This window comes from Homo sapiens, chromosome 5 (assembly GCF_000001405.40).
Source record: "Homo sapiens chromosome 5, GRCh38.p14 Primary Assembly".
NCBI lineage: Eukaryota > Metazoa > Chordata > Mammalia > Primates > Hominidae > Homo > Homo sapiens.
In genome coordinates this window covers 3,087,418-3,158,783 of record NC_000005.10, presented here as the reverse complement: position 1 = coordinate 3,158,783, position 71,366 = coordinate 3,087,418, and the positions used below count along the sequence as shown (strand labels likewise).

The 71,366-nt window shown below is 45.5% G+C and overlaps 7 annotated features.

The window, feature by feature from the left end:
* Window positions 24,577-25,077: an enhancer, noted in NCBI's record as "H3K4me1 hESC enhancer chr5:3133821-3134321 (GRCh37/hg19 assembly coordinates)". NCBI's record gives its function as "activates a minimal SCP1, AML or CMV promoter by ChIP-STARR-seq in naive H9 embryonic stem cells {active_cell/tissue: H9 hESC(naive)}" and the evidence as "EXISTENCE:reporter gene assay evidence [ECO:0000049][PMID:30033119]".
* Window positions 25,078-25,578: an enhancer, noted in NCBI's record as "H3K4me1 hESC enhancer chr5:3133320-3133820 (GRCh37/hg19 assembly coordinates)". NCBI's record gives its function as "activates a minimal SCP1, AML or CMV promoter by ChIP-STARR-seq in naive H9 embryonic stem cells {active_cell/tissue: H9 hESC(naive)}" and the evidence as "EXISTENCE:reporter gene assay evidence [ECO:0000049][PMID:30033119]".
* Window positions 31,548-31,745: a silencer, noted in NCBI's record as "fragment chr5:3127153-3127350 (GRCh37/hg19 assembly coordinates)". NCBI's record gives its function as "represses an EF-1alpha promoter that drives an FKBP-Casp9 reporter gene in an ReSE screen in K562 erythroleukemia cells {active_cell/tissue: K562}" and the evidence as "EXISTENCE:reporter gene assay evidence [ECO:0000049][PMID:32094911]".
* Window positions 54,931-55,805: an enhancer, noted in NCBI's record as "NANOG-H3K27ac-H3K4me1 hESC enhancer chr5:3103093-3103967 (GRCh37/hg19 assembly coordinates)". NCBI's record gives its function as "activates a minimal SCP1, AML or CMV promoter by ChIP-STARR-seq in naive H9 embryonic stem cells {active_cell/tissue: H9 hESC(naive)}" and the evidence as "EXISTENCE:reporter gene assay evidence [ECO:0000049][PMID:30033119]".
* Window positions 56,680-57,553: an enhancer, noted in NCBI's record as "NANOG-H3K27ac-H3K4me1 hESC enhancer chr5:3101345-3102218 (GRCh37/hg19 assembly coordinates)". NCBI's record gives its function as "activates a minimal SCP1, AML or CMV promoter by ChIP-STARR-seq in naive and primed H9 embryonic stem cells {active_cell/tissue: H9 hESC(naive and primed)}" and the evidence as "EXISTENCE:reporter gene assay evidence [ECO:0000049][PMID:30033119]".
* Window positions 57,554-58,427: an enhancer, noted in NCBI's record as "NANOG-H3K27ac-H3K4me1 hESC enhancer chr5:3100471-3101344 (GRCh37/hg19 assembly coordinates)". NCBI's record gives its function as "activates a minimal SCP1, AML or CMV promoter by ChIP-STARR-seq in naive H9 embryonic stem cells {active_cell/tissue: H9 hESC(naive)}" and the evidence as "EXISTENCE:reporter gene assay evidence [ECO:0000049][PMID:30033119]".
* Window positions 58,428-59,302: an enhancer, noted in NCBI's record as "H3K27ac-H3K4me1 hESC enhancer chr5:3099596-3100470 (GRCh37/hg19 assembly coordinates)". NCBI's record gives its function as "activates a minimal SCP1, AML or CMV promoter by ChIP-STARR-seq in naive H9 embryonic stem cells {active_cell/tissue: H9 hESC(naive)}" and the evidence as "EXISTENCE:reporter gene assay evidence [ECO:0000049][PMID:30033119]".

The following is a 71,366-nucleotide window of genomic DNA, read 5'->3' as shown; positions in this document are numbered from 1 at the left end:
CACAGAAAAGTCAGCCCAAGCAAGGCAGACCACTTTCAGTCAGGAGGCTGTGCAAAATGCGGCTGAGGTTAGATGCCACCCTTGAGAGGAAACACTCTTTGATTTGAGATATGATAATAAAGGACAGGAAGAAGAAACACAGATATTAGAAAATACTAGCATGTTTGGAAAGTAGTAGAATGACCTCTCTAAAACAACAAACTTGAGGTTACAAATTATGAAGGATACTGAATTCTAGTCTTGGACTGGCTCATACATAAGGTGATGCTATATATAGTTTTTCTGTTACATTAGAATAACATTATGTAATATTTGCAATATGAAGGTTAACTTATATACAGAATGCAAAACTTAACAGGTTTTATGCAGAAATTATAAGCAGATTCTAAAATATGTATGGAAATGTAAAGGACCTAAAATAGCCAAACAAATGGGAAATAGAGCAGAATTGCAGAGTTTATACTTTCTGGTTTCAGAATTAGCTATGAATCTGTAGTGATCAAAGTAGTGTGGTATAGGAGTGATGGCAGACTAACAGATCAATGAAATAGAAAGAGCCTAGAAATAGACTCACACATCTGTGGTGAAAATTGACTTCAACAATGGTGTTGAGGGAATTCAGTGGATGAAGAAAGGTCTTTTCAACAAATGTTGTTGAAACAGCTGCCTATTGATATGGAAAAAAAATGTATCCCTTACCTCACACCACACTCAAAAATTAATTTGAGATGGATCATAGAGTTCTATATAATTGCTAAATCCATACAGCATTCAGAAGAAACTATAGGAAAAAATCTTTACAAATGTGGAATTGGTAAAGATTTCTTAAATATGAAACAAAATATTAAAAGTAATATATTTCTGTGTAATATATTTTCTGTATATTTTCTGTATATTTCTGTAATATATTTATTCCTGTGTAAAAAGAAAAGAAATGAACAAATTGGCCTTTACCAAAATTAAAAAATTATGCTATTGAAAACACCATTAAGAAAATAAAAATGCAAGCCACAGAGCAGAAAAAATATGTTTACAATATCTACATCTGATGGAGATCCTGTATCTGAAACATCTAAACAAACTGTCCAATTTTTTTCAGAGATGGGGTCTTGCTCTGATGCCCCGGCTGGAGTGCAGTGGTGCAATTATAGCTCACTACAGCCTCACATTCCTAAGCTCAAGCGATCCTCACACTTCAGCTTCTCTGGTAGATATGATTACAGGTGCAGGCTACCAAAGCTGGCTTCAAACTGTACAATTTCATAATGCAAACACAGGCAACCTAATAAAAACAGGCAAACTATTTGAAGATATACGTGAAAAAGAAAAATATGTGAGTAGCCAATGAGAATAGGAAAAGGCGTTCCACATCATTTGTCAATAGGAAAGTGCAAATTAAAACCACAAGGGGAAACCACTAAGACCCAGCAATAACTAAAACGAAGAATACTTAGAATACCAAATGTTGGTGAACATGTGGAGCAATTCAAGTTTCAATATTGTTGAAATTCTCATGTATTTCACTTTGAAAATCTTTTGGCATTTTGAAAATAAAGTCAAGCATATACTTACTCTAAGAATGAGCAATTCCACTCTTAGTAATTTACCAGAGAAATGAACACAAAAAGGTTTTTATGTACACAGAAACCTTGTATAAAAATGTTCCCAGACCTTTATTTACAAATGGCTCTATGCTGGAAGCACTCCAATTGTGGAATCATTAGAGAAAGAATAACCCTACTGATATGATTTGACTATGTCCTCACCCAGATCTCATCTTGAATTGTATTTCCCATCATCCCCACATGTCGTGGGAGGGACCAGGTGGGAGGTAATTGAATCATGGGGGCAGTTACCTCCACGCTGTTCTGATGATAGTGAGTGAGTTCTCAGGAGATCTTATGGTTTTATAAGAGGTTTCCCCACCCCCTCTGCTCTGCGCTTCTCCTTGTTGCTGCCATATGAAGAAGGACATGTTTGCTTCCTCTTCTGTCGTGATTGTAAGTTTTCTGAGGCCTCCCCAGTCATGCTGAACTGTGAGTCAATTAGACCTCTTTCTTTATAAATTACCCAGTCTCAGGTATGTCTACTAGCAGTGTGAGAATGGACTAACACACCCACTGTGGTACATTCATTATTCAATAACAAGGAAAAGGCTGCTGAACACACAACAGCATTGATGGATCTCACAGACATGTTAACCTAAAGAGAATGGGCACAACAGAGCAATTCCGTATGAGTCCATTTATATGAAGTCCAAGAACAGAAAGGCTAATGTGGTGTGAGAGAAATCAGAGCAGCAGGGTCCTCAGGAGCTAGGGATTGATTGGAAAGAGCATGAGAGACATTTCTGGGTGATGGAAATGCTCCTTTTCTTGACTGAGGTGTGGGTCACATGAACTAAGCCATGCCTGTGTAGAAATTCTGGAATCTGCTCTTACTGAAACCCCTACTCTCTCCACATATAGCATTCATTTGATCGCCATGCTAATGTAATGAATACTCATTAAGTTCCTATCATATGCCTGACATGACACAAGAATGGATAAAGCAAAAACGAAAAGTCCTTCCGTCTTTTGGAAGCCCCTGGTGGCTTTCTCTGTGACCTCACCGAGGGACTGCAGGGTTGTAAGTGTGAGTGGAACAGCACCTTGAAGGAGAATTACATGACAACTATATGAGGGGACTTCAGAAGTGCCAGGCACAGCAGTCTCACATTGCCATCGTTATTGTTATTACCCAGCAAAACCAAGATCGCAGCCAATTCTGCCAAGGTCGGGGCTGGAGGGAGCAGACAGAGGTCTCATCAACAAGGTGGCATCTGGCCATGAGGAGCCCAGAGGCTACGGTGAAGATGGCAGGGCAGGATGCTGCACCCTGGCTGTGCCCGCTCTGGGCCAGCGCCTCTGTCATGGTCTTCAAGCCCCACATAGCCTCGAGTGCCCCATCCACCCTTCCTGGCTGATGTGTGGATGCCTGAGACGCTGAGTCCAGAGCCTCATGACAGGCAAAGCCAGTGCCTGGTGGGCAACGGCACTGTGATCAACTGGACCCTGCGCTTGCCTCAGCTTTCCCGATGCTCCTCCCTGAGGGGGCAGGGCTGGTTCGTGCAAGGCGGCCCTGAGAGTGTGCCAGGGTCTGACAGAGCAGCCCCAAACAGTGCTCCTCACAGGCATTCCCACCCAAACACGTGGGTTAAAAGACACACCACCGCGCTGAGGTGTTGTGACGGCGGCTTTGGCCACTTTTGTGAACTGAAGCACTTACTACTGCGCACAAGTAAAAGAGTGAAAACCAGGCAAAATGACAGTAAAAAGCATGTTTTTGAAAGGAGGCTGACTCTAGCTATGCTGTTTTCACTTTCCATGGGTAGACTTCAAAACCGTATATAATTTTGCCAAACTGTGTTTCCTCTGTGGAAACAAGACAACACTGCCCAGTAAGGGGCTCGAGAAGCACAAGCGTGGGGCATCTGAGGCCGTGGGTGGCCACCCAGGGGGAGCAGGGCTCAACCACACTCCCGAGACAGTGGCCTCCCACAGTCTCCTTCCCAGCCCCGTCAGCAACACAGGCCTCTCCCTGGTTTTCTCAGAATCTCAAATTCCTGAATGGATACCGGCATTGGGAATACCATGGCAAACAGGAAGTGGTCTGAAGCTGGATCGCAGAAGCAAAACAGAAACAGTAAATATTAATGTGGGCCTCAAAAAAGAAAGTCTCCGCGTTGATTTTCTCCAGTAAAAAGACACAATTTGTCCTTCTAACAAACCCAAAGAGAGTTACAGGGTATGATGTGATGAAACACACTTAAAGGGAAAAATACAGAATTACTCTCAAAATTTACATGATGTAAATAGACCCTTCAGAGAGAGAGAGGAGGGAGAGAGAAATGAGATCCTGAACTATGATCCCATCTAAATAAAGAAATATTGATTAATAAAAGAAAAAAGTATATATGAAAATATACAAGAAATGAAAATAACTCACCACAACAATACTGTTGGCAACATTTAATAGGGCAAGAAACTATTTAATTTAAAATTCATGCACCATGCAATACCATATAATCAGACCAATTTGTTCCACGGATTTGTTCCAATCCGTTCAAGATCTGATCTATATTCAATTTTGGTCCAACTTGCAGTAGATGTTAAATTGAAGCTACACTGCATTGTCAAACCAAGATAAATACCACAAACTAAAATTATATAAGCTGTTTGAATCTCCGTTTAAAAAATCAGATGGCTACTTTTTTCTATTTTATAATGTCATAGTTAAATTGCCTAAACCTTGGCTATGTAGAGAAATCAAGAACAGTGCTGATGCTTAAGAATTAAGTTATTTTATTTTCAAAGAGATCAAAGTAATTTCTGAGCCACCAAATGAAATAGAAGCATTCATGTGAGATCACCATGGAAGAGCTGGGTGGTTACCAGGAAAAGGATAATGCTGGCTGTATATGTGGGTGTGTGCAAGTGTGTGCATGTGATGAGTGCATTTAATAACATAAAAGTACATGAAATCCCTGCCTTTTGTCATGCTCTATTAATTGGAAAATAACTCTTGATATCCTAATCTTATTCAACAATCTTAGATCAACAAATTTAGCCTCCTGTATGTCTTTCCCACTTTGTGTGCTTGCAGTTGTATAAACGGGGAAGCAGGAATGTTAGTTTAATTGAGAAGGCAATAGTCACAGCCGGGTCAAGGCCAAGTTCTCTTTGAGTCACTGATTTTGAATTTGAGGAACAACCTCTGACCATAAAAGTCTCCCCTGATTCCCAGTTGGCATTGCCAAATACAGACTCCAACAGCAGATGCGCAGAGAATGCAAACCTGCAAAGGAACACGCTGGGCCAGGTGCTTCTGAATGGAGAACTTTACAGGGTCAGACATTAAGGCTTCTTGATGCCCCGCCTACAAAAAATTCATATAATTTAAATGGTCAGAAGGAATATCACTTACCATAGCACTCTCTCAGCAAAAATGCACCAACCTCCCAGGGACCCAGAGAACACTGTTGGAGCCCCTGCCCCTCCCCTCACTCCTCGCTTTGGCTGGGCTGGGCAGATGGTGCTGTGGGCTCTGCCCTGTTTATTCTATCAGGGATGTGGAAGCACATTTTAAACTGCACAACCTCATGGCTTATCAGTGAGCTAAGAGCACACAGCACGCACAGCTCAACCAGAGGAACCAAACTTCTGTAAACAGCCAGAGTGGTTGTGCAAATGCCATTTTCTTGACATAAATAACAGACACATATGGCCCGAGACAGGAAGTGGAGGCTACCTGGACAGATTGATGTCCTGCTTGACAAGTGACTCTATTTATGACTTGATTCCGCCCGACAGCATGAGAGGATGGGAGGCTGATGACTTTCTCATGAACTCCCCGACAATGCACGTCGGCCACGGGAAACAGTGCTCCTGTTGTAAACATGGCCAGTGAGGATGAAGAAGAAACGTCTTCTAAAGGCAAAGAAACACCACCTCTGTTCCACTGGGAATGGGTGGGTCTGTCCCACAGCAACAATGAAGTACAGCAAATTCTCACCCAGCATGGGTAGCCAATTTTAAACAAACTTCATGCCAACTTGATTCAGAAAAACTGTTGATTTTTCTAACTCTCTTTGCCATCCCTATGATGTATTACTGGGTGTGTGCTTAGATCACATTGCAAGCCAGAGACCAAATTTACCTATTCCACAGCTCGATGGAATCGGTCCTACGTCACATGCTCCCGTGCGGCTGCAGACCCTCATAAGCACAGCCAGGCCAAGTGTCCCGTGTGTGGTGTTCCTGGCTGTGAGCTCTACCTCTAAATGCTATTGGCCTGTACTCCACAAATGCTGTGGTCCTCTAACCAACAAACGCCATCTGTACCAGGCACTCTTGTTCAGATACCCAAACTTGAAGAGCAATGCTGTTTTAATTGAGCTTCTTTCTGCAAATATTTGTTGAATGTTTTACATGGAGTTCTTCAAGGAATTCCAGGCTCAGTAAAGCAAAGTGCTTCCCATGGAATGTGGGCATGCTACATGGGTCCCAAAATGGCAGTAACAGAAAGATGAATCATACAGAAATGCACCTCACTCTGTTCTTCTCTCTCTACAGAATCAATCGCCTCAGCCTAGAAACACATTGCTTTTGTCATTGTAAGATAAAAAAAAAACACCACGATGTTTTAAAAGGAACTTCCCTTGGCTGAGCATAGTGGCTCAAGCCTAGGTGGCTCCCAGCACTTTGGAAGGTCAAGGTGTGAGGATCGCCTGATGCCAGGAGTTCTAGGCCAGCCTGAGCAACATAACGGGACCCCTTCTCTACAAAAAGTTACAAAATTAGCCAGGCGTGGCGGTGCAGCCCTGTAGTCCCAGCTACTTGGGAAGCTAAGGTGGAAGGATAGCCTGAGCCGGGGATTTTGAGGCTGCAGCCAACCATGATTGCATCACTGCACTCCAGCCTGGGAGACAGAGCCAGACCCTGTCTCAATAACAACAACAACAATAACAACAAAAAGGAAATAAAGAAAGTTCTCCCGACCTCACAGGGCTGTGTCCAACGCCTCACCCACATACGTCTCATACTTCATCCTCACTGTCTCCAGTTTTTCTTCTCCTCACGCTGTCTGTAAAAGGCCCTCCATCTAGCCATGTGTTCCATAAAGGGAAGTCTTGCTGTCCTGAGCCTTCTGCGAGAGGATCCCTGGCACTGGTCCCTCCGTCCCCGCATACACCTCGGCTCATTGCTTCCAGGGCTCTGCGCTCTCACAGCCTGCCTTGGGTTTATCCAGGAAGCATTCCTTCACTGTCTGCTACACAAGCGCCTGTTCTTCTCCCTGATCTTGGAACATCTGAGGGCTCCAGCACTCACTTCTTCACTTTGCTGTCCACATAAAATCTCCCAGGGCAGGGCTCCTCACATCCTAAGATAACTACAGATCCTGTGGGGAGCTTATTAAAATGAAGACTGAGTCCAAGGTCGGGGTGGGACCAGAGATTCTGCATGTTTTTTAAGTTTTATTTTAAGTTCAGGGCTCTTGTGCAGGTTTGTTGTGTAGGTAAACTTGTACCCCAGGGTTTTGTTGTACAGGGTATTTTGTCACCCAGGTATTAAGCCTGTTACCCATTAGTGATTTTTCCTGATCCTCTTCCCTCCTCCCACCCTCTACCTTCTGGTAGACCACAGTGTGTGTTGTTTCAATGATAGACTGAATAAAGAAAATGTGGTACATCTAGATAGTGGAATACTATGCAGCCATAAAAAAAGAGCCAGATCATGTCCTTTGCAGGAAGATGGATGAAGCTGGAGGACATTATTCTTAGCAAACTAACTTAGGAACAGGAACCCAGATTCCACATGTTCTCACTTATAAGTGGGAGCTAAATGATGAGAACTCATGGACACAGAGATTCTGTGTTTTTAACAAACATGAGTAAGGCTGCTGGGGCTGCTGGGGGGTTGGGAGTGGGGACGTGCACATTTTAAGTAGTAAGGACAAGAGAATCTCCCTCTCATCCTGATTTTAAGCGTCATCTTTATGCTAATGACTCTCAAAGGTGTATCTGCAGCTCCGATCGTTCTCCTCTACCCCAGTGACTAGGTTAATAGGTCCACCTGGATGTCTCATCAGTCCCTCAAAATGTCCTGCCTGCAAATGAAGGTCTGCTTTTCCTGCCTGGCCCAGCCTGGCCCCCGGCTTTCCCCATCTCAGTTGATGGGAACTGCACCCTTCTTGTGGTTCAGGCCAAACCACGAACCTCCACCCAACTCTTCAGCACATTCTCTCAGCTTTATTTCTGAGATATCCTAAATTTGACCATTTCTCTTCAATCTCCATGGCTGCCGCAGGGATTGAGCCACCACTGATGACCTGCCCTGGCCTCCCTGTGGGGCTGAGACCTCATGTAGCCTCCTGTTACCCAGCAACCAGTGTGATTCTCAAAAAACAGGAGCCGGACCCTGGCCTTCGCGGTGCCAGATTCCCCACCACACTCAGCAAATGCCCACAGTGGCCTCTCTGACTTCTTCTGCCCCTTCCCTCCCCCTCACATACCTCCCTAGAGTCTCTCGTAGGCTCAGCCGCAGCCACGTTCCTACCTGGAGGTTTTGCCATGGCTGGTCCTCCAGCCTGGAGTGCTCTCCCCGTGGACTCCTCCTGCCCACAGCTCCTCTCCTCTCCCTCTGAACTCATCTCCAATGCTGTCTTTTCAGTCTGCCTGGCCTGATTAAAGTGTTAATCAGTGCTCCCCCACCTCCTTACCCCCTTAATACTGTCTTCCCACTGGATTCACTGCATTCTGATGAATCTAGACTTTGTGGGTTGTGCGTGATTCCCGTACACAGTTTGTCTCCCATTCAAGGCTCTCGGATCACTGAGGACAAAAAAATGTTTTAAATCTAAATGAATTCAAGTAAGTAGTTTGATGTGTAGCCTGACAAGCCAAATTAGTGGAGATTATTTTACAATGCTAGTTCTGCTTTAAACTACGTAATTATTTCAGGAAGAAAAGCCAGAGGTGTGACCCCAGAGCCAGCAGGCAGGTGTGCTGACAACCTTCCCTCTCACCCTGGATAATTCCGGCTTCCATTCTAGAGTCAACCATTTCTGCCTCCTCCCTGCCCCTCACTCCTCCTGACTTGTTCTCCCCTGCCTAGGTGAATGGCCTGCTCCTCACGTCTCTTAGCAAAGGAGAGCAGGCAGAAGAGAGCACCTTCGTCTCCCTGCCACCAGCCCTCCAGGCCCCTCTCCTCGGCTCCCGGCCTCCCGCTCCTATGGGTGAGCTCCTGCCTCCTAACTAAGCGCAGCTCCCTTGGGTGCTGTGATTCAGGAGTGATGCTATGTCCAGGTTTGCACAGATGTTTCAGGTTTATGTCTGTTTCCACGAGTACCCCCTTTCGTTCTCAAGAGCGTCCTGTTTAAAAAAAAATATGCTGTAAAGAACATTATTAGATAATTGATGGAACTTTTAATATGAATTAGAAATAAGTTTTCGCATTGCATCGATGATCGTTTCCTGAATTTAAAAATTGTCCTGTGGTTGTGCACAAATCAATAGAAAATAGACACTGAGGTGTGTATATATCGAGATGGCAGAGGTGTCGGAGTTCTCTGATGAAGATTTTTATAGAAAATAGACACTGAGGCGTGTATATATCGAGATGGCAGAGATGTCGGAGTTCTCTGATGAAGATTTTTAAACCGTCATCATAAAATTGCTCCATCAATCAACTACAAACATTTGTGAAACAAATGGAAACAAACAAATGGGAAAAATAAAAAGTCTCAGCAAGTAAAATCATATACATAGAGAAGAACCATTTGGAAATTTCAGAATGGAAAAAAATACAGTGAGTGTAATTTTAAAAATAACAATAGATAGGCTAAACGTCAGAATAGAGAAGATAGGAGAATTAATACATGAACTCAAAGGTTTAAAAATGCAAAATACCCAATCTGAAAAGCAGAAAGCAAACAGACTAAAAAATAAATATAAAAAGCCCCTCAGACATGTTGGACTATGTCAAACTACCTAAGTTTTCTGTCAGTGGAGTGCAGGAAGGAGAGGAGAAAGAGAGCAGGGGCAAAAACATAACCTAAAAAAAAAAAAAATGACTGAAAACTTTTCAAATCTGGCAAAGCACATAAATACACAATTTCAAGAGACTAAGCAAATCTCAAACAGAATAAATCCAAAGAAATAAACACCAAGACACATTGCTATGACTGAATGTTTGTGTCCCCTCAAAATGCATATGTTGACGTCCTAATTCTCAATTTGATGGATTTGAAGGGGAGCCTTTGGGAGATAATTAGGTTTAGATGAGGTCATAAGGGTTGAGCCTCATGATAGGATTAATGCATTTATTAGAAGAGGAAGAGACACAAGATCTCTCTTTCCTTCTGCCTGTTTACACCAAGGAAAAGACATTTGAGAACCTAACCAGAAAAACTGCAAAGATGACCCTCATCAGGAACTGAATTAACTGGCACCTTGATCTTACACTTGCCAGCCTCCAGAACTGTGAGAAATCAATTTCCAATATTTAAGCCACCCAGTGGTTTTTTTGTTACTGTAGCTCAGACTGACCAAGACACACATCATAGTCAAACTTCTGAAAATTAAAGACAAACAAAATTTAAAGCAGTGATCAGAAATGACACTTTACCTACAGAAGAAAAACTTGAATGATAGAGAATTTCTCAGATGAAACTACAGAGGCCAGAAAAAAAGGAGTGTATTTTTCAAGTGCTGAAAAGAAAAGAACTATCATATCCAGTTAAGACGTATTTTGTGAATGAAGGAAGGAAATCAAAGCTTTCTCAGTTGAATAAAATTAAGAAAGTTTTTTACCAGCATCTACACTTAAAAAGAATAGCTAAAGAAAGTTTACTACCAGAAAATAATAAAAGTAAGAATCTTGGAACCTCAAGAAGAAAGAAAGAACAATGGAGAAAAGTAAATATATGAATAATGCAACATATCCTCCTTCACCTCTAGAATTTTCTAAATCATGTTTGAGGACTTAAGCAAAATAATATAACACTGAATATGGTTTTAAATGTATATAGCAGAAATGCAAAATAATTGTATTATAAATGGGAAAAGGTATCAGAACAGATGGAAGGTTAAATTTCTACAACTCATTTGAACTGGTAAAATGATAACACCATTAGGCTTATAAGTTATGCATATTTAATAAAATACCTAGAGCAACCTGTAAGCAAGCTATATAAAGAAATAGACTCAAAAACACTGCAGATGAATTAAAATGATACTCCAAAAAGTGTTTAAGTAACCCATTGAAAGGCAGGAAAAAGAAAAGAGAACATTAAACCAAAGAGAACAAACAGAAAAAAAACAAAAAGTAAAATTGCTGAAAAGTGCTAACATATTTATAATTTCATTAAATGTAAATGTTCTGGACACACCAACTAAAGGATAGAGATTTCAGAGTGGATTTAAAACAAACGAACAAACCAAAAAATCACACACATGATCAAATTGTATTGTATATGATCTATAAGAAACTCACTTTTGGCCAGGCATGGTGGCTCACACCTGTCATCCTAGCCCTTTGGGAGGCTGAGGTATGTGGATCACTTGAGCTAAGGAATTCTAGACCAGCCTGGCCAATATGATGAAACCCCATCTCTACTAAAAATAAATAAATAAATAAATAAATAAATAAATAAATAAAAATTAAAAAATTCAAAAATTATCCAGGCATGGTGGCGGGTGCCAGTAATCCCAGCTACTCAGGAGGCTGAGGCAGAAGAATCACTTCAACCTGGGAGGCAGAGGTTGTGGTGAGCTGAGATCACACCACTGCATACCACACTGGGCAACAGAATAAGACTATCTAAAAAAAAAAAAAGAAAAAGAAAAAAAATGAAACTCATTTCAATCCTAAAAATATAAGTAGGTTAAAAAAAAAAAAAGAAGAAGTAGTAAAAACAGATGTATCATGCAAACAATAATCAAAGAAAAACAAGTATGAATGACAATATTAATATCAGGTAAAGTAGACTTCAGAGCAAAAAAGTTAACAGCGACAGAATGATAACTTACACAATGATAGAGGGTAAATCTATCAAGAAGACACAGCAATTCTAAATGTGTATACACCAAACAACATAGCAGAGAAATATGTGAACCAAAATTGATAGAACTGAAAGGACAAGTAGACAAATTCACAATTATTTGTCTTTATTATTTGGGTTTCCCTGAGACAAGGTCTCGACTACAGGTAGTTTACATGGAAGGTGGTCCCAGGAAGGGGAAGTAAAGGAAGTATTAATAAAATAACTTAAAAATCCAAATGAATAAACAACTGATACAGAAAATCAACAAGGATATAGAAGAGCACAACAACTGAATCAATCAACAAGATTTAGTCAACATTTATTGAATACTCTACTCATCAACAGCAGAACACACATTATTTTTAAGCACCCACAAAACACATGCCAACATGAATGATATCCTAGTCGTAAAACAAACCTGAACAAATTTAAAAGAATTTTAGTCATACAGCGTACATTCTTTAATTACAATGGAGTCAAACTATAATCAATTACAGAAACATAAGAAGAAATTCTCTCAGACTTGGAAACTAAACCACATAAGTCTAGATAATCTATGAGTCAAAAAAGAAACCTCACAGGAAATAAAATGTACATTGAACTGAATGAAAAGAAAAATACAATATATCAAAGTTTGCAGGACGCTGGTAAAACAGTGCTAACAGAGAAATTTACAGCACCAAATGTTTATATTAGAAAAGAGGAAAAATAGCTTGGCAGTTTCTTTAAGAACCGTGCATGTAAATACCATGTAAACCAGCAGTCCTGGTCACTTATTCCAGAGAAATGAAAACTTGTGTTCACACAAAAACCTGTTACAAAATGTTCATAGCAGCTTTAATTGCTATAGTAAAAAACTAGAAAGAATCCATGTTTTTCAGTAAGTAATAATTTCAAAATATGTGGCCAGGCATGGTGGCTCATGCATGTGATCTGAGCATTCTGAGGGGCTGAGGTGAAAGGGTCTCTTGAGGCCAGGAGTTTGAGACCAGCCTGGGCAACAAAATGAGACCCTAACTCTACAGAAAAAAAAAAAAAAAACTCATTTATATCATGAAATACTACTCAACAATAATAAGAATGAACTGTTAATACACACCACAACCTGAAAGAATCAGCAAAGAAGCATACCAAATGAAGAAAACCCAGTCCCAAAGGACATATGCTGTATGATCCTACTCAGAGAACATATGCTGTATGATCCTACTCAGAGAACATCCGAGAAGTGAAATTGATGGTCAAGAGCGACCCTCGGCCAGGCGTGGCAGCTCATGCCTGTAATCTCAGCCCTTTGGGAGGCCTGGTAGAAGGACTGAGGCCAGGAGTTCGGGACCAGGCTGGGTAACACAGTGAGACCCCATCTCTATTTAAAAAAATAAATAAATAAATGTTTTTTATTTTTATTAAAGGAGCAACCCTCAGTCAGTGGGATGGGGCCAGGGCAGCCCCACTGACTCCAGTGGGACTATTTTAAGGTGTGAGCAATCAGGTACTCAGGACACCAGTGGTCCATGGCAGTCAACCAGCTTATTTACACACACTTCATTAGGTTTCCCTTCCCAATCACCGTTCCACTCCTTTACTTCCCCTTCCTGGGACCACCTCCCAAGTAAACTGCCTGTAGTAGAGACCTTGTCTCAGGGAAACCCAAAGTAATCCTTGGGCAAAACAGGAGTTGCATTTTTGGCATCAGGGACAATCTGCACAGGAGTGTGTCAACCACACTAAAAAATGAAGAGGAACAGAGATGAGTACAGGCATTTCTGACTCCAAATCCTTGCCTTCTGGTCATCACAACTTCCATGAACCCAACGCTCAGTGGCCATGAGTCATTTCTTCTTCCATTTCTCTCCTCCCCAACATTTTTCTATAAGCAATAAAGATAAACAGGCTGAGCCTTCAACACTTTGCCTAGAAATCTCCTCAGCTCAGTGTCAAAGGCCATCATTTTCAAAGTCTAATTTCTAGGAAACACTCAAGCAAAATTCAGCCAAAGTCTCTGCCACTTTATGACAAAGATTGCCTTTTTTCCATTTTCCAATAATATGCTGTTTATGTTCATTTGACATCTCATCATAAGAGCCTTTCATGTTCATATTTCTACCCATATTATGTTCATGATGATATTTTTGTTCTCTAAGGTGATGGAAGCTTTCTCTACAGTTCTCTTCTTTTCTTTCTGAGCATTCACCAAAATGGCCTTAAACATCTATATTTCTACCAATGATCTCTTCAAAGTGACCTGAGATCTTTCTAACATGAACCTCAGATCTCTTCCACACGCTAACTAATGCCCAATTCCAAAGCCACTTCCACATTGTTAGACATCTGTGACAACAGCCTTCCACTTCTCAGTACCAAAATTGCATTGGTCAGCTCAGGCTGACATGACAAGGGGCCGCAGCGTCTATTCTGGGCTAAGCACAGGCTTTGCCATCAGCACCGGGGCTCATCCTAGAGCCAGAAAGCAAAGAACCTCCCTGTGGTCAAATGCGCTCAATAACTGTGTGTTTCTTGGGGCCTCGGTTTTACAAATTTTATAAATTATAAATGTATTTTAGAACATTTGAAGGCTAAAATAAAACAAACAAATAGGCATTTTCTGAGAAAATATCAAAACACTATTGGTACTGTAATTTTTCACGTTATCACTGATATCAACTCTGCAACTTCAAATTGTATAAAAAGAACCACCACACCTTACATCCATTAGGATGGCTACTATCAAAAACAAACAAATAAAAACAAAAACAATTGTGTTGGCAAGGATGTGGAACATCTGGAACCCTTGTGCACTGTGGTGAGAACGTAAAATAATGCAGCCACAGAGAAAAACAATACGGTGATTCCCAAAAATTAAAAACAGAATTACGGCTGGGTGCAGTGGCTCATGCCTGTAATCTCAGCACTTTAGGAGGCTGAGGTGAAAGGATCACTTGAGCCCAGGAGTTCGAGACAAGCCAGGTCAACAGTGAGACCCTGTCTCTACACATAATAAAAAATTAGTCTGGGCATGGTGGCTCATGCCTGTAATCCCAGCACTTTGGGAAGCAGAGGAGGCCAGATCAAGTGAGGTCAGGAGTTCGAGAGCAGCCTAGCCAACATGTTGAAGTCCCATCTCTGCTAAAAATACAAAAATTAGCTGGGTGCAGTGGTGGGTGCCTGTAATCCCAGCTACTCGGGAGGCTGAAGCAAGAGAATCGCTTGAGCCCAGGAGGCGGAGGTTGCAGTGAGCTGAGATCGTACCACTGCACTCCAGCCTGGGTGAGTGTGAGACTCTGTCTTAAAGAATAAATAAATAAAATTAGCCAAACATGGTGGCAAATGGCTGTTCCATGTAGGTTCCAGCTACTCAAGAGGCTGAGGTGGGAGGATTGCTTGAGCCTGAGAGATTGAGGCTGCGGTGAGCTGAGTTTGTGCCACTGCACTCCAGCCTGGTCGACAGTGGGAACCTATCTGAAAAAAAAGAGAAACAACACAGAATTCCATATGCCCCAGCGATTTCACTTCTGGGTAAATATCTAAAGAAACTGAAAGCAAGGTCTCAGAGAGATATTCGTACACCCATGCTCGTAGCAGCATGATTCACCATAGCCAAGACGGGGAAGCAGCCCAACTGTTCATGGATGGATGAATGGATAAACCAAAGGAGGCGTCTCCATATGGAACATTACTCAGTCGCAGAAATGAAGACAATTCTGACACACGCTACAACATGTTTGCACCTTGAAGACATGATGCCACGTAAAATAAGCTGGTCACGGAAGGACGCATGTTGTAAGATTCCACCTATTTAAGGTGCCGAAGGTGGTCAAATTCATAGTGACAGAAAACAGAATGGTGGTTTCCAGCGGGTGAAGAGAAACGGAATGGAAAATCATTGTTTATTGGGCAAAGGTTTCAGTTTTGCAAGAAAAAAAAACGTGCAGAGGAACGATGGTGATAGTTGCACAACAATGTAAAATTTAAAATAAATAATAATAAAAGCAAAAGGGTCATTAATAAGAACATTGAGGGGTGGAATTGGTGTTAAAAGTGGCGGAAAATGAACTCGTGGTATATTCAAACAATCCAACTATAATCCCAAACACAAGATGTTTGTAGAGTAAAATGTGCTAAAAATCCATGAAGGTCTTTGTGCGTTATTTATCCACACAAAAAATTCCTTTCATGGCTGTTTTATGTGATAATTTAATGTTGATTTTCCTATTTGTATTTAAAATAAAATGTAAATTAATTAAGTATGAGCATTGACGTGAAATATTCTTTCTCTTTAGGAGTGGAAGGAGCACTTTAAAACCATTAGCAGAAGGTGGTTGAGGCTTTGGTGGCCTGGGTGTGGCCCTGAACGCTTAATGGCTTGTGGTTTGCAAGGTAAACATTCCGGGTGGGGGTCGTGATTAGTCTCAAACCCGGGAAAAGTGGAAATGTAAAATGCCCAGCCACAGGCAGACACTAAAATGAGGCAGCCACAGCCGTCCACCCCAAGGATTTTCAGACCCACGGCTGTGAGTCCGCTCGGCTCTGGGCCACAGTTCTCTGGGTTTTAAGGAGAGAAAGGAGGACTTGGAAGTCAGAGGAGAGCTTTCTCCGTGTTTTCTCATCTGTCAGGCTCGGGCTGGGGCAGTATTGATGGGAGGCGGCCAGGTCCTTTCTAATGTACTGGAAAGTCTTCCGCATGCCTCGCTCGACTTCACGTCTCAGGACCCCGTGGGCCAGGGCCCCGGCCCCGCAGAACAATATGGCCTTCTCAAGGCAATGCCCTGTGGGCTGACCGTTGTCAGGTGATGTTATGTTTTCATGGCAGACACTTCAATGCCGGTTTTGTGCGCAGTTGTATCAGAACAAGAGCACTGAACAAATAGGGGGCCCCTGGAGCCTCCATTCATCAAGCGGCCCTGACACGGCCCCCACCTAGGGCCTACCCAGACGGTCACTGCGTCTCCTTTCCAACTCCTCCCTTTTATTATTTTAAAGTATCTCCTCAAATGCCTTCCTTTCCAAACACGTGAAGTATTCCCCAATGTTCAAAAAGTCATTTTGAGAAATTAGAGTGAAAACAGGAATGACAGAAGAGTTTCAGGGTCCTTGAGACCCTGAGCCACAGTAGCATCTCTAACATGGAGATAATGTGTCATTCCAGGTAAAACAATGCTAACTGCATCGGGGAATATTTACGGCTCACTCAGGAGCTGAGCTTCCACACTGGATAGATTTAGCAGCATTCAGAAAGGCCAGTGCAAAAGAAAAAGGAAGTCTAAAGCCCTAATATTTAGTTGGAGTCTATTGCAGAAAAAGCCCAAAAGGATGGCACTTTAAAGTACGTATGAAGCCTGTGTGGGCACTCGAGGATGAGCAAATGTCGCGCAGGTGGGAGGGATCTCATGCTTACAGCCTGAAGCTGGCTGCTTATGGTTAAAATCTCATGTCAGGGGTTCTCATCCTAGGCCCATGTTGCCTTTCAGGGACCACTGCCATGTCCTTCCAGACATTTTTTATTGCCTACTGCACACCAGTGCTGCTGGCTTCTCATGAGAGAGGACAGCAATGGCACCAAACAGCCTACAACCCAACAGGACAGCCCCAGGACAAAGACAACGCAGCCCCAGTGTCAAGAGCGGCTGAGATGGAGAGATCAGCTCTAAAGGAACAGGGAGAGATTTTAGTTTTTAGCACAAGGAGACTGACTATGATGTCTTTTTCTTTGCATTCAACCACCTATTATAGCAAAGCTTTAAATATTTCCTTTCCGGAAACATGATAACATTCTTAAACAGTTGCAAAGCACTCATTAGAACTTCTGAAAATGTTCTAACAGGCTAGCCAGATTTTAAGTCTTGCAAATGACGTGTCATAAACTTTCTTTTTTTTTTTTTTTTTTTGAGACGGAGTCTCGCTCAGTCGCCAAGGCTGGAGTGCAGTGGTGCGATCTCGGGTCACTGAAAGCTCCGCCTCCCGGGTTCACACCATTCTCCTGCCTCAGCCTCCCGAGTAGCTGGGACTACAGGCGCCCACCACCACGCCTGGGTAATTTTTTTTTTTTTTTGTACTTTTAGTAGAGACGGGGTTTCACCGTGTTAGCCAGGAGGGTCTGGATCTCCTGACCTCGTGATCTGCCCACCTCGGCCTCCCAAAGTGCTGGAATTACAGGCGTGAGCCACCGCACCTGGCCGAGGTATCATAGACTTTCATTCGATAGATTCTAAGCCAGCTCATTCTTATCCCTGGGCTTGAGACAAAGGGCGCTTGCTGTGGAGTCTACACAGGAAAGACAGAAGTGAAGCAATCACGGAAACAGTGAATGAAGTGAAATGCTGCAAAGCGTTTCAGTGAAGGCCATAGGAAGAGGGGATTTCCCCTGGTCTGGGACAACTGATATCCAAACTGAGACCTGAAGAATGAGAAAGCCTCCCTGGGTGAGGTGGGGAAGCGGTGGCCCCTCCAGGGAGGGAGGAGAGCATGTGCAAGGCCCCAAGGCAGGAGGGACCTTGGCCCGGGTGCATCCCAGAGCGAGGCCCCCACAGTAAACCATCAGTTAAGCGGGGAGGGATGGGAGATGGGGCCAGAGAGTTGAGCAAAGGCCGGATCACGCAGCACCGCTTGAAGACCAAGAGAGAATTCTGGATTTTCTCCAAGGGCAGTAGAGACCCATATGAGAGGGTTTTAGGCAAAGGAAAGAAATGCTCAGAGTCCCATTCTGGAATTCCCCTCTGCCCCTGGTCTGGACCTGGAGAAAAAACCTGTCTAGTCCAGTTAGAAACCTGTTCAGTTCAAGCCTGAGAAGATGGTCACTTGGGCCATGGAGAGGGCAGGAGGTGTGAGTCCCACATGCAGACACGTGCGGGCTCCTGAGTCGCTGGGACTGCGAGCTCTCGGAAGTCCATGCTTCTGAAATCGTGAGCTGCATGTGCTCACAGTGTCCCCTCTCAGGCGTCCACCCACAGGTTTCTGGAATAAAAGATATTCCTGCAGTCTACAGAGGACTTGCCAAACTGCATTCAACAGAGTGGTTGTCACCCAGACAGTGTGCATTTTACTTTTTTTTTTTTGAGACTTGGTCTCACTCTTTTGGCCAGGCTGGAGTGCAGTGGCTCAATCACAGCTCACTGCAGCCTCGAACTCCGGGCCTCAAGTGATCCTCCTGCCTCAGCCTCCTGAGTAGCTGGAAGCACAAGTGTGCACCACCATGCCTGGCTAATTTTCTGTTTTGAGTAGAGATGAGGTCTCACTATGTTTTCCAGGCTGATCTCAAAATCCTGACCTCAAGCAATCTTCCTGCCTCAGCCTCCCACAGTTCTGGAATTGCAGGTATGAGTCACTGCGCCTGGCCTACTATTTTAAATGTGGATCTCAGCACACTGACTCAGGCACAGACAGACTCACGCAGAACTGGTTGTCTTGGCTCTGAGAATACCTATCACAGGGTGGGTCTGTGGAAACCACAGCACCTCCCTCTGGTCAACAGAGTCACAGAGAGCAAGCCTGTGACCGTGAGGATGAGGACCTCAATCAACAGGGAGTTGCACAGGCTGGGAATCTGGAGGAAGACCACGGAGCAGGAAGACACAGGAAAACACTTACCCATATGTGGCTTGGAAGCCTGCCCCCACTAGTATCACACTGGAAAAGCTGGCAGCCCACACACATTATCCACTGAAGTTGGCCTTCCGGGTAGACTCCTGGTTTCTGAGGGCGACTTCAACATAAGCCTTCAGCAGAGAAATTCCATCTGGATGTCATAACAGCAGATCTGAGTTATATGAGTCAATAATCAAGGTATGGAAAAATGATGCCCTAAGGATTGAACCTGTTACAAAGATACTATCTACAGACTGCAGTTTAATTAACAGAGATGTGTGTGTGTGTGTGTGTGTGTATATGCAATTTATTCATGTAACAGATAATTATTGAGTACCTACTATGTGTGCATAATGTTTTAGGGACAAAATCATGAGGTTTTGTGGTGAGCAAAATCATAGGATCCTGTCTGCAAGGAGCTAACAGCCAAACAGGATGACAGAAAAGACTTAGAAATGAACTCAGTATGTTCGGTCAGAAAGCTCTTTGATGTTAGTTTCAAACAAAATATGGGTCTACACAGGAAAGCTTCTAAAACCTGATGTTGCTCCAAGTTCTGGAAGGATTTGCCCTGGCCTGTTACAATGAAGTCCGTGGAGGAAGAGGGTGGTGTGGTCCAGGGTTCATCCTGCTTCCTTGCAAGCTTGGGTGGGAGGAGGCAGCGCCTTCTCCATCCTTCTAGATATACCTGATGGAGGATGCTTGAGCTGTCTCGATGCACTGCTCCTTCGAGTGTGTGGATCACCACAAACACCTAAAGATCCTTCAGGGCCTTGAGCTCTTAGCCGGTGTGAGATGAATAGACAGAGCTGACTTAAGTGATGTGTGGATTGGGGAACGTGGTTGGTTTAGGGATCAATCAAGGTTAAGTAGGACTGGAGCCAGGGAGGGATTGAACTGGTGCTGGGTGTCAATGTCAGAAAAGCAGCTTTGAAACAGAAGCCTAAGCCCAAGGATGAAGGGGCCTTGCTTCTCTTGGCCTACAGCGTAGGGAGGACTTGAACAGAGGCAGTACCTGTGGGAACCGCAAAGAGCTGTTTTGCTGCACTGAATTCAATAACTCCACTTCCCAGAGCCTCACATCCGCCTCTGTGGGGGCTGCTGCCCTCCCCACCGAGTGCCCCACGGCTGCCGGCCTTAGCCTCATAACAGGTCCCCCTCCTAGGACTCATCTCCTTACGAGCTGGTTTTCTGCATCTGAGGAGGGAGATACATTTTTCTGACATCTGTGGGGTCCCTTCAATGTAGGTCTTTGCAGGCTTGGCAGAAGATAGTCTCATCATAGTTCACTTTCTGCAATTCTTTTCTTCCTTGGGGCTGGGGCTGGGGCTTGTCTGGTTTTGGGGCAGCCAGTGCAGAAAATGCTAAATGTCATTTGTGTAACTGCCCAGACCTCATTGACAGGCTCCTCAATTCTAAATAAAGCTTTCCCTTACACGGGTTTCAATTATGCTCAGTTTTGGAGGGTTTTGGAAGTCTTTTCTAAAACTACTTTCAGCAAGCCTTGAAAGTCAATGATATATTGAGATTCCTAAAAAGTCAACATCATTGAGACATAATTTGCATATAACAAAGCAAAATGTTATACGCAAATTATGTTAACAAAAATTGTTAAGAACACAGCTTGGGCAAATTTATACACTGCAGTAATCACCACCGCAACTAAAATATAGAACATTCCCATCCCCTAAAAAGTTCTTTGTGCCCCATTTCAGCCACGCCCTGCCCTCACCCCAGTAACCACTGACCAGATTTCTGCTGCATTAAATAGACTTTAAAAACACAAATATAAATGCATTATTAAAAGTCTCATGGCTATAGCTTGTAGGCTCTGTTCTGTACCTTTTTTTAACACAATGTAAGTTGCATTTTAGAAGTTTGGTTGCAATTGCATTTGTTTGTTTGTTTGTTTATTCATTCAGACAGAGTCTTGCTGTGTCATCCAGGCTTGAGAGCACTGGTGTGATCACAGCTCCCTGCAGCCTCGAACTCCCGGGATCCAGTGATTCTCCCACCTCATCCTCCAGAATAGCTGGGACTACAGGCATGCAATACTATGCCCAGCTAATTTAATTTTTTTTTTTTATAGAGAAAGATTCTGTGTTGCCCAGGCTGGTTTCAAACTCCTGGGTTCAAGTGATCTTCCTGCCTCTGCCTTGGATTACAGGCATGAGCCATGGTGCCCGGCCCAACTAATGACAGTTGGAACTAGCACCGCTTACTGGATGCTCACAGGGCACATGGTGTCCCCAGCTTGCCACCTTGTTGTCATTATTGTCATACACCCCATAACACCCACCATATATGCCACAATGTTCCCGTAAGATTAGAGAAGAGCTGAAAAACTTCTATCACCTAGTGATGTGGCCATCGTAAGGTTGTAACGCAGTCACTTTATTTCTTTTTATAAATGCAGTGTAGCCTAAGTGTCCAGTGTAATGTACAGGAATGTCCTGGACCTTCACCTTCACTCCATACTCATTGACTCACTCAGAGCAAGTTCTAGTCCTGAAAGCTCCATTCATGGCAAGTGCCCTATACAGGGGCACCATTTTTTAATCTTTGTCTATTTTTACCAAAGCTTTTCTATGTTTAGACCTATTTATTTTTATTTTTATTATTTTGAGACGGAGTTTCACTCTTGTTGCCCAGGCTGGAGTGCAATGGCGCGATCTCGGCTCACTGCAACCTCCGCCTCCCGGGTTCAAGCGATTATCCCACCTCAGTCTCCTGAGTAGCTGAGATTATGAAATTACAGGCACCCGCCACCACTCCGAGCTAATTTTTTTTTTTTTTTTTTTTTTTTTTAGTAGAGATGGGGTTTCACCATGTTAGTCAGGCTGGTCTTGAACTCCTGACCTTAGGTGATCCACCCGCCTTGGCCTCCCAAAGTGCTGGGATTACAGGGGTGAGCCACCGTGCCCGGCCCTGTTTAGTCCTATTTAGAGACACAAATACTTGCCTTTGTGTTACAGTTGCCTGCAGTATTGAGCACAGTCTCATCCTGTACAGGTTTGTAGCCCAGGAGCAATAGGCTATGCCACATAGCCTAGGTTTGGCGTAGGCTGTACTGTCTAGGTTTGTGTAACCACACTCTACAATGTTCGAACAATGACGAACTCACTGAACCACACATTTCTTGGAACCTATACCTATGTTTAAGTGACATGTGACTGTACTAGTATCCTGGAATGCATCGACGATTAGTTTAACTGAGCACTAGCTAACTCAGTGAGGCCAGTATGGTGGCCCTGCAGGTTATTAATATCCTGATGGGATGCACTTTGTAATCTTAAAAATTAACTTTTTTCTAAAAGTTACACAAATACTTTTTAAAAATACCTCAAGAAAAGTAAATAGAAGGTTAATGTCTGATGAGCCAATGCCATATTTTGACTAAAAGGCCAATAAGAAAAGCTAAAATATATTTAAAAAATTAGACTTGAGAAAAAATTGATCATCTCATAGTAGATCCTGTTGGTAATTTTTTATATTATTTCTGAAGTCGTCCATGTATAATAGACATGTAATTTTGCTTTGAAGTGCCATCTTCTTTGCATATCATTGGATAAGTTGATGGTTTATGTAAATATATCACCAACTTATCCAATGACATGCAAAGAAGATGGCCCTTAGAGGCAACATTATATGTCTACTATACATAACAGACATAATGTGTATTATACATAATACAGAAGATATGTATGATACGTACACAATTAGCAGCATAATTGAAGGGAAATACCATCATAGCAAAATGGTGAGGCCGAGGCACCGGTCCCACTTGAGTTGCCTGTGATCACACTCTCACAAGCTCACCTCCCGTGGGTCAGAGGAGCCATGAAAGCAGGTTCCCAACATGCAAACACACAACTGTGGTCCATTCTGGACCAACAGCCAGCAGGGAAGTCCCTGTGATCAGCCATTATTGGGTTTCTCAAGCAAGCTTGGCTGTGTAGAGGCATGATGGTACCATTAATGTCAACTGGTCTTTCAGCTCCCTTCTTGTACCATGAGGTGAAAGTTAGATGTAAGGAAACAGTCTTGTTTTAATTAAACTAAAGTGTGTACAGGCTAGAATTATTTAATGTAATTAAGAAAGTGCGAACATATAAGAAGTACTAAATAGTAGCCTAATGGCATGTATTGTAGTTCCCATTATATCTGCTTATGAGTGACTCAAAATAACCAAAAGGACTTTTTAAAGTGGCTACATAGCCATGATGGCAAAAAACTTAAGAAAAGTTGACAAGAACACAAAGCACAATCTTGGTAACCCGAAAATGTCAATTAAATGGAGATTTGGAAACTTAAGAGGCCGACTGTAAATTAAACCAACAGTAAAGGGACCAGCCATGCACTTAAGAGACTCTGGCCTTACCATTCAAAGAACCTGCACCCAGCAAGGATGCCCATTCTAAGAGGCCTATCCTTATTTTGAAAATACACCCTTCTCAGTTTTTAGCAGAAAAGGCAAGAAACATGGATGTATTTTGATTTCTGCGTAAAGAGGCCACAAATACCCAAAACTCAGGCTGTGCTGCCGACAAAACATTTTCTACTGCTATTTTTTGCACATGGAGGTGACTCACTTCCAAAAAGGATTCCTGAAACACGGCCCCAGGAGGTCACATATCTGAAGGCACTTTACAAGTCTCGGAAAAGAGTCCCCTCCTATCTCACCCTCAAACCATCGTCCCTGTTAACTTATTTCCCTTGAAAATCCACCCCAGGAGAGAACTGCACCCCCCGTAAACATGCACTTATGCATCTGTCTTCTGTTGTTCAGTTGGTGTTTGCTTGGTTATTAATACAGGTCATGGTCTTCTCTTCCACACAGAACCTTCCTTCTAAATCGTCACACAACATTGCACTGGACTTGGTTTTATGTCTGTCCTGGCCTTCTTAACCAGGACAAGAGCAAGACCACACGGCACCCTCCTGTGTGCTCTAGGCCTAAAAACCAGTGTGAGCCCAGAAAATGTGCACAGACAGGCAGAAGGAGTGAATGAATGACCTTTGTATCCTCCCCTGAGAACAAGATTTTAGAGACATTTAAGAAAGGCAGGACATTTCCAGCCTCTGGTCCAGCAGGAAAAGATGTTGGACATCCTCACTCCCATGCACTCAGATAAAAACCTATACAAACTAGAAATCAGCAACTCCTGGGTCCCTCAGAGAAGTGAGGTCACAGGCAAATTGCTGCTTTCAAAAGTGGAGAGACAGACAGGCAGACACACAGCGTCACAGCCTGTGGGAGCACGAACCCATGAGCAGAAGTGGAGACTGGAACCAGCGCAGGGTAGGAAGACTTAATCCTCCTTGATAAGCTGCCAGAGATTCAATGTGGACAAGCCTTAGAGATCAGTCTCAGGGGGGCTTATTCCTAGGGGTCCCCAAACTCATGAGAGAAAAATAAGATTAGAGAAAAACCCCTGGGACTCCCAGCAGGGGGAGGGAAAAAGGAACCATCTTAAAATATGCCCAAAATACTCTGTCATGAAAAGGCCAGACCTCAAACAAAACTATTTTATCAGCGCCTAGCCCGCTGGGATTTTATCAGAGCCTAACCACCACCCCCACCCCCACCCCAGGGGAAGGGGGCCATTCTATCTCACCCAAGGGGAAAAACAAAACAAAACAGAGAAGTGTTTGGGAGAGCCAAGAGCCCAGGGCCAGGCTTGCTGCAGAGGGCAGAAGGGGAGTCAAGCCGGTTGTGAAGGATGCTTTGATGACGAGAAGCACAGGAGCGGGATGCAGAGGACCCTGAATGTGAGCTTCCCTTCCACAGAGCTGTGTGTGCTGTGATGTTCCCCAACCCTCTTGTGAACAAGCTCGTGCCGCCGGTGCTGCCTTTTTCTGACCCAGTGCCTCTGCTGACATAAGAGGGAAGAGGACACCATCCAACAAGAAGGCAGCACAAACCCCTCCTGGCCAACCGTGGGAGCTATTGCTCGCTGCACCCCAGGCCAGCCAAGCTGCCACGCGGCCTTCCCACTAGGCCTACGGGAACTGCCCCAAAGTCAACACACAGAGAACAGAGCTTCCATCACTCCACAGTCAGCCCAAATGTAAGCTAGACTCTGCCACTCATCAAACAATAGGAAACCCAGTTTTGTCTCATGATTACCGACTTCCATGGGCTTAAGAATCATCCGAAATCTTGTGACATGAGAGCCAAGAAAACCTCAACGGAGGGAACTGGAGACTTGTGCAGAGTACACCGCACCTTGAGTTTCTTTCTCAGGGCTGCTTTTGATATCCCGTTGGATGAGGGGACGTGTTCGGCGTTGGGAGTAGGCTGCTAGCAGAATGATTCAGTATGTGACGGTTTAACAGTAACAACACCCAATGTCCAGTAATAACATCGGGATCTCCAAGCATCTGACAGCTGAGTCACAGAAATTTTAATATTTCCTTCACACTAACATCTTCTGCTTGCAAGGGTTGCCATAGGATGGGGGCTCTCACATCCAATATGCAATCGAAAAGCGCAGAAGCTTCCTGTTTTTATACAATGTGATTCACTGAGCATTCCAAGTTCATTGCTGGCCAGATTACAACCAGCAACGGTGCCATCAGGATGAGGCACAGGTGCACTTGGGACTCTCAGGTCACTCTACAGTCAGCCCAGATGCAAACTGTTTACCTGCCCCAGGTTACGACTCCCCTGTAAACCCTGCACCTTCTCAGTTGACCTCTGAGCACCACCAGGTAAGCCTGGACCTGGGATTCCAGCTTCATTGAGATGGAGAACAGTTTCGAAAAACTTCTCAGAATGGAGTTATGAGTGATATGGGGGTTAGGAAATAGGAAAAGTTATTCTGACGATGCCTTGCAGGTTGGCTGAATGAGAGAGTAAAGGGAAACTGAGGCCATTATGGATGAAAGTTGTTTTCCATTGCACCTTTGTCAGGGCAAAAATGAGACTTTGCATCTTTGCAATGTCATGCTGCTCCCAGAACACCTTCTTGCCCTTTGGAGAACCTCCGTGAATATTCATTCTGTTGAAGAGAAACCGCCTGGAGAGAAGGTCCCACCTGGTAAAAGCCACAGGCACTCTGGAGCGTGCACACCACCTGCAGGTCACTGTCACTGCCTCCACGTCCAAAAAGGTAATTTAATGCAACCTTTTAACCGACCTCTCTACTTTGGGACTGAGGTCTTTCTCAGTGAGGTGAGGTGATCTTGGTGTAACAGCTAGAAAGAATTGGCCTCCTTTGGTCAGCCATGCAGACAACGCATCAGATACAGAACCTATCGCAGTGCCAGGAGTCATGGAAGCAAATCCAAGCTCATTGGTCTGACTCTGCCGGGTTTGAGGGCCCAGGACCACAGCCTCTCTGCTGCTGTTGACTTTGATGGGGGCCACAGCGAATTGCAGCATCTGTATTGGGTCTGATTAAATGCATCCACAGCACCTAACATCTTGGTTCTGGAATCCCAATTTCCGGGCCAGTTGCTAAACCTAACAGTGCAACGGTTTCAGTGCCTAACAGGTAAGCAGGCCACGGTGGCTTTTCAGTCCTTGCTGTCTGCAACACCAGCTGTGCAGCACAGCAAGCCAGAGGCCAGGCTGGATCCTTCCCCATGGGCTCCAGGGCATTGGAACTCCTTGGAACCAGAGACTTATAACACGCATGTGTGTGAACAGATTCTTAGGGGAGAAAGCCCTCACTTTCCTCGAAATTCAAAGTTGTCCACACCCCCAAAAAGTGCAGCCTGGCTCTGGGCTTCTCTGCCCTGCAGCCAAGGTTTGTTGTCTGTTTGTTTTTGTGTAGATCTGATAATGACACTCCCTCCCGTTGACTGAAAGACTTCCCAGACCCTTGGTTTTCCCCCAGTACACCTACCAGCCTTGCATCTGCCACTCCCCAAACGCTCCCACTGCCCGAGAACAGCTGGCGTTTTTGTGTCTGCTCCATTGCACAGTCTCTTTTCTTTGCCTGAATTGTCTCCGCTGGCTGGCCAGTATGGCAAGTCCTGCTCTCAACCAATGGCTCACCTAACAGGGAAGCTCACTGTGAGTCTTCCCATCTTCTTCAGGGCTTGCATACTCTCTAATTGCCAATTTTATTTTACCATCAATTATATGGCTATAATGTCTTGATTACACTCAGTGTTAGTCTGGGTGCTCCAGAGAAGCACATAGATACACTCTCTCTACACACACACACACATACACACACACACGCATGCACACACATGGACATAGAGCTGGGAATTGGCTCACAAATTACAGACCCGAAAGGGCTGTCATCACGCTGGAAGCTCGGTAAGAGCTGACGCTGCAGTATCAAGTCTCAACTCCACCCGCTGGCAGGCAGGGGAGCCAGGCGGGCTTCCTGTGCTGCAGTCTTGACGTGGAATTTCTTCTTCTCAAGGAAACCTCAGTCTTCCCTCTTAAGACCTTCAACTGGTTGGATGAGACCCACCTACATGATGGAGACAATCTGCTTTACCTCCAGTCAATTGAGGTAAATGAGAATCACATCTACAAAGACCTTCCATAGCAACCTCCAGTCTGGTGTTTGACCAAGCAACTGAGAACCACAGCCAAGCCAAGTCGACATACAAAACTAGACATCACACTCTCCTTCCCCATGAAGACCAAGAGCACCACAATGCCCTGAGTAGGCACTGAGCACTGTGCCTCCGTAACATGTAACATACTTTCCAGCGCACAATCAATGTCTGTTATGTGAATTATTGAAAGTGACAGATTCAGGCACTGACTAACTCCATCACTAATATTTTAAAAGTACAAACAAGAGTTTTCCCAGTTTGTTAGCATGTGTGTGTGTGTGTGCATGTGTGTACCTAATTTATCAGTTTCCTAAAGCCCTTTTGAAACTTCTGTGCATTGGGACCTTATACTCCACAATGGCCAACGACAAATGCTTCCAAGTCCCCTTCCTCTAAGTCTCTGAAGTCACGAAGCTGTGCACAATGTCACTATTTAGAGAGCGACAAAGTGCAACTAAAAGCAATTAAGTGATTTGGGGAAAACTGTAGAGTGTATCAACAGCAAATATGAGGGCAGTGACCACGGGCCCCCAAAGCAGCTGTCAGCAAACCAGGCTGCTCTTTGGCCGTGATTTAAAGCCCCTGTTTAGACTGCTATCCACATCCATCTCAGGAAATAAATGGCCACAGTGCAGACTCCAATATCTAATCCAGATGGAAGTGTTCATCCTCCTTCAGAAAGTTTAAATCACCTCACAACGTGAGGTTTAACGTTCTTATCAACGTCAGGAAATATCTCCAACAAGGCTGTACGATGGATGAATGTGGAAGACTGTAACCAAAAACAAACAAACATATGAACAAATAAAACCAATTATGTCTATCAATATACCATAATAACCAACACACATAGTTATACAAAGAGACTTTGCTTGGCCCCTCAAAAATCAAAATGTCTCGTAATTATTTTATGTTGGCGTTTTGTGTCTCATATCATCCACACAAGCTAGTTCAATTCGTAGTTTTGATACCTCACTTTGTGAGGATAACAGCAACAAAATCTCTCATTCTGACGCGTATTTTTGAACGGAAGTATCTGGCCAGGTGCAGTGGTTCACACGCCTGTAATCCCAGCACTTTGGCAGGTCAACGCAGAAGGATCACTTGAGCTCAGGAGTTTGAGACCAGCCTGGGCAACATGGCAAAACCCCGACTCTATAAAAAAATACAAAAATTTATCTGGGCATGCTGGTGTGCACCTGTAGTCTGAGCAACTCAGGAGGCTGAGGTGAGATAATTGCTTGAGCCTGGGAGGCCGAGGTTTCAGTGATCTGAGATTGCACCACTGGACTCCAGCCTGGGTGACAGAGTGAGACCCTGTCTCAGAAAAAAAAAAAAAAAAAAGACAGAAAGAAGGAAAGAATGTATCGAGTTCTAATTCAAGGGCTAATCTTTTGAATTATAATTTATTTTAAATAGATATAATTTTTAAAATAAGTTTTTGTTGCTTCTATATTAACTTATTACCAAATTTCATAAAGGTGTATCAATGGCTGATTTGCTCTTATTCCTTAATTTATGAGACATCGGTCTAAATAAGTATTTGCGAAAAAGATAAAGGCAGCACAAGAATAGTTATGCATAGAACTGTTTGAAACACTGAGTCATGTGACTGGCACCTGCATTCTTGAGCATGTCACCAAGACCATTCTTCAAGGCACCATAGAAACTTCTCTTCTGCCTCTCCGTCTCCACCAACGCATTTTCTGCCATGTCAGGTTTTCACTTCTTTACTCCTCCAGAATAACTTACTCAACACAGTGCAGCTGCTCATGTAAGAATAAGAAAGCCCAATGGGAATATCTTAGAAAAGGAAGATGCATATGGGTGTTCCCTCCATCTTCTTGGCACCCACTGGGTGTCCAAAGGAAGGTTGGCAGGTGTCCCTTTTTTTTTTTTTTTTTTTTTTTTTTTGAGACGGAGTCTTGCTCTGTCGCCCAGGCTGGAGTGCAGTGGCGCGATCTCCGCTCACTGCAAGCTCCGCCTCCCGGGTTCACGCCATTCTCCTGCCTCAGCCTCCCGAGTAGCTGGGATTACAGGCGCCCACCACTACGCCCGGCTAATTTTTTGTATTTTTAGTAGAGACGGGGTTTCACCGTGTTAGCCAGGATAGTCTCGATCTCCTGCCCTTGTGATCTGCCCGCCTCGGCCTCCCAAAGTCCTGGGATTACAGGCGTGAGCCACCGCGCCCGGCCGGCAGGTGTCCTTTTAAACAGAAATTGTCTCTTCCACAGCTGAGGTTTTACTCAATGGCTTTCTGTCACACCTGTCGACAAGGTCCATCCTCCCTCCTAGGGGCAGCCCCCATGCACATGAGGGGCCTCCATCACGGGCACAGTTCACATGGTTTCCCACCAACTCGGGCTGCCTCCCCTCATCCCTTCACTCTGCCTGATAAATACAGTCTCCTGAATGAGTGTGTGTTCTACCTACCTACAATTTGTTCTCCGAAACTACCATTTTTAAATTTGTGTCTATTTCAATAGAACTATTTCTAAAGGTTTTGCCATACATACTGTCTTTGTCTGTAGCATAAGCTAAGGGTGATTTGTCACTTTCCCAGGGACCTGGGTGTGGCTGAGACACTGTCTCCTGGATTTTGCCCTGCAGAGTTGACACCTGAATTAAAGGAGCACCATTTATTTGTTTCACTGGTGTCCTTTGTCCGCGTTCCTCTGTCTTACGTTGCTTCTCTGAATCACGCATCCTTTCATTGCGTCCTCTTCTTCTGCTATTTTTAGTCTGTTCTTGCTCTACATGTAGATAATCCAGAGTTTCCGAAATAAACAGGACACCAACTTGCCAAATCACTGGCCTTGCTCTTGTAGTGGTAGATCTATGGAAAACGACTGAACGTCCCCACCAAAAGTGCCCTCGGTGGTGCTGGGAGCTCTCTCCCCGCGGCTCAGAAGCCAAACTGCTCGTGGTGCATGGGTGGTCGTGACACCCAGCGGGCTGATTTGTTGATAAGCGGCACCCTCTGTCCATTGTGACGCTTCAACATTTCATAAACAAAAAAGTCACGTGAAGAATCAGGACACGTTTTTCTTCAAACTCAGGAGCAGGAGGTGCTTTATTAGCAAAACATCAGGGAGAAAGTCTCAGTGATTGTTGCCCCATCTGCTACCAGTGGCTGGGTCCTTGTTGCTGAGTGGCAGGAACTATTTTTACCCCTTGGTCACAGGCCTTCCTTCTATAGAATGGCACTCAAAAAACGGAGAAGCACAATATGGGATGCGGCTCTGCCCCTTTTCTTACCAAGACACGCTTGCTGTCTTGCGTTCAGACTGCCTGGACCTTGGGAGCCACATTTAAGAAAGTCCTTGAGTCAAAAGGGCAAGGAGTCCTCCCTGGGGGCTCTTGCCTGATAAATCCAGGGTTGCAGCCCCTTTCCGGCTCCGCTCCAAATTCAGCACCAGATCCAGCTCTCAGAGCCACCAAGTCTGGGGCCAGGCTGGTTGTGTGTCTTGCAAGTCAGCAAGAAGGTAAGGTTCATGCTGAGCTGATGGAATCAGTCTCTCCCAGCCCTGCAGGGCATACGCCCTGCGCCACCCAGCACTGCAGAGAGGGCAGGCAGGGTGATCCCTGCACTGTTGACATTCGCAGAACCCAACTCCAGTCCCTGTTGTTCTGAAAGTTTTCTATTTGAGAGTCTTAATGCATATTTACACATATGTTTAAAATATTAATATTTAAAATGTAATTAAAAGATTTAAACCCATTTTAATACCTAAGGGAGACAAACACGATGCCTGTCTGAGGCATTCACATCCTTAGGAGAATTGTTAGTCGGCATAATTCATTAATATTGAGGAGTAATCCTGATGTGCCTCATTTGGTTCTGGGAAGATCAAATGGGGTGATCTGAGAAGTGCCAGGAGGCGGTGGTGGCACAGTGCACCGCTAGTGCGTTCAGCCCTAGAGCTGGGGACAGCGGCAGGAAAGCCTGTGACAGCAGGACCTGGCTGAGAAACCCCCGGAGATGAGGCCTGAAGTCTGATGGCAGCAGAAGCAGCAGGGGCTGGTTGAGGGTGGAGTCTCACCTTCTCTTTGTCCCAAGGCAAGGTCTCCTCCAGGACACCATTTATCAACTTCAGCCCTACTGACATCTGGGGTCAGGAAACTTTTTTGTTGGGGGCTGCCCTGTGCTTTGTTGGGCACTTAACAGCACCCCTGGCCTCTCCCCACTAGCTGGCACGCTTCCCTCCCCGGGTGTTAGGACCGACACTGTGTCCGGGCATTGTCAAATGTCACAGGCGGCAGAGTCATTCCCAGCTGAAGGCCACTGATGTAGGAGGACGTGGGTCCCATGATCTGGCTTCGTCACTCATCTGTCCAGCTGGCTGGGGGGAGACGGGGCCTTTCTCGGGGAGTTTGGAGACAGCCGAGCTCTCCTGAGGGGCCCCCTAACAGCCTGATGCAGTTAGGCTAATGCAGTGAGGCACCACTGCTGAGCTCCGTGTTGAAAGTAGAACAGGTGCCCTTTGCCCATTTTGTTAAACTAAAGGACAGAAAACATTTGTCTAATTTTGCCTTTCTCACGTCTTTCTACCAGGAAATATTAAACTCACTCGCTCAATGCATCTTTGGACTGATTGTTACAGGATAGGAGCATTTCAGTGGCATGTTTCAAGGCAATCATCAGTCTCAGAAAAAGAATGTAGCCCATGTACATCTCTGAGCAGATTCAAAGTGTCCATAACTGAATCGATGTATTGTGTCATGGAGGGTAAGACATCCAAAAAATAATACCCAATCCAGATGTTGTTTGGTGAAGATGGAGAGGAATCCGTAACCAAAAGAACTCCCATTGTCAGGCCAGGAGCGGTGACTCAGCTTGTAATCCCAGCACTTTGGGAGGCCAAGGCGGGCAGATCACAAGGTCAGGTGTTCGAGACCATCCTGGTCAACATGTGGAAACCCCATCTCTACTAAAATTACAAAAATTAGCTGGCTATGGTGGCAGGCACCTGTAATCCCAGCTACTCAGGAGGGTGAGGCCGGAGAATCACTTGAACTCGGAAGGCAGATGTTCCAGTGAGCCAAGATCACACCACTGCATTCTAGCCTGGGCAACAGAGCTACATTCCATCTCAAAAAAAAAAAAAAAAAAAAAAAAAGAACTCCCATTGTGTCAAACCACTCCCATTGTCAAAACTCACCAGTGCAAAGCTGAGGACTGGGCTGGGCAACGTTCTACACACTGGCTTACTTAATTTACACCCCCAAATCCACACTATTAACAGTATTTTACCAATTTAACAGTACCATGGACAAAGAGATGTTTTGTGGAAATTAAAAAATTTTTAAAAATTAATAAGAAAATATAGAATGTACTAGAAAAGAACAAAAGATGTGAACTCAGAGTTCACAGAAAAGAAGCACAAAAATATCAGTAAGAATATAACTAAGAGGCTCTACTATACAATTTAGTTCATAATTAAATATTGCAGATCAAAATAACACATAGGTACCCACTTTTCCATTTGAAAACAGCAACAACAACAAAAAGAAACAAACAACAACAACAGCAACAAAACTTTTAAAACCCTATTGCCAACCACAGTCTAGAAATCCAGGCCCTGTCCTACATGACTGGGGGCATGTAAATTTCATAAGCTACCTGGGGAGAATTGGGTTAACAGCTAACAAAACTTAATTCTACCAACTTGCTGATGGTATAATTTTACTATCAGAAATGCTCCCTAAAGTCATCCAAAAGCAGTAAGTATGAGGAAATGCACAATGAAGTTTTAAAAAATCAGAACCGACTAAAATGGCCATTGAGGGGAGTTGCTGAATAAATTAAGGTGTGGGCCTGGAAGCCTGGGAGCCACGGGAAAGACAAGGACCCTGTGGGAGGCAGAGGAACAATCTCCCAATTATAGGTGATTAAACATTACCACATAGAGAAGTTTCTGCATGATTCCATTGACTTCATAGAAGACTCAGGTGCCTGCAGGAGGGATATGGATACATTGTTTCTTTGAAAAGAAATTGTTAAAGAGAGACTGTCTCTGGGTGAAGAGGGAGTTGGCAAGGAAGACTTTCATGATCTATTTTAATGATTGTGCAAATTTCTTTCTTTAATTTTTGAAATAAATTAATTAAAAAATGCAAATGAAACCAACTAAATAGCAAAAGGGAAAGACCGGCTCATTGATGGATGAAGAAAGCCTTACCCCAGTGTTTCCCAAAGTGGGTTCCACCGGGAACACTCATTGTTCAGGCAAGGAAAGATCCGGATTTAAAGCGTGTTGTGCATCTACCCCCAAGACCAGGGTCCTGCAGGAAAGAAATGACTTGCCTCTCTACGACCTAAGGTAAAGGATCCACTACTGCACACTCAAGGCTGCTGCTTCTTTTGTTTAAGGAAGAGGTGCTGCATTCCCTCTGACGATTGCTCCCAGCAGGTGTCCACAAGGCAGACTGGACTCAAGGACATGCAGGAAGATGGCTGCAGTGTCCAGTGTTATTCATCCACAAAATGCAGCAAGTGAAGTCGTGAGCAGAAAGCACGGGCCATCCAACCTACATGTGGGCGAACCGTGGTGACTACAGGGAAACAAATGCCTTTGCAAGAGCCAAAGCTCCCAAGTGGTCTAGTCCACAAGTGGGGATCTTGCAAGTCTGACCCTACAGCTGTGCTTTCTGTACTCAGGTCTGGCTGTTTCTCCATCATTTTAAACATGTTGCTTCCGTGAAGCACCAGTTTGTGGTTTTCATGAGACTACAGCAGCCTGCCACCCTCTTTGAGAACCAGGCCACTTCTGCTCCTCTATTTCAAAATTAACTTTAAATTACATATTGATTCCAGCCCTATGAAATTTAGCAAACAGTGCATTACATTTAAATAAATTATAATAATCAAGCTCCAGTGTTTGAATTAAAGCTTTTTTTGCATGATTTGACTGAATACTGTAAAAACCTCATTAATTTGTATGCCATTAATTTGTAATTTGTGATAAAGCAAAGGCAGGAGAATTGGAAAGAAAGGGGTGACCTGACTAAAGGGTTTTCTTTTTTTTCTTTCTTTCTTTCTTTTTTTTTTTCTTTTTTGCCCTGCAAATCTTTTTCATGAAAGTGCAAATCAGTACTGTAAACAAGGTTGCAGGGGGTCTTATTTAAAATACTTAAGAAAATAAACTTTTCAAATACCTTTTAGAAGCATCATTTACATGCATACAATTTATATGCTAATTACAAATAACTCTGGTCTATTCACTGGAGTAATTCCCTTGACAACATCTACTGGGCTTTTTGGGGTTTTTTGCTTTGTTTTGTTTTTTCGCCTGTGTTAAGTTACTATTGTACTTGAAATTTACAAAATGTGTGTCCACCAACACATTTTATTTAAATGATTTTGTTTAATTAATTTAAATCAGTAAAAATTTCGCTGCAGCTTCTAAGGGTCACTTTACTTTTTTTCTCTTGCTTTCTAATGTGATCCTAAAATGCTCAGGAATTTGCTGTTCTCTAAATCAGAGTTCCTAACAGAGGTGAGGAAACCAGCTTCAGGGTGGAGGCAGGGGGCCACAGACTCCAGTCATAGCCTGGAGCTGAAATTAGCTTTTATGAGAATTTTTTGAGTTTAGGTGTGTGTGTGTGTGTCTGTGCCTGTGGGTGTATATGTAGATATGCACATACACATATAGAAAAAACACAGCAAACTTGTAATCCTGGTGTTCGTTTTAAATTTCCAAATCATTTACTATCAGAGGTCACAATCCACAAACAAATCAAAGATTTTTTTCCCCCCAGTCCAGGGCCATCATGCTCCCTGTGCTGGAAAAATGGAATCCAATATTGAGGTCGTATCTGCAAAAACAAACAGGTTTTCCAACTATCCACAAAACAATAGGCATGTAGCTCTGCACTCCGTCCCCAGCCACCCTGCCCCCAAAGAGAGTGCTGAAAAGCCCCGTGTTCTGAAAACAAAAACATTTTGGAGTGGGAAGGTGGGAAAAGCAATGGAATCCATTTGATCCCTGGCTCGGCTGTGTAGCACAGCCCTGATGCACTGTCAACTGATAAGCTCAGCTTCTAATTTATTTACTTTACTAATTGGTTTACAAAATAAAATTAACATCAGCAACAAACACCCTCCTTCAAACCGTGTAAATTACATATTGCACCTCTCAGAATATAACTTTAGATAGTAATATAATTAAGCCTACAAATGCTCACAAGAGGAAGACTGGAATTCACAGAATTTAGCAAACGCCTTGGAATTTCAGTCTTACACAGCATCATTATTCTTATGTGAAATATAATTAATGAAGAAAATGCCTCAGATGTGTGGGCTAGGAAGGCAAATATAACCATCCTTTATTGTGCCTTCAAGGTTAGAATTATTATAGCACTTATGATTTTATTTTAATTACCCATAATGAGACTCCACACATGTGATATAGCCGACATGCTTTTGACAATAGAAGTTTTTGAAATGCCTCATTAAGTATTTTAGTATATATTTATGTGATTTTCACTCTGCCTCCCGGTTTTGGTGGCACCACAGCCCATGTAAAGGCATATGTACATATTTTAATAAAAAAATGCTACCATTAAAGATCATAAAATGATTACGATGAATAGATATTAAGATGTCACAGCTGTATAACCCTTTCTTTTTATGTACTCCCATGCTGAATTGTTTTATGACCTATCATAAACCTATTAAACTACTGGTAATAAAGTATTGTAATTAGTGATAAAACCGTGTTGCTTAGTGAGCCAAGACAGTCATCCTTACTTTGAATTTTATTGAAAGTAATCAAGACAAAACCTTCAGCAATGTCAAATACCAGTCTGAGAACAAGGTTGTGCTTTTACTGGGGACTGGTAACATTTAACCTTTCCTGGAGTTTTGACTCTAGCTTTATTTTGCTGGTGGTGGAGTTTTTTGGCTGTTTAGCTTGGTGCCGTTTTATTTTGTTTGTAAACAGGAGGTGCAAGAAAGCGCATTCCAAGGGGAAGGGACGCCGGCAAAGGAACCCCCTGAGCTGGGGACCATTGTCCCCGCTGCCTGGCGCTGGGGCACTGTGTGTCGCCCACGTGGGATGCAGCCATGACACAGCCGAGACTATGGCAGAGAGAAACCGCGCTGCCATGGATCTGGGGCCGAGCGAGGGAGGAAGGGGCTGAGAAAGGGCTGAACAAAACATGCGACCTTTTCGCCTCGCAAATCAAATTAACTGTTTCCTGGCCATCCTCGGCTGAAAGTGAACATTGTCACCAGAGGCACAAAGCCCCCTCGCGAATCCCCAGGGCACGGCCAGGCCCCGTCACCTGTGTCTGTTGCTTCCTGGAAGGCATTAGCTGTGCCCACACCCTCAGAAGATGCTTCTGGGTGGATGTGGTCTACTGAAAGAGGTCATTTTCAGCTCCCTGAATGTACATTTCCCATATCTTCATCTCAAAATTCTGGGGGCTGCAATTTTATCAGGGAATCAGAGCCCGGAATATGTCTTTGCAAAGCCTAAGAGCGGAAAGCGCCCTTTTGTGCCAGAGTGGAGAGCGCCCTGAAGCCCTAGGCCTGGACAGCAAACCAGGGCATCAACCAGTCCAGCGGCAGCCCCTGAGCTCACCGAAAATGGCCACGCAGGGGAAGCCGCGTGCGGCTGGGAGCTTCACTTAACTTCGAAAGTAAACTTAATGGAAGACCCCTTTAAGTGGCAAACAATGACCCAGCCCTCCATTGTGGGTCTCACAAACCCGAGATTATCTCAAAGAGGGAAGACCAGGTAGAGGGGCGTTTATTCCTCTTCTTTCCTTCTAACTGGACTTTGCAACCCACTGTGCTGGGCTTTTCACAGCCCTGAATTGAGCAATAGGGAAACTATAGTAACCAATAATCTGCTTCAGTTCAATGGAAACTATGTATCTTGGAGGATGACAAAGCCAGGGATAAACACACACACACACACACACACACACACACACACACACACACACCCCACCCTAAAGCCTGCTGTAGGACCACAGAGAGGCACAGCACAGCCAGGAGCTGGCCTGTGGTCTAACCAGCCTCACCACTGAGTCCTGCCCCAACCTGTGGAGCGCAAGGGGCCTGCATGCAAGGCCAGGGTCAAGGGTGGCTTCTGTGTGGAGCAGAGTTTCAAACGGAGATGCTGAGAAATAAACCCAATATTAAATGGAAGGGTTGAAATTGAATACAAGGGACTGGTTGAGTGTGGAGACAGACAAAAACATTTAATCACAAGTGCATTCAGGTCTCTCTTCAGACCCAGGAAGGGTTGGGATTAGAGCAGCAGAAATCTCTTTATATTATTTACACTATTTGTATTCTCCTGGCTATAATTCCACCTTATCACAAATACAATGTGTGCTTTCCCATTTGCACTACACCGGCATAAGGGGCGTATTAGTGTAGTCTCGAGGAAATTATAAAATGAAATTAAAACGTATCCCCAGCCCCTAAATGTCAGCATGGCTGTCTCATTCCCATCACTTGAGGTCTATATGGAATCAGGGGCACCAGAGGCTGATGACTTCAGCTAGCAAATCAGGAAGATGGCTCATCAATTTTATTTTTTATCTTAAACATATCCAGAGTTGTATGGCTACACACACAAGCTGTAGCAGTTGGTCAGGATTTAAGCTACTAGAAGAAAGTTAAGCTTCTGCGTCAACTGGCTGAGATACCAGCCATAAGCTGACAAGTAATTAAACCGGTATATCTATAACAACTGTCATCTCTTATTTCTGTGCAACTTGGATGTAAACCAAGAAAGCCAGAGAGAGAGAGAATGAGTGAACCTCCATCATCGAAGGCCACCGCCCTGCTGAACAGTTTAGTAGACTTGAGCATTTAGCGGTTTGACGCCCGGATCAAAAGGGTCAGCGCTCCCTTTACCAATTAACAGCAGGGAGAAGCACAGCAGCTAAGGTGTAAATTTCAACTCTGCAGTTTTGAGGAAGCCGAGCATAAAATGCACTCTCGCACTCTTGAGTGGCTGCTGCTCAATGGTGATGCCACCACTGCTGTCCCTAGAAGCTGAAAGGCAGGCGGTACCCTGCCCAGGGCCAGCAGGGCCTGGCCCCCTCCCCAGGTGGTCTTCTTGGGGTTGGTGCCTGCATTACCTGTGGTCTGAACAAAAACTCCCTTCTGCCCACACTCTCTCTCCACCAAGACACATGACAGATATTCTACAGAGATCTCTTTCCGTGTGGAGATATTTCACATTAATAGAGAGAGAAGAAGTGGCGCCGGTGGAGCTCTCAATGGTTCAAAATGATGGGAAAAGTTAAGTAGCAGCCAACCCACATTTCCAGGCTTGAGGCTCAATCTAATGGACGGTCTGAGCTCCTTTTTGTGCGGGGACTTCGTTTGTTTGATGCATTTGAAAACAATGTTATGGGGACTATTAGCTCAATTGAGATGGCTCCTCACTTTCCAAGATAAACAGGCAATTAGGTTCCTCTGCATTTTTGGTCCTGGGAGGATGAGAGACCTGGGTTAGGTCAGAAGCCCAGCTTTCAGGGGAGGGGGACTCAGGGTGACTCCCTATGCCATTATCTCCTGCTTGGCACCCCAGTGATTTGCAAAGGATTACTTGCCTGACACTGGATGCCACTATATAGCAACGAGAGAGTGAAAGGAAAAATACTGCAGAGCACTCTAAACCTCCAGACATTCCTGTTTGCAGTAAGATTTGAGATGTTTAAGTAAAAATTTTAAATGTTTAAGATGAGCTATTTACTCTCCCTCAAGACTATTATAATCCCCCAAAATATGGAAGAATGAGCAGGGCATTTGTTAGGGATCGAATTGCAAAAATATCTGATGTTTTTGCTTTTAAAACCTCTTAATACTTTCCCAGTCTTTTCTGTTCAAATGGAAGCTAAGCTTTGTTAATTTCCAAGTAGTTAAACTTGGAATTACTTGTCAATCTTGGAAACACGGACCCCCAATCCAAGGCCTATCACACATTCTGTTTATTTTTCTGCTAATGAAAAGTGTGACAAGCAAATAATTAAACTGAAAAGAGAGCATAAATTAGAGTCTACAGCTACAGAACAGATCGCCTTTTGAAGACTGCATTTTAAAAGATGTGCTTCGGGAGAACACTCACTCCAGTCATTTGAATTATCTGGCTTAAACTGTATGTGGTTCTTCTGTAAGATGGTTTATCCCATTTCATCAAATAGAATGTTTGATGTACCTCGGCATAACAAATTATTTGTGTTGGATTTATTTCAGCGAATTCCCCTTCTCCTTCTGGTTTCAAGAGAGTAAGCCCTGAGTTTCTAAACATTATGAAAACAACCAGATCTCAGAGACATTATATCCACAACAAAGGGAAATGAGTGACCAGCCCAGTTGCATTGTCTTTTGAACAACAAGTCAATGCAGACAGAAGTAAATGACAGTTAATTACAAATTACGTTCTGGTTGGGGCTGCGCGGGCCTCTCGCCCGGCGTAGCGCTCAGGCCCCGGGGCGCTCACCTGCCTGCCGAGGGCCTTGCGGAGACCTGGGTTGGGGTGCCGCACAGCCTTCAAAACAAGCTGCTAAACACAAAAGCTTATTGGATTACAGAGATTTAGGAAAAGACATTCAGATCTCTCCGGGCAACTGCAGAAGGAGGGTGGAGGGGGTGCTGGAGGACGGATCACTGCAACTTTTTGAATGCTGGTCTCTCTTTGCAGGGAAATTGGCCCCGTTGTTTGGCAGTGTTGGGAAACTGGTCCTACCATGGGCAAGCTCCCTTTAGGAAGCACAGCAGTGCTGGGGGCCCATTATAACTTGGCCACCTAACTGCTTTTCAAACAGGGAAAAGTAGACAGTGCTGATGCTATGTTAGATTCGTAATCACATGAATCATGAATTCGGTGATGCACTCAGACTGTTTATTTTTTATCGGGAGGATTGTCATCGCCATCAGCAGACATTTTGATTTACTAAGAATGTTTCACATTTTTAATTGGAACAGTAAATGAATTTATTACATTTTAAGTCAAATTTTAAGTTAATACATTTGCAAAAATAAGACAATGTCGAAAATAATTAATGTCATCATTGGTGCATTAAAAAGACCTTGGCTTTTGTAATTCACTAAAGCAATTTCTATTCATTTAGTTGAGCTAAATGCTTATTGTTAAAGACAAAAGATCCAACAGCTTGACATTGAGCTCATTATGTATGTTAGAAACACTCAGAAACCCAAGGCCACACTACACGCCACACAGCCAAAGACTTGGGGGCGGGGAGCGTTTCCAGGGATTAAAATGCAGACCACGCCATTCTCAATCACTTTCCATTTAGACCTGATTAAAACTTCAAAACGAAGCTTGTTGGAAACATTGGTAGAACAATTTTTGTTGTTGTCTTTAAGTGATGGGGTAATCAGTAAACTCTGGGGAAGTTTAATGGGTCTCTCTCTCTCCCTCTCTCTCTCTCTCTCTCTCTCTCTCTCTCTCTCTCTCTCTCTCTCTCTCTCTCTCGCTCCCTCTCTCTGATAGCTCTAACAGCCCAGATCTCACTCCTTACTCCCAGCTGACTTGCAAAAATATTTGAATTTTTAAAGAAAGCATTCAGAAGCACATGCTGAAAACTGTATCTTTTGGAAGTGCAGCGACGTGCAGAAAATAAACATTCCTCCTTCCCTTAGACAGCATTGATGATGCAGAATGACAGGGACTTACTAGTGTGATGTTGGCATCTCCAGCCCTAGGAGGTGGCTCTCCACTGCATTTTCCACACTATCCCTACACTCAGCCACGGCATAGGCTCCTGTTAACACAGCCATCACAAGAAGTTCCCTTTTGTATGTAGGGAATAAGACATCCTTATTGCACTCCACATTTGGGGGGGGATCAATTACCCTGCCCTCTCCCTGACAGTGTCATAGGTGAGACAAACACTGTAGTTTGCACATGAGTCTCAACACGATAAAAGTTAGATTCAATCCTGCTGAGATAACTTCAATGCTTTCCCCTGCTGCTCATTCTAAAAGAATGCCTGGCTGTTTTGATCACCGAACAAAACAAATGAAGCAATTTTCAAGATACCGTCCAGAATGAGTGTGTGAGCATATTTAAGGTTTCATAAATACCTCCAAAAGGCTACACTCTAAAAGTTTTACCTCCACGCTTCAAAATTTGAAAGGCTGCCTTTTAGAAGTGTTGGTGTTTTCCAATAAAATGCACAGATAGTATATTTCCAGTCTAAAGGACTGAAATTAATTTATGGAGTGATAGGAGTCTTCTGCCTCCTGGATGTGCGATCAGAGTGAGACATCTCAAATCCTGCTGAAAGGACACCTGTAAGAGCTCTTTCCCTAAAATTAGGTAGAAAAATATCTGCCTTCTCCGTGCTTAGGGGAGTGGCCTTCTTATCGGCGGTGGAGTGAAGCTGACTGTAATGACAGTGACAGGCGAGATCCATCGTGTCATCGGCACTGTGAGGGATGGGGCCCAGTCCCGCCCGCCTGCGGATGCTAGTGGAACCCCCAGCCAGGAGGCAGGGAGTACTTAACCCTGCAAGCCCCGGGTTCCCGCTGTGCGTCACCAGGCCTCTGTCTTGTGTGGGAAGCCTACAGGATGACAGCAAATCTATACGGGCCGCGCAATCTGCCCTCGCGACAAGCTCGCGCCAGGCCGCCTTATAACACGATTAAATGGTATCATAAGGGCAGGGCATGCCTTGTGGAGCCATCACAAGAGTTTTGGGGAGACTGTGGCTGCCGTAGGTGCGGGCAGTGCAGGGGGAAGCAGGGAGCACCGTGGACCGGACCAGAGGACTTCTCCGGGGCAGTGACCCCCCACCAGAAGCCTCTAGTTTCCTATGCCAGGGCGATGGCTTTCAGGCTGTCTGCAGTCGGGACAGATTATGTTTGCCCCTATACTGCAAGTTCACTTTGATATGCCTGTGAACATATATGAGATATATATGTGATTATATATATATGAACATGAGGACCAATTTTGAAGATGTCTTCATACATCCTTAGTAGACAAATCGGTGAGATGCAGTAGGGTTGGGAAATGCTATTGAATGCTATGTAGCATGTTTTTCCCGTCCTGGAGAAAAACCTAAATTATGTAAATGGCAGAGATAATAATATGGTAGATGGCATTTTAGGATGCAATCTTGAACTCCTAAGATGTCAAGTGTCTGATTGTGATCTCGGTGCACACACATGTAAAGTGGCATTTCTCCCGCTATTGTGCACTCATATTTCTAGGAGGACTGTTACATTTACAACATGAAATTTAAAAGTTAAAAAAAAAAAGAATGTAAGAGCTTCACGTAAGGCTTTTTCTAGATTGTGTTTTTGTAGTATTTCTGCCTTCTCTTTTGTTAAGTCACAACAAGCTTTTCTTGGGTTAAAAAGAGAGGAAAAAAGCCAATTGAATAGTAATATGGTTCTTTCATGTATATGCAAGAAAAAGATCTTTTCACACCTTGATGAAATTAGCATAAATTTAAATACTAATGAATTGCCAGTGACTGGTTAAGAATACCAAGGACCACAGTCACACAAAGTTAGACATCCCTAGGAAACAGCTCTGATTCTAGGGGTATGTGGCCTGATCCGGGCATGATTTTTCCACACACACAGTCCTAGACAGGTCAGGATGGCAGGGGAATCGTTAACTCTTCATCAGGGAAAAGTTTCCTCAAAATGGAAAAATTGAGACTGAGTGATAGTTAAAAAGCTCCAGGCCTGGGAGTCCGAGACGGGTGGATCACGAGGTCAGGAGATCGAGACCATCCTGGCTAACACGGTGAAACCCCGTCTCTACTAAAAATACAAAAAATTAGCTGGGCATGGTGGTGGGCGCCTGTAGTCCCAGCTACTCGGGAGGCTGAGGCAGGAGAATGGCGTGAACCAGGAAGGCGGAGCTTGCAGTGAGCCCAGATAGCGCCACTGCACTCCAGCCTGGGCGACAGAGCCAGACTCCGTCTCAAAAAAAAAAAAAAAAAAAAAAGCTTTGGGCCTTGAGTAGCTGGCCCTTGCAAGGGGATTGCTAGAGACATTTTGGTGGCTGCCACGTTGTTTTGTGGTGGGTTTGTTTGGTACAGGACTGGGCTGAGGAATTATTTGCATGGGTATCTCAGAGCAGCATGGAAGGTTACTCTAAAGCTCTGAAGACACTTCTGCAAGGTAGTATCCAATATGACAGAGACCAGCCAGAAAATATGAATTGTGTGCCTTGATGCTTGGCGTCAAATCAAGTTTAGGCTAAAGCTGCCTCCTTATGAATTTTAAGTTCAGCCTAAAGGGTTCTCTGCACATAGTGAACGGCAGCTTATGTGGAGGTGGAAACAGACTAACCTCCTGCTCTTCGGCCAATCACAGAGTTTTGGCCAATCAAAGGGCGCTGACTGGTCAAACTGTGTTCCAATAAGGCAAACGCCGGGCTACAACCTCTCTGGCTGTTTCTGTACCTCACTTCCGTGTTCTGTCTATACATCTTCCACCACGTGGCCGCGCTGGACTCTGAGTCTACTCAGGCTCGGAGGCTGCCGGATCAGTGAATCGTTATTTGCTCAATTAAACTCTGTTAAATTTAATTTGTCTGAGGTTTTCTTTTAACATTGTGTTTAGGGAGGGGGACACTCGCAAAGTGCTCCTGGGATCCCATCTGCCCCACACACGTGGCAGCACCAGCGGCCTTGTGTGGGTGCAGTTCCCCCTTTGCTTCAATACTGAGTGCTCTTAGGCAAACCTAAAGGAGGAATCCTATTTTTTTTTCTTTTTGAGGCGAAGTTTCACTCTTGTCCCCCAGGCTGGAGCTCAATGGCGCAACTTCGGCTCAGTGAAACCTCTGCCTCCAGGGTTCAAGCAATACTCCCGCCTCAGCCTCCCGAGTAGCTGGGATTATAGGCACCTGCCACCATGCCTGGCTAATTTTTGTATTTTTAGTAGAGACAGGGTTTTACCATTTTGGCCAGGCTGGTCTCAAACTCCTGGGCCTCAGGTGATCCACCGGCCTCAGCCTCCCAAAGTGCTGAGATTCCAGGTGTGAGCCACCGTGCCCACCCCCTATTTGTTTTAAATGTTCAGCTATCATATGGTATTGGGAATAATTTCACGTTCTTTCAGGTAAAGGTTGTATATTGATACACAATCACATCATCAGTCCTGCCGTTGTGATCTAAGGTCTCAACATGGAGTCTTGATTCCACAGGGAGTTGCAGCAGGGCCTGGATGGTTTCCCTGTCTCCATGTCTCCGTCAACACACATCTTGCTCGACACCCTTGAGACACTCTTCCAGGAGCTTTCCCCTTGCTCTGCATCCTGACCGGCATTATCCTGCCCTCCAAAGTCACTACTTACTGTTCCTGTTTTTAAGTTTAATAGTTTTAAAAAATTCCAAAATATTTGAAAATATAATTCTAGGAAAAATATTTAAAATGTCACAATTGGCAAGAAGAAAAACTACATCAAACCACAAAAAATAAATACTTCTTTTTTTTTTTTTTTTGAGACGGAGTCTCGCTGTCACCCAGGCTGGAGTGCAATGGCGCAATCTCGGCTCACTGCAAGCTCCGCTTCCCGGGTTCACGCCATTCTCCTGCCTCAGCCTCCCGAGTAGCTGGGACTACAGGCACCCGCCACCTCGCCCGGCTAATTTTTTGTATTTTTAGTAGAGATGGGGTTTCACCGTGTTAGCCAGGATGGTCTCGATCTCCTGACCTCGTGATCCGCCCGCCTCAGCCTCCCAAAGTGCTGGGATTACAGGCGTGAGCCACCGCGCCAGGCCAAAAAATAAATACTTCTTAAAAATGTGAGTAATTGACATTAAGTAATATTATGGTTATTTTCCAATTTTTTTTTAATAAATTATTTTCAGGCTGGGTGTGGTGGTTCATGCCTGTAATCCCAGCACCTTGGGAGGCGGAGGCAGGCAGATCACGAGATCAGGAGTTCAAGACCAGCCTGGCCAACATGGTGAAACCCCATCTCTACTAAAAATACAAAAATTAGCCAGGCGAGGAGGTGGACGCCTGTAATCCTGGCTACTCGGGAGGCTGAGGCTCGAGAATTGCTGGAACCCAGGAGGTGGAGGTTGCAGTGAGCCACGATTGTGCCACTGTACTGTGGCCCAGGCAACAGAGAGTGACTCAGTCTCAAAAATATATAATACAAATAAACAAAATAAAAATAAACAAATAAACATTTTCAGGCTGAGTGCAGTGGCTGACATCTGTAATCCCAGCACTTTGGGAGGCCGAGGTGGGCAGATCACCTGAGCTCAGGAGTTTGAGACCAGCCTAGGCAACATGGCAAAACCCCATCTCTACAAAAAATGCAAAAATTAGCCAGGCGTGGTGGCACGTGCTTGTAGTCCCAGCCACTCGGGAGGCTAAGGCACAAGGACCACTTGAATCTGGGAGCCGAGATTCTACCACTGCACTCCAGCCCGTCCAGCCCGGGTGATAGAGTGAGACCCTGTCTCAAAAAAAAAAAAAAAAAAAAAAGTAAAAAATGTAAAAATTAATTATTTTCTATGGTTTGCAGTATTTTTTCACATCAGTTCCTTAAAATTCATACAACACCTCCAATACAACCTCAGAAACATGTACAAAGTTATTATTTAAAAAAGCAAAAGAGAACAAAATACTTTCTGCCATGGCTAAAAGCTTGGATAAATCATAATTTTTTTTTTTTTTTTTTTTTTTTGTGAGGGAGTCTTGCTCTGTCACCCAGGCTGGAGTGCAGTGGCGCGATCTCAGCTCACTGCAAGCTCCACCTCTCAGGTTCACGCCATTCTCCTGCCTCGGCCTCAAAACATTCGCCTTAGTAGAAATACGCCTGGCGGAGCCTTCAGCAGTGCTCAGTTTACATGCCCCTGAGGGGCGCCTCTCAAGCATCAGGTGCTTGAATCAGATTCCAGCCAGAAGAAACAGCATTGATTTAGGGTTGAGGCCTCAGGCGAGAACCTAAAGTTCCTGTTTCTTGGGTTGTCCATTCAACAGAAATGCAGAGCCATCATTACCTAGGGTTGACATTACCACCAAGCAGTTCCAGAGCTGGATCTGTGCCCTGGTCCAGAAGGGGAGCCAGGCCACCATGCCGTGAGTCCAGGACAGGCTGGCCAGAGCAGAGGTGGGACTCAGGGACACACGGGGAAGTCCACTGCTTGTTCCCCTACAGGAGCACCTTAGTTACAGTCAGTGTTGGAGGGGAAAAGCCCACAGAACAAGTAGATCCTGAAAATCCACTAATCACTTGGAATGAAATGGACAGGCGCAAGGTAAGGCTTCCAGAGACAGCAGGGGATGGGGACCCCTATGTTACTGTCAAAAAGTTTGTTTAGGAAAAAGGAACCGGAAGTTTTTCTACAGACCACGGACCTGAGGAAACCCTGTACCCACCTCACCCACCACGCACCCCAGACCTGGTTTAGAGGGCTCTAAGCACTACTGAGAGGCCCCACTTCCAACAATGCCCGCCCGGGACTTCCAAGCTGAAAATGGCCTTCCTCAGGGGATGGGGGTGGGTGGGGAGAGTGTCCAACACTGACGGATGGAAGGAGTGAGGGAGATCTCTGCCACTGAAAGACTGAAGAATCAACCACAGGCCGGGCTCACACTTGTAATTCCAACACTTTGGGAGGCCAAGGCAGGAGGATCACTTGAGCACAGGAGTTTGAGACCAGCCTGGGCAACATAGTGAGAGCCGGTCTCTAGAAAAAATTTTTAAAATTAGCCTGGTGTGGTGGTGCACACCTGTGGTCGCAGCTAGTTAGGTGGCTGAGGCAGGAGGATAGCCTGAGCCCAGGAGGTCCAGGCTGCAGTGAGCTATGATTGGGCCACTGCACTCCAGCCTAGGCAACAGAGCAAGACCCTGTCTCAAAGAAAAAAAAAAATGAAATAAGAGTAATGATAATGTTAACAGTGCAAGGGCCGGGTGCAGTGGCTCATGCCTGTGGTCCCAGCACTTCGGGAGGCCAAGGTGGGTGGATCACTTAAGGTCAGGAGTTTGAGACTGGCCTGGCCTGCATGGTGATACACCGTCTCTACTAAAAATACAAAAATCAGCCAGGCGTGGTGGCACGCATCTGTAGTCCCAGCTACTCAGGAGGCTGAGGCAGGAGAATCACTTGAACCTGGGAAGCGGAGGCTGCAGTGAGCCGAGATCATGCCATGGCACTCCAGCCTGGACAAAAAGAGCTAGATTCCATGTCAAAAACAAAAACAAAAACAAAAGCAAAACAAAACAAAACAAAACAAAAAACAAAAACAAAAACAGTGCAAGTAATAGCCTGCACTGCCGTTTATCAAACACCTGTGGAGCAGCAGGTCTTGTGCTCTGCATTTTATATGCATTGGGTCATTTAAGATTCACCTTGCAGGCAAGGTGAGTCTGCAAGGACTCAGCCCTTGATGATTTCTCTTAACCAACAGTCAAGGAGGAATCGCCCAGTGCCAGGCACTGCAGGGTCCTTCTGGCACATGCCAGCTTCTTGTAGGAACAGGCTGGCACAATGTTAATCAGGCAAAAAGGAGAGCAAATGGTTAGGGGGAAACAAATGTTGACAGCGTCGTCTGGTCTGGAGGAGTGTCAGGCGGGTTGGTGAAGGCACTGCCACTTCCCCTTGGGCGGGATGTCCTAGCACAGAAAGCCTGCCCTGGAGACTAGGCTGGCAGGATACTGAGGGCACTGAGAGCCCTTCTAGACCGAAGCCAGGGTTCCGCCAGGATCACGGCTGTTCCCCAGGTGAGGAGACCCATGAGGAGGACATCCGAGTCCTGCCCTCTGACCTCAATCCGTAACACACACTGGGGGCAGGAGCCGGGATGAGGAGCTCTCATCATTTTACCCAATCTTACAATTCTGATTAACATGCTTTCCTGAAAGACTTGGTTTTGTTCTCCAAAGTGTGGAGGTCCCATGTCTGACAGACCTCCTGGGAGTGCTTGGAGGAATACTGGGCAAGTTCGACAGAGTGAGAAAAGGTGGACGCGCTCTGTGAAGTCATCCCATCAATCCCGTCAGTGCCACTGAAGACCCTGAAGGAGGATTTTCCCTTGGACTAGTGTGGAAGGCAGTGCTGCGTGCTGGCCCCAAGCTGGGTTCCACTTTCGCCTATGCCCGCTGATCTTGAAAAACATTCTGGGCTTTGCTGGCCCGAGGTATTCACTCTCTAAACTAACATGGTTGGGTGAGAGCTGCTCCCACGTTGCTTGTAGCGTCTGTGCTGTGACTTGCATGCTCTTCCAATTATGGAGAAAGAAAACTCTACCAGAAACCAAACCATTTTATTCTGGTGTTTGGGTGACAATGCCTGAGTCAGCGGTTGGAAGCGTCCCCTCTGTGTATGGGTGTGGCTAATGTCCAGCTTTTCCCAGACAGGCTGTCTCTGCAGTTGGAGCCTTTCCTCCATGTGACCCCCAGATTCACCATGGAGGTCTGGAAGAATTCTCCCCCCTTCCTGACTTCGGCCATCACACTAGCCACTTCCATGTGGCTCCTGGATTGTGTTCCCACCTGAGCACAAGACACGGGCTCCTATAAATCAGCTATACCCTCAGTGAACTGAGGTTCTAAGCACCGCAGGTGGCCCTTGCATCTGACCTGTGAACATCACCTTTGATAGAAAATGCCTATAAGTACCTCCCTGGCAGAGCCACAAACAGGCTCCATGAAGCAAATGTGGGTAACACTTGGCAGTAGGTAGATGTGATACTGATGAGCAAAATCTCCCCCGAAGAGAGCAGGTTCTTCAGGCTGCTGTTCTGAGGCCATCCTGGAAAGCCCTCTTGCAGACATCGTGTACTCCTCCCATGAGGATTTTACCTTGCAGAATTTTCCCGTTACCCCTCAAAATCATTAGTAGCAAAATTTCACCAAAACATATAGCTTCTTTGAGTATCAAGTTCCATCACTCATGATTTAAAGATTGGAAAACTGAGATGTAGAAGAGATGAGAGCCACCAAGGGTCATCAGGAAACTCAGCCCAAGCTTAGACAACCTCACTGTTTCTTGTGTTCTTCAGCGTCCCTGCCATTTGCTCATTATTCAGAATGCACACATCGAGGATGGCTACGTGCTGGCCCCTGGGGAGGTGACCCTGAGCCAGGCCTGACCTGGGAAAGACACAAATGATCCCTGAGCTCTGGGAGCTCCTGCAGTAGAGGAAGACAGCTGCAAAAAAACAAACAAACAAACAAACAAAAACCACAACCTGGAATAGATATAAAATAATTCTGTTTGATTAAATAAGCTAAGCAAATACAGTGTGGCTGTGGGAGGAACAGGAAGAGTGTTTCTCTGTAAGGAGGCCATGGAGGTGATGTCTGAGTTTGGGAGAAGAGTTTTGCAACCAGTGCAAAGGTCCTGGGGTGGGAATGAGCTCATCAGAGCTGCACAAGGAGCAGTGTGGGTAGGGCAGAGACGGGTGGGATGGGGGAGGGCCAGACGTGAAGGACCTTCCAGGCTGAAGTGACATTTGGGTTCTAAGTCCCATGGGGAGCTGCTAGCAAGCATTTTGGTGCTTATGGGGGACATGCTGTGGTTTATATTTTTAGAAGGCCCCTCAGACTGCCGTGTGGCATGGCTTATGGGCCTGGGAGGAGGAGCAGAGAGCTGCAAACCTCCAGCATAAAGGTGGGGGTGGATTGAGGGAGTAGCATCAACAAAGATCATGGAAGGACTTAGATTCTAGACCTTCTGGAAAGAGGTTCCAGGGGCTCCCCAAAGTGGATTGGATGGGACCGGGCAGGTTGTGAAGAAAAGTGAGTGGAGGCTGACTCCTAAATTTTGGACCTAAGCAGACTGTTTGGGTCCTGGTTCTTCTGAGGAGTGAATTCTGTAAATTAATCATATTGATAATCAAATTAATCATGTTGATAGATGGGATGAAGAAAACCTCAGAGGGAGAGACTCCTTCTTAGTTTCAGTTACAGGGGAGGAAAATGCATGCATGCTGAGAGGCAGCATGAGAACTGTAGCTTCTGCAAAGCTAGGATAAAATGGGACCAGGACCACAGCTGAGCTTCCAGCCATCCCCAAACCATGCATGCACCCTGTGTGTCTCCTGGCTGCAGTGAGGACAGGTGGGGTCTTTGGCCTGCAGTTACATTTTGGAGAATCTGTATCAGCAATGGAAAGACGAACACGGTTGGGAACTGTTTCTTTGCACCTGCTCTGTGGACCAAGTCCCATGTGATTCTTGTACGTTGGCTGTGCCTGGTTGTAAAGTCACAGGCCTCTCCGAAGGCTGTGAGAGGGGAAGCAAACGCCTGGGGCCTTAGGAAGCCAAGAGAAACCCTCAAGAGTATGGCGTCATCAGAACCGGTGAGAAATCCAGTGTCAAAGCCTCACCCTGCCTTCCAAACTCAACCTCAGATGCACAGAAGTTTTCACCTCAACTGCATATGCAGCAAGAAGGTGGCTCAGGTGGCTGAAACCCTGAAGAGGGCAGGAATGTGCAGAAGGCTGCTCAGCAACATCAAATCTGGTGACACGCCACTGAGAATGTTCGGCTCTAAACACTGAGCATCCTCTCTCTTCTGCTCTGGCCACAGACACTGTTTCCATCCTGCAGGGCCAGCAGCCAAGGGAAGAGGCCAAGTCAGAGGGAAGAGGACCCAGTATTGGCCTAGAGGCAGTGAGTTGGGGGTGGGGGGCTGTCGGCAGTTGGAGAAAAGAAACTGCATGTTGAACACTGTGCTTACTGCAAGAGATCTGTGCTCAGGGGACCACAGATGCCGTGGCGGAGCTGGCCTCAGACGCCAGAAGACCCAGGCACCTGCCGCAGAGACTCTGAGACAGGAGGGGCCGTGTATGAATCTGTTGTTCCAAGCTGGCTTTTTGAGGCTGCATTCCGGAGGCCCCCTGGCTCTGGGTGGAACTGTGGGTGGGGGAATATCCCATGCACGGAGTCAGGTTGCAGGAGCGCTTGGCATTCACAGAGCGCCCGCGGTGAGAGCTGGGGCAAATTTTCAGCACAAGAGTCCTGGCCAAGGATTGATGTAAATAGGGCATTCTTCTTCTTGTTGTTGAGAGAGCTGTTTTCACATGGAGGTGAAGCACTCAGTTGTTTAAATGAGGAGCTGGTTCATCAGTCAAAAAGCAGTTCCTCATAGGGGCACATGGGGGTGATAAAAATCAGTGACAAGGATAGTGAATTGCCTGGGAGGGTTCAAGACAAATTCGAGATAAAGGAGGGAGAGATGAAGTCAAGACAGCCTGACTGCCTTGGCTGAGCTCCGCTGCGGTGCGGACCATGGCTGGCCTATTCATGTCCAGGGCCCAGGGCCAACCTTCTGTCACCTCTGTTGTCCTATGTCAAACTTTCCGGAAACAAGGCCCAAGAAAGCAGATAATCAATAATGAGATCAGGAGATGTTATCAGAAGAAAAACAGGGCCCCCTGCTTTGTTTGTGGGAGGTTGTTTTGCCCAGGCTGCTTGTCAGTGAGTGAGTGGGGCGCGCAGAGCATGATGGAGTGGGCAGAGATGAGGCTGGGAGGGGAGTGAGGGGAGGGGAGAGGAAGGGGGGGGAGGGGAGAGGGGACAAGAGCAGGGGAAAGGAGGGGAGGGGAGGGGAGAGGAAGGGAAGAAAGGAGGGGAGGGGAGGGGGGAGAGGAAGGGAGAGGAGATGAGGGGAGCGGAGGGGAGAGGAGGGGAGGAGAAGCAAGAGAAAGCAGAGGGAAGGGTAAGGGAGGGGAGGGAGAGCAGAGGGAGAGGGGAGGGGCTGGGGAGCCAGTCACACAGAGTCAAGGGGAAAATGCAGCCCTGTGGCCCCCTCACCTTCCCCTTCCATCCCAGGGGCACCTCGAGCCACTTCTCTGAGTGGCTTCATTTCTTTGGTGTCCTTTCTCGGACAGGTTATTGAGAGTTTCAGAGGCTGTGGCAAGTCTGACTTGGGACTCTGCGGGGAAGGGACCCAGCCTCCTCAGTTTGGCCTCCCCTCCACCACATGGCAGGGGGCGAAACTGTCCCCCATATCAGGCAGACACACTTCTATGGAACAACACTTCTGCATGGTTTTGGGGACGCCCATGCCTCCTCAGAGGACTCTAGGCACACACCCTCAGTTACAGGACATCTGCTGCAGCCCTGCCTCGCTCATGGGGAGTTAGACCCCACTCCTCTGATAGGTGAGCTTCTGTAGGAAACACAGCACCTGCTCTTTGTCTATAGAACAATGGGCGCAGGCACACCTCTGCCTGATAACAAGCTCACCCACTTCCACTATATGACAGTAGGAGCACCCGTCTCCTCTGTGTGGTAACAGGTACACCTGATCATCCTCTGCAGAACAGTGCAACCCCCGCCTCTCCACTGGGACATTGGGCTTACACAGGACCCCTGCGGATAAGCACACCACATGGCCTTTGGGTCATCAAGCACGTGCCTCTGCCACGTGATGTGGGTTTCCTGCTCCTCCTCTGTACGGCAGTGGTGCACACACTTCCCATCTAGGACCCTAGGTGCACCCACACGGCGCTCACATGTGACAATGGACACTCTTCTCTGCTATGTACTTATAGGCAGGCTCAGGCCTCCTATGTACACCAGGTGCCTTATCCACGCAGCTACAGGCTTTCTCAGGAGGTGCTGACATGAGACTCTGAACTGTGGCCTCAATTCTTTCTCAAAAATATGTTAGTAAGAAGAGTGATTAAAGAACATAGATGCCACTTGTGTGTATATTTGAATAGGCTTTGCAAAACAATAAATAAAATAGTCCTGTTACTACCACCATCTTATAATTGGAACACTCTTTGTTTCCACTGAAATCATCATAGAGTGCATGGAACAATGAGTCATCAGAGATAAAGCCATTCTACCAATGCATAGTTTTTGTTAAAAACACTATCGTACCCAATTACTCATCTGTACTTTTCTCACATAGAATTTCTAACAAATAAGCTCAGTCATAAACATTTGCCGTTGACATTTTATCGCATGACCAACAGAATTAAACTGGCATTTGGGGGGGATATATTTTATTTTTCAAATTACTCTGAATTCGACCCTTGTACATTTTATTAGTAAACCAACCCAAGTACTGGGTGTTGTGATTATTTATAAAATGCACCAGGATGGTCAGAGGGCACTGGGCCGCCTTCCTTAGCTGGCAGGTGTCTCCTTTTAACCCCTCCTTCTCTGTCCGTCTTCTGCCCTGGGCTCTGTTTGGGGAGATGGCTTTCTTGCTTGTGTGACTGTGAAATGACACTTGCTTTTAACACAATACGACACGACCATGATCGTTTAAGGCTGTTTTTCCGAGGCGGCAGCTGAGGTGTTTGCGCAAGATAGTAAGGGAAACAGGAAGGGGCCAGGAGCGGGGAGCCGGGGAGCCCGCAGGACTCCTGGGTCTCCTCCCCCAGATTCCCAAACTGCCAGCCGGTCTTAGCCGTGTCTTCCAGTGAGGGGAACCCGCACAGTTCATCCCGACCCTTCAGAACGTCTCTTTCTGAGGAGTGTGTAGTTTCTCTAAGCTGAAGGCTGATTTAAAGAAGAATTTGTGCCTGGGGGAAAGGCCCCGTTGGCCTTTTAGTACAATACAATTCCGAAGGCAATCACAAAAGAAGATAGGCTTGCCGGAGTTAATGAGATTCCTCACCAAAAACACTAATCTGGGTTAAAACTAAAAGAATGCTGATAAGGATATTACAGCTCACACTGAGAACAAGAACGGTGCTCCGCTAAGATCAATTGTGCATATTAGGAGGCAGCCTTTAATAGTGTTTAAAAAAATCTGAGGAAATGGATGTTAGAGACAAAGCCTCTTAGATGAGGAGCGGCTGAAATAGAATAAAACATACCATTTTCATTTTTTTTTTAAAATAGCGTTCCAGGTACAAATCAACTAATATTAGCAGAAGTTTAACATCACTTTAAAAGAAAGCGATTGACCCACTGCGAAAGTACAGAGTGAAATGTGGAGCGATACAGTGATTATCTCTGTTTCCCCTCAGGCAAATACCTCTCTCTTAAGCATGAGCACTGCAGCATTTTGTTTTATTACCTTGTGAGATAAGTGAGGAAAAAAGCCGTCTGTACCTGGGGAATTAAAACATTCAGCTTTGTCATATCAGGGTCTGTTCTCAATTTCATGCAGGGCGCATAATTATAACAGTGTTTAAATTGAGCCCAGAAGAAAGATGGGTTCAAGTGCAAATTAATTTCAGATTATCACAACAAAGGCAATCATATCTCAACAAGCTTGCCAGCAGAACACTCAGCTAAGGTCCCCGGGTCCTTCCCCTCCCCAACTTACAACAAAGACCTTTCAGCTCAAATTAAGCTAATGATCTCAAACAGCCCTTCTGCCTACCTTTTTGGGATTTTACTATTTGCACAGTTGAATGTAGTAAAGCTGCAAAAGAGACAAAAAGCAGGAGAGGAACAGGGCTGGGGCTGGGGGAGGTGGTGGCGGAAAGGTAGCCGGGAAAGGTCAGGGCTTTCTAGCCATCAAGTGGTAAAATAAACAGGGAGCTGCGCGGCCGGGCCTGCACATCCTCAAATCGTCTTATTCAGTGGAGCCGATCAGAGCAGACGGACGCGCTGAAAGGGGCCTCGGTTTATCTGAACTCTTGCAAGCGGCCTCTGAGGCCACAGAGCCCGACTCCGCTCCTCCACCCAGCCACAGCACAGCTTTTATAGAAACCCAGCGTCTTATGCCATCCTGGGGGACCTGCTGGGGAAGGAGGGAAAGCCAGGGCTGAAAAAATTCAAGTCAAGCCTCATTACTTCCTCATTACCTTTGCAAAAGTGGAGGGAGAGAAATTTTTATCTGGGGAGCGAGGCTGGGATGTCATTGTGCTCTGCCTGGTTACTGCACAGCCGACCGTGGCATGCAGCCGCCGGGGGACTGGAGGGTTCTCCCGTTCCTCTGCAGCAATGATCCACTCGTTAGGGTTTTTAAGGCAAATTGCCATTGCTCATCACTGTGTCAGCCCGGGGGCGGGCTCACCCCACTTCCCACCCTGCAGATGGATGGGGGAGATGAAGGAAATGCATTCTAAGGTTTGCACCCTAATTCCATGTTAATTTCCTTCACCTGCTTTTATTTGGCTCTACCCGGAAGACAAATGCACTTGATGCCAACACAAATGCAGCCTCCTCACCCGGCAACACCCCTGTGGCCTGGGGTCCCTGCTTGAGGCTGAAACTCTTCTTACTCCCACTCGGGAGCTCATGGCTGGATTCAACTGAGCAAAAATTAGTTCATTAGTTCACAACAGGGCTTCAATTCTTCCATGCTGGTCTCTTTTCTCTGACTTCGTGTCTTCTGGCTGAATTGTTTTCCTCTGGCCAGCAGTTGCTTCTCAGGGTGGATGAGAGCAGGCAGCAGTCCTGTGGCCAATGACACCCCTAGGCCCAGCCCCACCTCCTCTGTGGAAAGCAGGGCTTAGGTTGAATTTAGGATGTGGCCTGATGACAGGATGGGCCTTGAGCAATGGCAGACACAAACGTTGATTCCAAAATAGGATCCTGTGATCAAAGGCCTAAGAGGCCGGGTGAACTCAGGCTGTCTTGCTCAGAGAGTATGTCTTCCCGGAGGGTGGTTCTCATCAGCAGCCCCTCTGGGGAGAGTTTGGTGACATTTTAAGCTGCAGAGCAGTGCCCTGATGGAAGCCTGATACCAGCCCTCCCCTGCCATGTCTTCTGGTTTTAAGTGTTTGTAAGAAACTATTCTTATTTTCGCGCTGTATTTTCTCAGAAGATGCTGTTTCCCCAGGTGTGTCCGCCTCTCCCTCCTGTCTCCTCTTCCCTAGCCCTATTCTTTTTTTGTTTTGTTTTGTTTTGTTTTTTGTTTTTTGTTTTTTTCAGATGGAGACTCGCTCTGTCACCCAGGCTGGAGTGCAATAGTGCAATCTTGGCGCTGCAACTTTCGCCTTTCAGGTTCAAGTGACTCTCCTGCCTCAGCCTCTCGTGTAGCTGGGATTAAAGGTGCCTGCCACCACAACCGGCTAATTTTGTATTTTTAGTGTAGATGGGGTTTCATCATGTTGGCCGGGCTGGTCTCGAACTCCTGACCTTAGGAGATCTGTCTACCTCAGCCTCCCAAAGTGCTGGATGTACAGGCGTGAGCCACTGCACCCAGCCCCCGATCCTTACTCTGAAAACTTTGTGCCCCTCTTTTATTTCCCAATGCTTGCCCTTTCCTGTCTGTCTCCTGGTTTGCTGTGTGTTCTCTGTGAAGATGGAGGCATCACATTCGAGGGACAGGAAGCAGCAGCAACACTCAGGTCCCCAGCAGTGGCCAGCAGTCGGTGACGGCCCAGTGTTGACAGGAATTTAAAGGAGAGGGAGACACAGAATTAAACACAAAGAGAGCTCCATCCAGAGGCTCCAGGGGCTGGGGGAGGGAGAATGGACTTTGTAGGGGGAGAGGAGGTGCGATGGTACAGTCAGCGTTTGTCAGGAACAAATTTCCCTAAATGGAGATAAGCTGTTCGGATTTTGCTCTGTGGCCTAGAGCACTCCACCTAGAGCCTAGTGGGTGAATGGGCTTCCTTTGCCTACCAAAGGTTTTCTAAGTTTGGTCCAACACTGAAAATCAAGAAAATCCACCTGTCAATCATTAGTTCCTCCTCTCCTTGGTACCTGCACAAGCATGGCCTGGGGGCCGGGCTGGGTTGGGAGAGGGGAGCAGGCGGGGAAGACTTAGGAAGCATGGAAATGAAAATGTGTCCTAGGAGAAAAGAAGCTAAAGAAGTGTAAATGACATTGTTAGGGATCTGGAGATGCCTGGGCTTCCGGGGGGCTGGGGGCGCATTCCTCACACTTGGGGACGACCCGCAGCTTCCTTCATCCCAGGTGGGCCACTGTCCCCATTCTACATCTGAGTGAGCAGATTCAGGCGCTCAGCCCCACGCAGCTGGAGGTGGCCTCTCACTGGAAGGCCCCTGCAGAGTCAGAGAGGAATGGGGGAACGGGGGAGGGTCACATGGACAAGGGGCTTGGGGGAGATGGGAGGTGGAGGACAGAGCCGAGGCTGGGGCCTGGGGACAAGCCACTCCTGCTGTGACATGTCCTTGGCATGTACCAGCTGGCAGTCTCCTCCCAGGTGTGTCTCCAGGCCCCTGTGCTGTGCTGGTCCTTGCAGGGGCCTCTCCCTGAGCAGTGGCCTCTGCCTTTCCGGAGATCCAGCAGAGGGGACAGGCTCTGGCTCTGCCCACGGGCCTGGTTCCGGTTCTCCCCTCCTCCACCATCCCCCGTGGCTGTCCAGGCTATGCTTCTCCACCAGGGCCCAAGGGAGAGAAAGGACGCAGGTGGCAGCAGCCCTCCCTGGCGGGTGGCTCGTGGTGTGGGATGGCTGTGGCACCAGGAGGACAGCGTATTCACTTATACTCCCTGTCTGATGAGCCTCCTGTCCAAGCCTGTGATTCCCAATGCCCGAACTTCCCGATCCATCTCCTGTTTGCGCTTGTGGTTTTCTGTGAAGACGGAGCCATCGCATTTGAGGGGCAGGAAGCAGCAGCAACACCCATGTCCCCAGCAGTGCCCAGCAGTCGGTGACGGGGCTCTTTGTGCCCCCAAGAGTGAGGTGGTCCCAGCCTGGCCTCCACCGGCAGGAACTGGAATGGACCAGAGCCACCATGTGTGGGAGGTGGGGGTCTCTAGCCTGGATTCTCTCCAGCATGTGTGGGAGGAAGGTGGGAGACTGGGGTCTGTGCCTGGCTTCAGGGCCGATGGAGGGGTGGTGCTGCCGTGGGGCTGGCCCTGGAGGCTTGAGTGGGGCAGGTGTCTCCTGATGAGATCTTGGGGGTGGCAGCGGCCATGTAGAACCCCAAAGCCTGGTCCCGGCACCCCTTCTTTTTAACCTCATTTAGAGGGAGTCTGTTGTCTGGGACAAGACTCCAGACTTGCTCTCCTCCCCAGACAGCAGAGCACCTAACTCTACAGGTGGTTCCTTAGGTGAGAGGGCACGCACCTGGCTGCCCAGGCACACTCGTTGTTCCCCCTGGCCCTCAAGTGTGAGCTGGGGCTGAGGAGGGGACATGAAAGCAGGCTGCATTCACTTTGAACGTGAACCTTCTGAAATGAGCAGGGAGACAGGCAGTTCTGAGCTGACGGGGGTGCAGAGCATCCCCCGGGCAGGATGGGCTTGGCTCATCCTCCAGGGCTGTGTTGAAACAGGGCCATGCACAGTTTTATTGATGTGTTGAATTCTTTTCAGAAATAGTTTCAGCATTGCTGTGGTCTGAACGTCTGTGTTCCCCAAAATTCCAGTGTCAAAACCCTCACCCTCAAGGGGATGCAATTAGGAGCTGGGGCCTTTGGGAGGTGATTTGGTCATGGGGGTGGAGCCATCATAAATGGGGTGAGTGCCCTTAAAAGAGGGACCCCAAGTAGTCCCCTTGCCCTCTCCACCCCGTGGGGACACAGCGAGAAGGCACCTTCCACGAACCTGGACAGGAGGTGTTGCCAGACGCCATATCTGCAGATGCCTCAATCCTGGACTTCCAGCCTCCGGAACCACGGGAAGTGAATTTCTGGAGGGCGTAATTTAGACGGTGAAACACCCGCGTTTCGGAGCACGTCATGTCTTCACAGCAGCTGTGTGCATGTTAAGCTAACATGAGCCACCTTCCAAGAGTTCTGGGCGGTGCTTTCGGTAGAGTCTGGAGGGGCTCATCCTCGACAGCGTCAGGACGGGGTGGGTGCTGATGGCTTCTATCTATCTGTCTTCTACCTGTCTGTCTATCCAACTGTGTAGTATCGATCTTTCTATCTATCTATCTGTGGAGAGCTATGGAGACACAGAAAGACACAAAGAGAAGAAAAGAGACAGAGAAAGTGAGAAAGAAAAGAGACAGAAAGACAGAGAGAAGAAAAGAGACAGAGAAAGCAAGAAAGAAAAGAGACAGAGAAAGAGGGAGGAAAAAAGACAGAAAGAAAGAAAAGAGACAGAGAGAAGAAAAGAGTCAGAGAAAGCAAGAAAGAAAAGAGACAGAGAAAAGAGAGAGGAAAAGAGACAGAGAAAGAAAGAAAAGAGACAGAGAAAGACACAGAGAGAAGAAAAGAGACAGAGAAAGTGAGAAAAAGAAGAGGGAGGGAAGGGGAGGAAGAGACAGAGAGTTTTGCTAGGCAAGCTTAACTCTTTGAAGACGTTAATGTACCGAATGCGATGCTCCACCTCCTCTCACCACATCACTCACATCACCAAGCTTCAGGTTTGTAAAACATAGCTCATTTTCAGCACTGGGAAAATATAGAAGTTTCTAGTTTCAAGGCTTGATTTTAAATATATTTTGTCTTTCTCCCTTTTTGGTGATCATTGGTGAAATCCTAATTACATCTTGCCTTTAACCACCCACAGAGACCTTCACGGTCACCTTTCTTCAGACTTAAAGAGCAGGGCCTTTCTCTTCCTTTCACTGGAGCGGGTGAGTGTTCTCCGAGTCAGATGTTCACTTTTTGGCACCATAAACAAGCAGGTTCTGTCTGCTGAGGGATCAGGGTATGTGAACCTGATGCTCCGGCTTTACAGTGATGACCACAAAATGCCTTTAGAAAGAAGATTGCAATCCATTTTAATCTGGGAAGACATTTCTTTTCTTTCTTTTTTTTTTTTTTTTGAGACAGAGTCTTGCTCTGTCACCCAGGCTGGAGTGCAGTGGCTCAATCTCGGCTCACTGCAAGCTCCCCCTCCCAGGTTCACACTGTCATCCTGCTTCAGCCTCCCAAGTAGCTGGGACTACAGGCGCCCGTCACCACACCCAGCTAATTTTTTTGTATTTTTAGTAGAGACGGGGTTTCACTGTGGTCTCCGTCTCCTGACCTCGTGATCCGCCCGCCTCGGCCCCCCAGAGTGCTGCGATTACAGGCGTGATCCACTGCGCCCAGCCTAATCTGGGAAAACATTTCAACTTTGAAACCAAAATCCACGGTAGATATTTCTGTTGTTTCCCAGAGTGCGAAGCAGTGCTCATCGATAATGCTAATCGCGTGTTCCACCCCAAGGACACCTTTGGAATTCCGCATCTGTGGCTATTAGAATCAATCATGACAAAACTTACACATTTTAACTTTGTGTGTTTTATCTAATCATTTTTATTAGATTTGCTATAAGATATATGACTATGTCGTGCAGTTATTTTGATTAATTGTTAATATAATACAAAGATTAATAATAATTGTCTACTAGATATCTACATAGCAATTAACCAGTACTTTGCTTGTATGTGTTTTACAATGTTCATTTAGTTTATTGAACATGTTTATTCTGGGTTTTTAGAAATGAATGTTTGAACACACGCCTCTTCATATGCTATTAGAGTTGATTTGCCGAGAGAGACGGTCAGCTGTGCATAAATCCAACAGAACCCATGCTGTATCTAAGAAATCTTAGTTTGTTTAAACTGAAAACTAAAGCAGCCCTGGAGCCCTCACCTGTGAGGTATGGAAGGCATAAAGAAGTTGGCAACATGTAATATATTAATGTTTATGCTTCAGAAATATTTACATGAGATTGAAAGAAATTCCAGACAAGTCACATCAGGATATGTGAACACATTTGAAAGACACACATAAATATTGCCAGCATTAAAATGAGTAATTCCAGAGAAAACAAATTAAGATGGCCAATGATAATGGTCTCGTTTGACAAACGTATATGACACTTTCCTTTATGGTTTATCGCATTTTACCTTGCAGTAAGAAAATGGTGTCTATTTTCTTGGGGCTAGAAGAGGAGGGGTCCCGGGCCCTGCATGGTGTGAGGCCTCTTGTCCAGAGTTGCAGTGAAGTCACTGCTAGTGGCCATGCAGGCTGCTTTGGGGGAATTATATGCCCACAGTGAAGGACAAAGGGATGCAAGAAGAAAATGGGAACCCCAAGGAAGGTGCTCAACCTAGAGGCCAAGGAGAGGGAGAAAGCAAGCGGGGAAGTGAACTCCAGAAACCATGGTCATGGGCAATAGCATGGCGGCTAGAGCCCTGGAGATCAGGGTTGAGCCTAAGAGGGGCACCATGGAGCCCAGGAGTACACAGACATCGGGAGAGGCCAAGGCATGTGGTTCTCCCATCTACAAAGCATTCATCAGAAGGCAAACACGGTCATTACAGTTGCTGCTATCGTAAAAATCATTACAAATAAAAGCAAAACACGTTTCTGTTATTAAACAAAAAATTCAGCTCTCTCAGGTTTCTGACAAATGTCTCCACATATGTTAATACTTGCATATAAAATAAGTGTCTTTGTCTTTTGAAGGTTCAGAAACATGATGCTTTAATTTAACGTATTCTCCAAATAAACATACTTGAATATTAGTCCAAGACTTTTTTTTTAAAAGAATGCAATAGAATGCTGCAACTCACAACTTCTTAGAGCTAAGTTTCACACTGAGCCAGTGGGAGTTGGCAGTGATGGAGAATTAACACAGGGAGAGCCTGTCTTGGTGCCTGGTGGGTGGAGGAACAGGGCTTTCACAGGGGCGGAGATGGGAGTGCAGGGCTGAGAGCAAACCCTTCCTTTAGCCATTTTGTTTTTGTGCAGGAGCCCCGAGCTGCTTAATCAAATCCATCTCCTCTCAGGACTTCGCTGTTGTGAACAGGATCAGGGGTCCAGTGGGGCCGACCTCCGCCCTCGGGGCAGTGAGAAGGGGGTCACCCTGGAGACTCCCTATCCCATGCATTTGAGGGGTAGGCGCAAAACAGAGACTTCTTTTTTAAAAAATTTGTACTTTTATTTCAGGAGTTTTGGGGGCACAGGTGGTTTTTCGTTGCATAGATATGTTCTGCTTTTTTTTTTTTTTTTTTTACACAGTCTTGCTCTGTCACCCAGGCTGGAGTGCAGTGGTACAATCTCAGCTCACTGCAACCTCTGCCTCCAGGGTTCGAGCGACCCTCCTGTCTCAGCCTCCCGAATAGCTGGGATTACAGGCACGCACCACCACGCCCAGCTCATTTTTGTATTTTTAGTAGAGACGGGTTTTCACCATGTTGGTCAGGCTGGTCTTGAACTCCTGACCTCGTGATCTGCCTGCCTCAGGCTCCCAAAGTGCTGGGATTACGGGTGTGAGCCACTGCCCCTGGACAAGAATCCTACATTCTTACCACTCCAAGTACAAGATAGGTGTGAGCACCTGACTCTCAGAACATCAACCCGTGCCTTCATCATGTTAATAAATTAGTTAGCGCCAAAGAGGAGGACGATGGATATTTACATCTTTATATCAATCATGTGACCTTTTCAGAATCAGTTTTCTCAGCAAGAATCCATCCCAAAGACCCAGCATGTGCATTGCGATGCCAAATCTGAGCTTGTTTTCTTTGGAAAACAAGTTTCACTAAGTCTGTCAGAGACTCCCCATGCAGAGGTCCCTCGTTACTCCTGCCACGCCTGAGCCTCTGGGGCCTAGGATCCAGCCATGAGCATGGCTGACTTTGGGGAGAGTTGTTAATGCAGCCATCATTGCCAGTTTGTGGCAACCAGTTGAATACTGGGCCTGTAACTTAAAACGCTTCATACCTGAGTTTTACCACTTTTATGTAATTGGCAGTTCTCAATAATTTGAATGTATTAAGTATTCAATAAAGGAGAAATAAATGAAAATGAGACATTATGCATTTTAAGATTGGAAACTGGTAATCCAAGATTTACTTTATGAGAAACAAAATGTTTATGGAAGTGACAGTCACCTTGGGCCTCCGATGAGCCCAAGGAGAATCCCCATACTGCGGGTCATTATCTTAGGGATTTTCTTCTGTTCATGGAATGTTTGGCACACCTGAAAGCAACAGTTTCTGTGAAAATTTTTTTGACTTGTGTGAATTCCTTGGGGGCATCAAATTTGAGTGAAATAATACACCAGGTCCAGTCTACAAGACAGTGCTCTGTTGCTCTGATGACGCTGAAGTCGGCACCCAAGCTGCATGCAACGGGATGGAGAAGGACCTCCTGAGAACGCTGGCATTTGCTGCCCTGCGGCCACTGCCCTTGGCACCCAAAGACACTGAGAGCCAGGCTGGTGGGAGACACATAGACAGAACCTCTCCCAGAGCTACCAGTGAGAGGTCTCAAGAGCCTTATGACGCGAATACACCTAAGCTTAACACCCCGAGTACAAGACTAAAATCCCAGACTGTAGCACTAAGTCGAGGAAAATTTTATACACAAAGATGGCCCCTGAAATGTTCCACGGGATTATCAGGATTTTAAATGTCAAATCACTAAAGGATGCTCTTCTATGTTCTGGCCAAGTTACCTGAATGAACATTTGGCAAGCAACAAAAACGTTTCAATATGTTGGAAAATGCTTGTGTGATATAACCTTAAAAGCAAGGCATGAAGATACAAATGCAATAGTATACCACCCATGTAAAACATTATGTAAGCATGGAACTATTATGTAAAAAAGAAAAGTGATTAAACTATTAGTGCTTATTTCTAAGTGCGGCGTTATGAAGTATGTTTTTTACCTTATAATTCTTTTTTTTTTCCAAATGACAATGAGAATGATAGGAAGACATACAGGTGAGTGCAGCCTCAGAAACAGGTGCAGACGGTTATGAGCTGAATCACGTCTCCCCTCCCCCGATTTCCCGCGTCAAAGTCCTAATCCCCACTACCTCAGAATATGACCTTACCTGGAAATAGAGTCACTGCAAAAGAATTAGTTAAGATGAGGTCATATGGGAGTAATCCAACATGACCAGTGTCCTTATCACAAGGGGACATTTGGACATGGAGAGGGACGCATACAGTGGGAGGGCTGTGTGCACACATGGGCAGAGATGGGCCGATGGCCAGCAAAGGCTGGAGGCTGGGACAGGGGCACAGAGCAGAGCCTCCCTCACAGCCCTCAGGCTTCAGGCTCTAAAACAGGAGAGAATGCATTTCTGTTGCTTAGGTCACCCAGTGGGGGATACTTTGTTAGGGCAGCTCTGGGAAAGGAATATACAAGTAGATACAGATGTAGATATGGAAATAGATCAGATGGAGATATATGAATCCATAGCAATTCAGAATTACAGATGTGGAAATTTATATAGATACAGATCTGATACAGATATGCATGAAGTGGTTATAGATGTATGTTTTTGTATAGAGTACCATCCGATATAGATACATAAATCAATAGAATATTAATACAGACACAGATGGTTATGGACATAGATGTAGGTACGTGTGGATATACATGGGGTATACTCTTTTTTTTTTTTTGAGATGGAGCCTCACTCTGTCGCCCAAGTAGTAGTACAATGGCATGATCTCGGCTCACTGCAACCTCCATCTCTCGGGTTCAAGAGATTCTCCTGCCTCAGCCTCCCGAGTAGCTGGGATTACAGGCACCTGCCACCACACCCGGCTAATTTTTGTATTTTTAGTAGAGACGGGGTTTTGCCATGTTGGCCAGGGTGGTCTCAAACTCCTGACTTCAGGTGATTCTTCCGCCTCGACCTCCCAAAGTGCTGGGATTACAGGCATGAGCCACCGTGCCCAGCTGGGGTATGATCTTAAATAGTACGTACAATAGAGACAGGGAGCAGAAAAGACCGTGGTGGAACAAGAGTCCCTAAAAACCATCTTTGCGCTACACAGAGATGTGTCGGCCTCCGTGGGATTCCTTGTGCTGCTTCTCTCCACCCCCTGGCATTTCTTGTTTTGAGTGATGCCGTCCGAATTCCTTGTGAGCTAGCAAGTGATTTATGTATAGATCATGACATTCACCTAGGTGACAGATGGCCTCACATAAGGATCTAGTCTCCTGAGCCGCGGGGCAGGACGCCCAGCCTTTTCCAGCAAGTTTTCCCCCAATGGTAGAAACACCTATTTTTCCTTTTTTTCCCGGTTCTTTTGAACTTACACGATAAAATCACCCCTTCTGACGTTTTATGTTTTAATTAGTGTCATTTCATTTATACTTATACCCTTAAGCTGTTTTAGCAACAAACTATAATTTTACAAATTGGGGCAAAAGTCCTCATTCACCGTATGTATTTAAAACAGAGTATTTTATTTCAATAGAATGATTTAATCTTTAAGGGTATAAAGTCCCCCTGATATATTAGTCATCAACATTGGCCTCTGCAATGACTATCAGACTCCCCGAAGCTACGTGAAACTTCGTCTTTTTAGGAAGTTTGCATGGCCTGGCCAGCTCCTACCAGATGGAAACTTGGTTCCTTCCCACTCTGGGCCATCGTAATTACCTCTTCCTGCTCTGAAGGCAAACCCGCCCCTACACGTAGCGAACTGCCAGGGGAGGCTGCTGTACACCACCAGCAAACAGCACTTCCTCACTTCACACTCTGCCCACGCTGGCGTCTTCCAGATAACCTGAGTGTGATGTTGTGAGCACTGATAACCCCAGGACACCGTGAGCCTTCCCAAAATAGGAGCAGACTCCGGGGCCCTCAATCATAGCATCACTTAGGCAAAATCCGCTGCAAAAGTGGGTAATCTCTCTAACCACCTCACTCGTCAGAGATTGTTGAGAACGCTGAACCCGCAAGCCCCAGAAATCCCATCAGCCAACACCGTCTAAGAAACAATCGTCAGTTACTGGTAACAGGAAACGGAGGGACTCTGAGGTTTGAGCTTAGCGAAGCAAGCCCTGGAATGCTGTTTGCAATTTTTGGGTTTGGGAAATCTGCTGGCACCTCTGTTCTGTCCACGGGAAGCCTGCTCTGGGGCTGGAGGGCTGGTCCACCTGGCTTTCCTCATAGGCCTGGTTCTGAACGTTTCCTTAGAGACACATGACCTGCTGGGGAGGCCGTGGGTGGCTTATTGGACCAAAGACAGGCAGTGTTTGAGGACACCAAAGCCAACCTTGGCCACGCCTGCTTTTTGGAAGGTGGATCCTCCCTCAAAACTCCTGCACATTGTGGAGCCTGTTGCTGAGGCCTCCACACAGCATGTCTGCAGGGCAAAGAGAAGCGATTTTCACGAGGCTCACAGAGGGCCATGCAGACTCCATCATCTGACCTCACCCAACACTGTCCGCTTCCCAGTGTGGGAGCCATTGAGTCTCCTCGTCTCTGGTGAGCAAGCACACGGTGCTGAAAGCGTATTGTTAAGAATTAGCGGCACAATCCTTTTATACCAAATGCTGTTTTGAAAACCCATTAGGGGGCTGGGCAAGGTGGCTCACACCTGTAATCCCAGCACTCTGGGAGGCGGAATTGGGTGCATCACCTGAGGTCAGGAGTTTGAGACCAGCCTGGCCAACATGGTGAAATCCCATCTCTAGGAAAAATACAAAAATTAGCCAGGCAGGATGGCAGGTGCCTGTAACCCCAGCTACTCGGGAAGCTGAGGCAGGAGAATGGCTTGAACCAGGGAGGTGGAGGTTGCGGTGAGCCGAGATCATGCCATTCTACTCCAGCCTGGGTGACAGAGCAAGACTGTCTCAAAAATAAATACATAGATAGATAAATAAATAAACAAAATTAAATTAAATAAATAAAAGCCATTGAGGGAGCCCCTTCAGCCATCTTCTTTCTTTCCAAACTTCCAAATGGAACTCAGACAAACTCAGGTTGTCATCCCGTTAAAGAGTCTCCTTTGTAGACTGGGGTGTCAAGGACAGTGACAGTTCTCACAGTAGGAACCACTTAGACCACATCAAAAAACACTTCAGCACATTTTCCCCCTCACGTGTTCTGTGAATGGAATGTTGCTTTCGACTTATGAGAACAGGAACCTTTTGTTTCCCTCTTTTAGCACACGTCAGTTTTTTTTCTCTTGTCTTTCAGTCCTTTTGAGATCAGACTCTTGTTTCCATTTATAATAAAGTAAATTGGAAAAATTAACCTCCAGACTTAGGGGGAATTTTTAGCTTTGAAAGATCTGCTGTATAATTGCCATAAAATAAAAAGTGTCCGTGATCTTTTCCATGGAGGAAGGGAGGGAGAAAGACGTCGGCGTGGTGGGCAGCATGCTGCTATCTCAGTGCCTCTGACGGTGATAGTGTGACGAAGGTTTTTCAGAGTGGTTCCTTCCTCCTAATGAGAACACATGGACACAGGAAGGGGAACATCACACTCTGGGGCCTGTTGTGGGGTGGCAGGAAGGGGAGGGATAGCATTAGGAGATATACCTAATGCTAAATGACGAGTTAGTGGGTGCAGCACACCAACATGGCACATGTATACATATGTAACAAACCTGCACATTGTGCACATGTACCCTAAAACTTAAAGTATAATAAAAAAAAAGAATGACCTTTTTGAATAAAGCTATGTGGATAGAGAGCTGTTTCTGAGGGACAATAATTAATGAGCTTTCAGAGGTGAAGATAAGAAAATCCAGTTTGTGGCTATCTGGCAGTCCCAGGAAGGAGAAGAGAGACAGGTTTGGCTTTGAGGGAGTCGCTAGGGCCCTGTGTTCCCCTAGGTGCACTATTCCAGACTCTTCTAGAAAGTGAAAAGCCAGCTGCATCTAAGCAACTCTGTCTTCCACTAAAACAACCAGATCCCTTGATTTCTCTTACAGGATGTAGGGGAAGGGACAGGGTAGAGGGAGAGGTTCCTGCTGGAACACACCGAAGGTGGCTGATCCGGATTTGATCCCAGGGAGGATGAGGGAATCATGAAGACTAAGAACATGTTGGCATGTGAGAGATCTTCCCAGACAACACCGGAAGCCCGGAGGTTCCTAATAAGAAGCTGAACACCGGAAGCCTGGAGGTTCAGAATGAGAAGCTGAACATAAGAAACCACAAGAAAGGCCTTAAAAGTTTTTCCTGGGGAACATCACACACCAGGGTCTGTTGTGGGGTGGGAGGAGTGGGGAGGGATAGCATTAGGAGATATACCTAATGTAAATGACGAGTTAATGGGTGCAGCACACCAACATGGCACATACATACATATGTAACAAACCTGCACATTGTGCACATGTACCCTAGAACTTAAAGTATAATAATAATTAATAATAAGTTTTTGCCTAGGAAAAGACATAAGACACATTCAGCAGCAGTTTCAGTCAAAATGAGCCAAGTCATGGCACAGTAACACGTAGCACCCAGATCTCAGTTGTCGTAAGCGGCAAAGGTTTTTTTCGCTCAGGGCACGTGTCCATCTCGAGTGACTGGAGGTGTCCCAACTTAGAAGGTCACTGGCCACTTTAGCAGAGAGCACACATCACAAGCCATTCCTTGGTCCTATGGCTTACTCGGTTACATGGCTCCTGAAAAGGCTTGTTGAAGTGACGCTGGTGAGTTGCTCAAATTTCGCTGGCCAAGCCACTCACCCCATGACTGGCTTAGAAAGGAGAGGAGAGTACAATCCTACCATGAGCTCAAGAGGAGGAGAACCAGAAATATTTACAAATAGCACTACTGACCACATACTCCGCCCTTCTGGTCACCAGATATTTGGCTGATTTTTTCTTCCACACAAAATACTCTCAGTGTCTTCTCAAATCTAGTCATGACATCAAACCAAAAGTTAAGGATTGCTATGGAGAAGTGTAGCCTCCACCTCAAATCATGAGCTGTAGGATTTAAGGAGAAAGCTACAGTAACTCCCACCCCAACACCTTATATCAATCTCTCCCAACGCCTAACAGACTCAGGATACAATGGTGACACAGGAAGAGGATAATGGCAACAAACACTCTTACCTGGAAAGGAAAAGAACGTGACACAAACAGTTCATATTTTGAACTCTTTTTTGTTATGATATTTTGAAATCTTTTTTGTTATGATATTTTGAAATCTTTTTTTTTGAGATGGAGTCTTGCTCTGTCACCAGGCTGGAGTGCAATGGCGTGATCTCGGCTCACGGCAACCTCCACCTCCCAGGTTGAAGGGATTCTCCTGCCTCAGCCTCCTGAGTAGCTGGGATTACAGGTGCACGCCACCACATCTGGCTAATTTTTGTATTTTTAGTAGAGATGAGGTTTCACCATGTTGGTCAGGCTGGTCTTGAATTCCTGACCTCAGGTGATCCACCTGCCTCAGCCTCCCAAGTGCTGGGATTACAGGCGTGAGCTACCGTGCCTGGCCTGAAATCTTTTCCAGACTAATATTTTGAGAGCTTCCTATCCTGGGAGTATATAATTTATTTTTCTTGATTAGCCCCTAATTCTATTCCTTGGTAGTGATTTTATATGCATTTTTTTCTGTAAATATTGGCTTCATTTCTTAGAATATTATGTCTTCTTCATTTTCATCCTTGACCACATTAAGATCTTGATTTTCTTAGAAGCTGAGCATCTTCTAATCCCACTTCTTGCTTGTAAACATTTAAGGATGAAGGGTTATCTGAAATCTCAGTCCAGCCTGGTGGTTCTTTAGACAGCATAAGCATCTCGGCACTTTGGTTAGTTTCTCATCTGTCTGTCTTACATTCTGGTCAGTTCCATGTGCCAAGATCAACACTCATGGCTCCTATCCAGAGGTACATTTTACATTTGTTCTCTCTCCTCCATGCTTCATCTCTAAGGACATTTTGGGTGCCTAGTGCTTATCACCCTTGGTGACAGGTCCACGCATTTAGCCTCCTCTCCACTTCTGCTGCTTTTTCAAAGTAAGCATATTTGCCAACCACTATACTCTCTATTGTTTCTCTACTCTCTATTGTTTCTCTACTCTGAAATCCCCTCATTCAGAACTTTCCAGAAAGTGTGTAATGACCATGTTCTTAATGTAATCTTTGCTACAAAGCTATGTTCCAGTTCCCCTTTGTTGCTTCAAGACTTTCTTAATTTTATCTCCAGCATTTGAGGGTAAGAGGTAATTACCTCTTTCAACACTAAAAGTTCTCAAAATTGTACATTCTTTTTCTTTTCTTTTTTTTTTTTTTTGACACGGAATCTCACTCTGTCACCCAGGCTAGAGTGCAGTGGTGCAATCTTGGCTTACTGCAACCTTCACCTCCTAGGTTCAAGCAATTCTCCTGTCTCAGCCTCCTGAATAGCTGGGACTACAGGTGCATGCCACCACACCCAGCTACTTTTTGTATTTTTGGTAGAGACAGGATTTCAGCACGTTGACCAGGCTGGTTTCAAACTCCTGACCTCAGGTGATCCACCTGCCTTGGCCTCCCAAAGTGATGGGATTACAGGCATGAGCCACCATGCCCAGCATAAATTCAATTTTTAATCACCTTAATATGGACTGAATGTTTATGCCCTGATGCCCAAATTCATATGTTGAAATCCATACCCCCAGTGTGATGGCATTAGGAGGTGGGGCCTTTTGAAGTAATTAGGTTATGAGGTGGATTTGTGTCCTTGAAAAAGGGATCCCAGAGACAGCTCTTGCTTTTTTTCCGGCATGTGAAGATACAATAAGCCAGCAATATGAAAGCCAGTCAGCAATCTGAAAGCCAGAACCTAACCATACTGTTAGGAAATTTACTTATTTCCTAACTATAAACAATAAATTTCTGTTTATAAGCCAACCAGTCTACAGTACTGTGTTATAGCTGCCCAGAATGAGACTTCATCTTAAACCATTTTTAAGTGTGTAGTTCAGTAGTGTTAAGAACATTCATATTGTTATACAACCAATTTCCAGAACTCCTTCAGCAAAATTGAAACTCTGTACCCAGTAAACCAGAACTCCCCATTCCACACCCTCTTCCCCTAGCCCCTACCACTATTCTACTTTCTGTCTCTGTGAATTTGACTATTCTAGGTACCTCACATATGTGGAATAATACAGTATTTATCTTTTTGTGGTTAGCTTATTTCACTTAGCATAAGGTCCTTCAGAACCTTACATTTCCACTAACAGTGCCCAAGGCTTCCAATTTCCCTATGTCCTTGCCAACAATTATTA